The sequence below is a fragment of the Rhinolophus sinicus genome, chromosome 1 (genome assembly GCF_057876585.1).
Source record: "Rhinolophus sinicus isolate RSI-liver-muscle chromosome 1, RSI-T2T, whole genome shotgun sequence".
Taxonomy (NCBI): domain Eukaryota; kingdom Metazoa; phylum Chordata; class Mammalia; order Chiroptera; family Rhinolophidae; genus Rhinolophus; species Rhinolophus sinicus.
In genome coordinates, this window is record NC_142501.1 from 119813803 (window position 1) to 119878901 (window position 65099).

General features: G+C 36.0%; 2 protein-coding genes and 1 non-coding gene across 5 annotated transcripts in view; 2 read left to right on the forward strand and 1 right to left on the reverse strand.

The window, feature by feature from the left end:
* NSUN6 (NOP2/Sun RNA methyltransferase 6) overlaps positions 1-20947 on the reverse strand; it is a 48307-nt gene extending 27360 nt beyond the window's left edge. The window contains exons 1-6 of one of the 3 annotated variants that reach the window (XM_074324836.2): positions 20837-20947; positions 20369-20711; positions 17506-17661; positions 13713-13792; positions 4378-4487; positions 3325-3478 (exon numbers count right to left, since the gene is read on the reverse strand). In XM_074324836.2, the coding sequence (XP_074180937.2) occupies positions 3325-3478; positions 4378-4487; positions 13713-13792; positions 17506-17661; positions 20369-20443 (575 nt within the window). In that variant the 5' untranslated portion in view covers positions 20444-20711; positions 20837-20947. Of the gene's footprint in view, positions 1-3324; positions 3479-4377; positions 4488-13712; positions 13793-17505; positions 17662-20368 lie in introns of all 3 variants that reach the window. The other 2 variants (XM_074324838.2, XM_088789075.1) reach the window with 2 other exon arrangements.
* Positions 20948-26985: 6038 nt separating this feature from the next.
* Positions 26986-50196, forward strand: ARL5B (ARF like GTPase 5B). Its single transcript, XM_019712872.3, has 6 exons — positions 26986-27325; positions 42791-42851; positions 44528-44675; positions 46450-46533; positions 47809-47960; positions 48922-50196. The coding sequence occupies exons 1-6, from the start codon at positions 27277-27279 to the stop codon at positions 48968-48970; spliced, it is 543 nt and encodes a 180-aa protein (XP_019568431.1). The 5' UTR covers positions 26986-27276; the 3' UTR covers positions 48971-50196.
* On the forward strand, positions 41278-41403 carry LOC141570299 (U4atac minor spliceosomal RNA). Its single transcript, XR_012494304.2, has one exon. It is a non-coding gene; the product is annotated as a U4atac minor spliceosomal RNA (small nuclear RNA).
* Positions 50197-65099: the final 14903 nt, after the last annotated feature.

Below are 65099 nucleotides of genomic sequence, written 5' to 3' on the forward strand. Positions count from 1 at the left end.
CAGCCGTTATGGAAGGCAGTGTGGAGGTTCCTCAAAAAATTACGAATAGAATTATCATATGACCCAGCAATCCCTCTCTTGGGTATCTACCCAGAAAATCTGAAAACATTTATCCATAAAGACACCTGTGCTCCAATGTTCATTGCAGCCTATTTACAGTGGCCAAGACATGGAAACAACCAAATGTCCTTCGATAATTGATTGGATAAAGAAGTTGATATACATATACAATGGAATACTATTCGGTGATAAGATGAAATAGTACCATTTGTGACAACATGGATGGATCTTGAGATTATAATGCTAAGTGAAATAAGTCCGACGGAAAAAGTAGAGAACAGTATGATTTCACTGATACGTGGTATATAATCCAAAACAACAAAAGAACAAAACAAACAACTGAAAGAACAAAAACTCATAGACATAGACAATACTTTAGGTGTTACCAGAAGGTAAGAGGGTGGGGGGGGAGCGGGGCTCTAGAATAGGGTAAATGGGGTCTAATATATGGTGATGGAAAGGAACTGACTCTGGGTGGTGAACACACAATGTAATACATTGATGCTGTATTACAAAACTGTACACCTGACCTCTATGTAACTTTACTAACAACTGTCACCCAATAAACTTTTAAGGGAAAAAAAAAAAGAAGAAAGTTCCAACCCCTCTAATCACATGGTTGACTCTTTCTGCAATCAGCTCCTCAGTCTCCTGAACCTAGCTAAGCTCCGCCTCCCAGCCATCACTCATCTCATTAGCATACAAAAGACACTTACCATTCCAGAGATTCCAAGGGTTTTAGGAGTTGAGTGGTTACCCCAGGACAAAGATAAAATTAGTTCTTCTTATGCTGCACTTTAGAGTAAAATAATTTCTGTAGCTATTTATGAACTGTCATCGCAAGGGGTACAACTATGAATTCCATTCAATTCTGACATCCTTCAGGATAAATAAATGTTAACTCCTTTTCTTTCTCTTCCCATCCTTTTTATCCTCCCTTATTTGCTTACCCTGTGATATCTCTGAATCTGCACTTTTAATCAGAGTTGAGACTGGTCCTTGCTCCAGTCAGGATTAAATTAAACCACTTCATCGTCAAATAGTTCCCATTCCTGAGCAGTAAATACTCAAAGGAACCTTCTGAAATGTCACTGCCTCACATTAAAAACTCAGTCCTTTGTTGAGGCACCTGGTGCTCTTACCTGGATCAATACCTCACCGCCCCCATCCAGAGTCTAGACCCATTATTCAATGCCTTGAATTCCGCAACCTGATCACTCCATAATGTAAATGACTTTCTGACTTGCAGGATTCCAGTCTTCTGAAAAACACTAAAACACTTATGTGCCTGCCTTCCTAACCCAGGTCCCACCGAGTGGCTTCCAGTCTGGGACTCCTTGACTATCTCCTTCGCACCATACCTACCAGCACAAGTGTGTCCATTCTTAACGTGACAAAGAATAATTTAAGCCAAGTGATGCTCAGGTATGGGATTACAAGTTTCTTTTAAAACTATTTTTTAATACCAATCTCCAAATAATAATGCACAGTACAAGATCTCATAGGATAAACAGCCTGTTAATAAATTAATCTACCTCTAAGTCTATGAATAACTCAGCTCACCTAGAATTCAAGAAACCAATGGGCGAAAATTTACTAGTTGAGTACTAGTAGATTCGGTTCTAAAAGTTTTAAAGACTGTAAATAAGAACCAGGGTGTACATGTAGCATTTCTTTATGAAAACATGCTCTTCCTCGCATAGGCAGAGAAAGAAATCATAATAGTATGACTGAATACTGAGTTTAAAAACTGAGTTTAAAAATCAAGTTTTCTGAAAGATGGCTGCTTTCTATTCCCACCAACGAAGAAAACATTACGCAGAAAAATCTGTCGGCACAGTTACTAGAACTACCACATGGCAGTTACTAGAACTACCACATCAAACAAGGTAAGAGGATGAAGAGTGTACCACTTACAATGAACCATAGGAGGCAGTCAAAATATCAATCCCTTACTACTGACTCAAAGATAAACACAGAAGATATATGCTTTATCTTCATATTCAAAGTCTTTGTAGAAGAAAATCTTTGTTATTGGCCATTTCAGGAGAATTAATTTCAACTATAAGCCCAAATTGCAGCAACATAAAAAACAGTTCCAGGAATCAGACGTGTGGTCCAGCCCTATGAGGGGAAGGGAAAACTTGATCCTCCCAGGTTCTTTTGGCTGCTCTAATAATTAAATCTACGAGACTGATTAGATTAACAAGAGAAAATAACCAAATTTAATTACATACATATATAAGGAAACCCCACGTACATGAGAGATTCAGAGACAGAAAGGGAAAATGACATGTTTATGACATTCTGAGTGAAGGTTGATGGAAGTTACCTTGAGGCTTCAGAGGGGAGGAAAGTCATTCACAGGACATTCACAGGATAAGAGCTGATGCTCATTAATTAGATGTTTGCTCTGACCTCTAGCTAGGTCATAAGTTATTTCTGGTGATAATTCTTATTATGGGCAAGGCCCCTAACTTTAAGGGAGAGGTAAAAGTTTCTCATGAACCTGCAAGGTCTCAATTGCTTTTAGCTCAAAATAATTCACATGCCAAAGGGACACACCTTGGGGAGGCCTGTTCTGAATTCCTTCACCTAGATTCACAGCTTTCACCATGTCTACAACAGCTGCCAACGTTAAGTAACTGCAGTTGTCCACAGAACTCCGAAAACAGTATGAAAATACTAAGCAAAATAAGAAACTGGACTGACTACAGATTTAATTTATTTAGAGCCAGTAGTAACCAGAGATGGTTTAAAACTATATTTTAATTTGGTTTGAGTAAATCCAAACATTAATTTTTGACCACAAGTATTCATGTGAGTGCTAGCTTTCTGGTAAAATTTATTTTTAATTTAAGAATATTTTTCTTTTTAATTTATATTAAAATTATAAGCTTTTCCTTACACAAAATCAGAATGTTTATAAAGGTCTGGATGCATTCATATAATTTATCCTTAATCAAGATAAGTAGTGTTCTCCAAAGATGCAAAAATTTCAAATCAATAAAATTCAAAAGTAAAATTACTTGACAATTATCATGTAACTAGTTGCTTACTCAAGGCTCTTTATCTGAGGATTTACTCTTTTACCTAAAAGGATGTTTTCTGAAAAATATGGATATATGGGTTAATTATTTTCCAGTTCAATTTATACCAAAGAATTTATTCATATAATGCAATTAGATATATTGTTACATTGTTTTTAATTTTCCTTGAACCACAAAAAGCATACTTATTTCCCTCAAACACTTGATGACATACTTCAGGTCAGGTAGCCCGCTGAAGATTTCTTTGCGGCTTGATTCAGAAATCCCATTTCCAAGAAATACTTTAGTTCCATCAAATTCTTTGGCTCCTTTCTTACATTTGCCTTTAATATCAGAATACACAGAAACCACATCTCCAGCTTTCATAACTAGAGAAAGAAGAAAATCATATTATATTCTATACTTTGATAGAAGAACAGTGAAAATTCTTTAAGTTAGACTGGGGACCTCTAGGGACATCAATCGTGGACATGAAGCAGCTTAAACTGGCTAATTATCTCAAAGTAATCCCTAATAGGAAATATGACTTTTACTTTTAAATGTTGCCTAAAAAATCTAATTGAAGATTTTTTTTCCCCGAGGAAAACAAAGAAATAAAATATTCTTCAAAACATCCTACTTCAATTAGAAGTTTTTAGCTAAGCAGAAAAAATATCTCTAAATTATTTTCCCCCCATCTAACGTTTCCTAAGAGACTTCATATAAACCTTGTTATCTTTGGCTTAATCCTCGAAGTTTCCTTCAAAAGGATTCTTCAAAAACATACACTAAAATTTCTCAAAGGAATATTTCTAAATTCCGCAACTCTGTTGGTATTTCTTCTCAGTTTTCATTATAGCAATTAAGGCCAAGATTTTAATAAGCCCATACATTCATTTATATGTGTGTATAGTAATACTTAGAATACCTTGAAGCTGTATGGTGTACCGAGTTGATTTATATGGATAAATCTAGTTTTGTGGTTATTTCATTAAGTTATTTTCAGTAACAAATCCCAGTGACATTAACAAGGGGAAATTGTATTCCACTTCCAAAAAATGTTTTAAGGTCTAACCTATTATAAATTGGTCCAGTCCATTAACCTGACAACAGTGGTGAGTAGCCTGTAAGCCACAGCTAGAAAGACTGTTCAAATCACATACTCATTCGTAGATTAGGACGTTTTCTGTAAAGCACAGTATTTTAGGCTTTGTGATCCACATTTAAGCCTCGTGACCTATTCCTCTTTGAACTTTCTTTTTTTTTTTTTTACAACCGTTATACTTACATTTTGAAGCTGACACAATTCCTGGAATATAGACATGGGCTCCTCTTAACACTGCATTGCCACACTGGGCTCCAACAATGGCTTCACATTGTTGTTGTTTTATATTCTTCCTAAGGAAATAAGAGCAATTTAACACAGTAATATATCTCCAACGTGTACCAACCTTCTCAATGTTTCAATCTAAACCCTAAGTAAATAACCTCTTTAGTCCTGATTGCCCCAAGATAACATCATTAATGAATAAACGAGAAAGGGAAAGCTGGGAAAAAAAAAAAGGATAAATATAGAGAAATAGAGAAAATATTTTTTCAAAAAAAGAGATAGGCATTTAAGGAAAGAAAAAACAGAAAAATGCGGAAGGCAGTAAAGTGGCACCTGAAATTGTGCAATCACTTAACAAGCATTGCTTTTTATTAACAGCATTGAGAGAGAAATAAAGTCCTAAAACAGACACTATACAAGGAATTCAAAAACATTTCTAAAGTGGGATTGTTGCATGGTAAATTATTAGTAAAGTAGGTGGACAAAATATTTTTCTTCCTCTCTTGACCAACTTTTTTTGAATGTTTTCCAATTTCTCACCTCCAATTCATTCCTTAGATCACTAAAATCTACCGTTCTTGTTTTCCCGAAAATAAGACGTAGCCAGACAATCAGCTCTAATGCATCTTTTGGAGCAAACAAGACCTGGTCTTATTTTACTATAAGACTGGGTATAATATAATATAAAAACACGCCATCGTCCTCTTCTCACTTTGCATCCTAACCCTTGGTAATCTCATTATTTCAATAATCACAAAAATAATCCATGTATTCCAATGTTTAGCATTTCTAGACTTTCTAATTACTTACAGGTAGCTAGCTATATCTAGGTATCCCACAATTACTTCAAACTCAACAAGTCCTAAACAATGTTATTTTTCTCTGATCCACTCCTCAAATCCATGGCAATGCCCCCAATCTTATCACCCTCCTATGTTTCCAGTCTTGAACAAAATGTCATTATCTGCCTGGATAACCAAACTAGAAACACCAGCATCAACTTGAATCCCTTCTTCCTAAACCTCCAAACTCCACATTCACTGAGTTACCAAATCACACCACCTGCAATTCTCGACAGGTCTTCTGGGCCGATTGCGTGACATCAAACATAACTTGATTACTGAGTAACTTTCTGCCTTTTACCTTTGATTGCTTTCAGATCTTGTCTTTGTTGTTCTGCAGTTTCATTCTCAAGTATCTAGACATGGATTTATTTTTACTTTTGGCTTCAGACTCTTTGTACTTCTTAAGTCTGTCCATCAATTCTGGAAAATTCTTAGTCATTACATTTTTCACTATTATCTCACCTTCATTTTTTCTATTCTCTACATGCAGGACTCATTAGAAATATGAAGTACCTTTTCATTCTATTTTCCATGACTCAACTTCACATTTTCAATTTCTTTATCTCTGTTGCCTTTCGTTTGAGTCATCTACTTCAATAATTCTCCATCAGTTGAGTCTAACCTACAGTTTTAATTATGGAGTTTTTAATTTTAATGATATTTTTGCTTCTAGAAATTCTTTTTTTATTCTACTTTTCCCCCCTTAGGCTCTTCTGTTTTAGATTCCCACTTTTGTTTTTAATCATTTTAACAAAACTGATTAGTTCCATTTGCCAGTTTTTGGGAAAATCTAATCCTTCAATTTGCTGTATATGCTGATTCTCACTCATGGTGGTTTGATTCCTAGTGTAGCCTTAAACTATGAGAAATGTGTGTGGCTTGAATGAATGTGTCACTCAAGAGTGTTTTGCCCGGTTTTTGCCAAGCAGCTCAGGAACTGGCTTAGGATCATATTTTTATGTAAATTCCCCAGACACAGGTTTCAAGACCACTTGGGTAGTATGACTTGAAATTCCAAACCTTTATAAGGCATGGAACAAGAGTTGTGCATTCTCAGAGGTTTCCCAACCCAGACCCTAAGGCAAGACAGATCCAGTTCCTAAATTACTGACTGGACATTTCTCACCTTGTAGCGGTAACACCATGTTGTTAAAACCAAAGCTCCTAAATTTAAGAGACCAACCACCTCCTCTCCCACATCCCCTAACCCCCAAATATTAACTCACAGGCTCACTGCTCTGTTTTCAGTTACTCTTCACTCTAATTCCAGAATATTTCACTTAGATTCTTAATCACGCAGCTGTGCATTTTGCAGCCTATTCCTTATTTAGTATTCTTTGATGTAGCAGAAACATTTCCAGGTTATCTAGTTCACCATGTCATTGGAAACGACTTATCTCCAGTCTTGCAGTTCATCTTATACACACACTGACACATTTTGAACTAATGTTTCAAGAAAAAATATCTTTACTATAGACAATGCAATATACTATAAAATATCCCATTTATTTTCTAAAATGTTCATAAAAAATGATTTCACAACCTAATAATAGGTTATGATCTGCGCCACTTTGGAAAACACAGCTTTATGTTATCAGTACTGTGTTCCTAAAATACAGATCTAGTCATAACTAAAAGTTTTTACGAGTATAGCTCCAATAGTCTGCAGAAAGGAAAACTTGGCTTAAGTATGTATATATATATATATATATATGTCCCCTTTACACTTCAGTCTACCCCCCCCCCAACTTCAACCTCATCTTTCACTAACTTCTCTGAAAACCAACTGAGTACTCAAACCTGATCACTTTTGTGATGAACCACCATACATTTTCATGCCTTTGTATTTTTGGAAATACTTTCTCTCTACCTATCATACCTTTGCCCACCTTATCTTATCCACCTAATTCCTACCCACCTTTAAGACTCAACTGAAATACTACCTACCCGGAGAAAATCTTTACCCATTTCCTTGTACTCAGTCCTTCCTAGTCTAGGCTCGAGGTACTTAATTCATACCTCTACTATAACATTCATCACAATCTGACTTGTACCAAAGTTCTCTGCTTTTAGACTAAACTGTATTTCATTCATCTCTTTAACACCTTTGGGTCTCACACATAGCACCAATTCAAACAATGTTTTGTGAATAGAACCGTGTAGTGTAATCAGAAAGCTTTTATGAGAATAACCATTTCATGGAGAGGAGAGACTAAAAGACTACAGAGAAAAGAGTTAACATAGCAGGCTTGAACTTTTATTGTTTCCTTGAAAGGCCTCGTTATAAGGTTGGACCTTGGCTGCTCTCTGGGAACTTACCACTATCAAGTGATAAGTGTCGCTCACTGTGCCTAAATTATTTGTACAAATAAACGTTTATGGTGAACACTGACTTTCCTTCTGGAGGCTGTAATTTTGGTCTGTACCTGGCAGGGGGGTACGTATGTGACCAGCAATGAAAAAAAAATCATGGATGCAGTCTCTAATGAACTTCCCTGGTTTGCAAAATCTTACATGTTGTCAAACTCATGCTGGGGAAATAAAGTGCATCCTGTATGACTCCACTGGAAAATAAGCTTGCAAATGGTTTTCCCTAGATTTCGCCCCATGTCCCTTTTCATTTTGCTGATTTGCTCCAGATTCTTTCACTGTAATAAATCATAGTCATGAGTATGACTCTATGCTGAATCTCTGAGTCTTCCTAGAGAATCATCCAACTAGGGTGTGGTCTTGGAACTCCTTCAACATAAGGACTAATTGTTATAAAAACATAAAATGTCACATGCAAGTATCAAGGTGAAACTCAGCTCTGCTAAAGGAGAATTTTAGCCAGTAAATATGAAAGTTGATATAGGGCCAAAAAAAAAGCGTAATTTTTTGATGAAAAGTTTCTAAATAAAGGAGTGAAACAACATTAAAGAAAAATGATTTTCCAATTGTCCAGTAATAGAGATTGGAAGAAAAAATAGTACGAAGGTACTTAAGATTAAGAGAAAACTACTAAAACATCTATTCTGCCATAAGAAAAGATGAAATAGTGCCATTTGTGACAACATGGATGGGTTCTGAGACTATTATGCTGAGCGAAATAAGTCAGACAGAAAAAATCGGGAACCATATGATTTCACTGATATGTGGGATATAAAACTGAAAGCAACAAAGGAACAAGACAAACAAAGAAACAAAAACTGACAGACATAGACAGTAGGACAGTGGTTACAGAGCGTAAGGGGGTAAGGGGTGGTAGATGAGGGTAAAAGGGATCAAATATATGGTGATGGAAGGAGAACTGACTCTGGATAGTGAACACACAATGTGATATATAGATGATGTATTACATAATTGTACACTTGAAAACTGTAACTTTACTAACCATTGTCACCCCAATAAACTTTAATTAAAAAAAAGATCATGAAAAAAGAAACATCTAAAAATGAGGTGACTAGGAATTAAAATTATGGGAAGACTAAAATTATGGGAATGTTTCAATAAAGAGTATATAAAAATATAGGCTTTTATCTATTTGGCATTTCTTTAAATGCACATATTAGCAACCCTCCACCAAATAGGAGATAATGATAATTTTAAGATATCACGATAGTAGCATGTCAACCAAATATTTTTCAGCAGCATTACCATCTGTATTTAATCAGCAGTCTTTGTGCAATTATTAATACTTGATAGTCTATTGCATTTACCCTATTATTTCATACATACAAACAGTAATTCAAAGCCTACAGTACTGGTATTATGAAAGATGGAAGTCAAGCAGCTTGAAACAGAAGGGCAAATCCAGCCTCATTTGGATCTCAAAAGATTTACCCTATTGAATTACGTACTCAAATGGGAAGAAAAGGAAGAAAATTAATTTTCTGACTTGCTAGCAATGTTTTGTTGAGGTTTTTATCAAAAAGGGAAGAGCACTGATAGAGAAAATGTACAGATCCTTAAAAATAACTGAATATTGGCCTAAAAAATTCAACTGATCTAAATGCATTCTTTAGAAAATGCTGGTTGGAATATGATGTTAAAAACACCCTTATATCAAGAGAAGCCTGGCATTCAATTTTCTCTTTAAGTTTTTCAATAAAATTGATATTGATAACATCAAATTCAGCATTACAACCATTATGTTCAAGCTCATTATATTACTAATGATAAAACCTTCCCAACATTAAAATATATTTGATCAGTATATTAAATACCATGTTAAATAAATGGAGGGAACTTCAATTTATGGTGGAAAATTACCTTTAAAATTTGTTTACTGTCTATAAAGTTTGACCTATATTTTGATATTTTAAACAATTGTGGGATATTGAGCTTCCAGTAAAAATTGGTAAAAAAGAATGTATATTTTTTTCTGAAGCCCATAGAAATGGAGAAAAAACGAACTCTGAGAAGTTCCATTTGCAGTAACACTATGAAACCGTTATACTCCCAATGATAAAGAATAATTGCCAGACAGTGAAATTTGGATCAAATCTAGTTCTTCATCAGCGCATGAAAGTTTCTGACAAGGAAAGGTCTTTACTACTTAGAACCAGGACTGGAGGTTCAGGGAGAAAAATAAGGAGACTCTGGGAATGCCTTGGCAGGCATTGTTCATCAGATAAAGCTGAAAGAGAAACTGGACTGTCAGAATGAGCACAGACAGACTATCTGCGTTTTCTCTAACAAACCCGGAAAAACTGCCTAGAAGTAGCTGCGGGAGGAGAAGGGAAATAAGTAGCAACCAGCTTTATTGCTCATCACCTGAGTTCCCTAAGCATAAACAAAATGTAATTCCCAGATAAGAAAGCTGTGAGCTGGAAGCCTTCAGGAGCCTCAGTCTTTATCAGCATTGCTCACCAGGAATAGAAATGAGTCACTAAGGAAGACATGGTAAAGGTATTTCTGAAAAACACATCTGATTAGTTGTCTAGACACACACTTCACCCCATTCTGTAGCATGCTTGAGCAAACTGCCAACTAAGTGTATCTACGTGACTGTAACTGTTTCCACTCAATGAGCGAGAAGCAGAAAGGATTCCTTCATAGGACCTATGCACAGCTAGTACAAAAAAATAGTAAGTAAAAGACAGGTTAAAATGTACAACAAAAAAAGGGAAAATTTTCAAATACTTCTCTATATTTTCAAAGATGCTGAAAGAAAGAAACCTCAAAAAAAGTATGTAAAAACAAGATTTTAAAAAAAGGAAAAGAAAACAAAACAGGAGAAAAGTGAAGTTGCAGAGCTCAGGAAATAAAGAATATCCTCTGAAATAAGCAAATCCTCTGAAATAAAGAGTTAACACAACAAGCTACTCTTAGAAAGGTCTGCTTACAAGGTTGGCCCTTGGTTGGCACCTGGAAACCTGACTGGGAAACAGTTCTCGACACTGATATAAAACCTTCCCTAATGGTAATAGTAGATTATTGTACCTAAACTGATTGTAGAAGCAATGTGGTTTATTCTGAATACCTGCTTTCTTTTGGGGAGCCTGAAATTGTGGTACGTGCTAGGCAGAGGGTGCCTATATGACTAGCACCCAATAAAAACCTTGAGCACTAAGTCTCTAATGAGCTTCCCTACTAGACAACCATCTTACACGTGTCCCAACTGGGGGCTGGAGGAATTAAGCACGTCCTGGTAACTCCATGGGGAGGAGACTCTTAGAAGCTTGTGCCCAGCTTCCTCCAGCTTTTACCCCACGCACCTTTTCCCTTTGCTGATTTTGCTTTTGCACCCTTTTGTGTAACAAATCTTCGCCATGAGCATGACTATACGCTGAGTCCTGCCAGCCAATTACCAAATCTGAGGGTTGTCTTGAGGTGTCCCCACACAAGGAGGGCCTGCACTGAAATCCAACATACAGAGTCCTAGTGTCCTTATGATAGAGAAAAGAGAAAAGTGTGATGGAAAAATATTCAAAGCACTACCAAAATACTTATATTTAAAAAGTCACACTATGTTTCATTCAAAACTAAGAAAGAACAGTAAAAATCAAACTATAGCCTAGCCAACTTTCTAAAATTCAATGACTAAGAATCCCATAGGTCTCCAAGCAAAAACCAAGATTTTGTTACAAAGGAGATAATTCTTTTTTTGGTCTCAGATTTCTGCATCGCTGTACTTAATGCCGTAAGATTATAAAAGTTATGTCTACAAAGTGCTAAGGGAAATAACATGTGACCTGAAACTACTAGTATCATCAGCCAAGTTGTTGTTTAAATATAAAGGCAACAGGCAATTCTCAAGCAAGGAAGTAAGCAGAGCACAGGAGAGACATAGTCTGGAGCTGGGAAGCAGGTGCTGCAGGTCTGATAAATGACTATTGTCACCAACCAAAAGATGAATCAAGATAAAGAACTCAAAAATAAACTACACCATTTAGGACTAAAAGCAAGCACTGGATCCATTTGAACTATGAATAAAATTGCATAATGAATAAAATTGTGATAAACCTTTACAAAGTTAAAAAACTAACAAAGTAAAAATTGGTTGGTGGGAGTTATAGGGAAAATTTAAGTGTAAGAACATCCTCATTTTTCATAGTGGAAAAATCAAAAGATAATAACGTGATAAGTTTAAAAAACAGAAGAATCGACGTGATCCTTTTAGAAATGCAAGGTAAGTGTGTGAATCTACTACCCTAAATAATTTTTTAATACTTTCTTGTAGTAACTCACTATTTGTGTTTTATATAGTTCACTAATATGCTGATGGCTAGCCTAGACCACTACAAATAGGATGAAAGGATTATTAAGGTCAGGTAAAAGTAATAAGTACAAAAAATAAAGTTAAATCATCAAAATAATTTAAAAGAACTAAAATGGCCAGTTACCAAGAATGGAAGAATCAGAATTTCTCACATACTGTTGTTAAAACTTTTCAGAGATCAGTACTAAAATATGCACAGACCACTGAACCAGTGATTCTTGTCTGTTGTACCAACTTATCCTGTAGACATGCTTATGCAAATACACACACAGAAATATCCTAAGAATATTCACTGTTGATAATAATTAAAAAAAAAAAAAGGAAAAAAATTAAATGTCTATCAATGAAGAGCCAGAAAAATAAAATTGAGCTCAATGATAAAATACACTATTGATACAGCTATTAAAAAGAATGAAATAGCATTATATGAATCGTGGACATCATGGAAAGTTGTCCACAACATATTCTGAAATGAATCAAGCATAACCTTAAAAGACCTGTGATTGTGATTGACTGCAGTAACTGATTTAAAACTAAACAGGAGATAACAGAAATCAGAACAGTGGTTTCCTGGTTGGGGAGCAGAATGCAAGAGAATGTTATCCGGTGAGGGAAGTGGTCTAGATCTTGACTGGTGCGGGTCTTGGCTACATGGTTGTATAAATTTGGCCAAACTCAGGGAACAGTACACTTCAGATACCTCCATTTCACTGTATACAAATTTCGCCTTAAACATAAATAGAATAAGAAACTAAAAAAATCAATTTTTTAATTGCAAAAGTAATACATTATAGTAAAAAATAAAACAGAAATATTACAAGTGAAAATCTCCTCTTACCCCCTTTCTCCCAATCCAATCTCCTCAGTTAATCCCTGTTAATAGTTGGGTATGTTATACCCTCCAGACTCTTTTCTATAAATATACATAAAGGTGTAGTTGTATTTTTTTAATGGCAAAAAAGAAAGAAAGAAAAATATCCCATGCATAGCAAAATGCTTTTGATAGTTAATCATGAACATATTCTCTTATTAACATACACATATAACTCTCCCCCATTAAGGCCATATAATGTTCTACTGCATGGATAAACCACAATTTATTCAACCATGGCTTTACTATTGACCACTAAATTACTTTAAAACTGTAATAAGACAAGCATCTTTATATTTATAATTCATACGGATATAAAAGAATTATACCATAATCAGGGATTTTACAATGTTTCTGTGAAAAGAACTCCCATTATAATATGAAAGCCTATTTTTTTCAGTTTTCAAACATACTTGTATGCCTTTCAAATACATAAATAAGTAGAACAGTGCCTGTTCTATTCATAATAGAACATATGTAGTAATTTAATATAATGGTGAATTAATAAAATTTACAACCACATCAGCTATGAAAGTAGGAAATACGTTGCATTGTATTTTTGTTGTAGTTCAAAAAAAGTTTCAATTTAGCAGTGGAATCTCTCAAGATATACAAGTAAACAAATGGTCGTTTCTTAGAAAGTATAGAGGGAAAGAATCAATTACTCTCAAGGTATTGGGGCCCATTCCTAGTCTCCCTTTGTAATTATTTTTCCATACTAGAGTATGAAGTCAACATTTATGAATTTGTGAATCCCTGTCTATGTACATAAAATTACTAATAATGGAGAAAGTATTATCACCAAACAGAAAAAAAAAAACCTGACAAAACTTTACTGAGAATAATGTAATTTGAAAATGAAATGGTTACAAACCTAGGTCCAATAACAGGAATAAGTAAGACATCCTGAAGGTCTGGATGTTGAAGAATGGGAACACTTAATCCATTAAGCTGCTGTTAAAAATAAACACACAGAATTATACAGCAATATAATGGACTATAATTGATAAATTTCAATTTATGGAGCTTTTTCATATCATTACCTAGCAGAGCATGAAATTTGGTTTGGAATATTTTCACTGTATTCAATGGGATAAAAAAAAAAAAAGACTTCAAACCCACTACGTGGTCTCTATAATTGATCTCTATAATGATTCTGAAGTATCCCGAATTCTTTATAAGGCTCAATTTTGCTTACTGTTTGGCTTTATAAATACGATGCATGTTTACCTTCGGTGACTTACTTTAAAAACATATATCCGACATAGACCTACATGCAGTACTCTTAAGAAAAGCTTCTGAGTAGGGTATCAAAGATTGAGATTAACAAATATTTATTATACACTTTCAACACTGGATGCCAGTTTTGATGAGGGAAATAAATGTTTTCTGGCAAAGGTTTAGGACTTTCAGTATCTTCTATCATATTTGGCCTTCAGACTGGAAATAGGTGCTGGGGCCAGCTCACACGGTCTCATCACAGCCAACTGTGTACATCTCTTCCCAACTCCATGGTCACAATGGCAGCTTGAAACAGACCACAGTGGAAGTATTTATACCATTTAAATCAGCAAAACGCCATAAAGGGTTATTTTTCCCAGAAAGTGGGCTGTTCAGTATGTACCAGCACAGCACTATTGCAGACAGAAGACGACTGGGCACTCCACATTGCACAATGAAGAGCAGAATAGTGGACTAGATAGCAAGAACTGTGTATTATACTCTACCAGAGGGCAATGTGCAAATATTTGAAAACAAGTCTGTGCCATGTAGGCTAGGGATTATCAACTAAATTTTTACATACTACATGACAGAGCAGTAACAATAATAGATATTTGTATTGCCCTGTAGCATCCATACACTACCTAGAAAAAACTTCTAAAATCAACTTATTTCTAAGTTGATAAGAGAAAAAAAAATGCATTTTAGAAATCTGACTACATTTCTCTCAAGTCAAAAGTTCTCCTGACTTCTGCTTCTTGCAGGCAAAGGACATTTCAGACTAACCTTATCTAACAGACGGCTACTAAGAATCTGAAGGTAAGCTCCTTCTCATTTGATCAATTCCCTCTGCCTTTTGTTCCCTCTCTCATTGTTTGATGGCCGTACAGTATCCAGACTATGATAAACTGATCTTTCCAAGAAGAAGATGAAGTTTGTCAATTGTTTTTCTTTTGTTTTAGAAGTCCTATTTGTTTTACACTACAGAAATATTTTATATTGATCAATCTTTCTCAAACCGAGGTTTGTGTTTTTCTTCTCTCCTTTTCTATCAGACGCTAAAATGATACAGAAAAAATACTTTCATTAAACCACACATGTGCAAAATTTTCATAAAGCAAATTTTTTTATACCAAGCATATTATCTGCTTCCTCTTCTGTTTGTTTCTGCCCCATGCCCTTAAAAAACAGCCTTACTGAGGTTTAATTTACATACAATACAAAGTATCCATTTTAAATGTATAATTCAATGATTTTTAGTACATTTAAAGAATTGTGCAACTATTACCATAATTCAGTTTTAGATTATTTCCATCAACACACACAGATTCCTTATGTCCATCTGCAGTCAATCCCCGTTCCTAGCTCCCACCATTGGCAACCACTAAGCTACTTTCTTTCTCTGTAAATTTGCCTTTTATAAACATTTTACATAAATGAAATAATACAACATATATAATGTCTTGTGTCTGGCTTCTTTCACTTACTAAAATAATGTTTTTGAGGTTCACCGAGGTAGCACATACCAGTTCATTACCCTCACTGCTGAATAGTATTCCACTATATGAATATGCCACATTTTGTGGTGTTTTTTTTCACTCATTAAATGATGGACATTTGGATAGTTTCTCCCTTTTGGATATTATGAACGATGCTGCTATGAATATTCATGTGCAAGCATTTCTATGGACATGTTTCCATTGCACTCTTGGGTTGTACAGCAAGTTTATGTGGAACTTCTTTAAGAGACAACCAAACCTTTTCCAAAGAGGCCAACCAGTTGACATTCCTGACATTCCCACCTGCAAAGTATGAAAGTTCCAGTTTCTCCACATCCTCACCAACCAAATGAATGTATAAATTATTAAATCTCACTATGTGGCTCAGAGAAATTTGGGGACAAATCACCTATTTGTATATCATCTCATTTGGGACATCTCTTTAGGACACATGTGATCTTAGGAACACGGAGGGAGAAAGAAAATTTATAATCTAAAACCTCCAAGTCCCCTTTCCAGCTAGAAATAGTTATTGCTCTACCTCCAGCTTCCTAATTAGTGCTTAGGACCCAATCTTCCCTGTCTAATCTTAATCTTTAAGGAAAAGGACTCAGAATGATTCCGTCTGCCTTATCCTAGATACTAGCCCATGAGATCTTGTATACCCATCAGACAGGGATACTACTAGAATATCTAAGCTTTAGGAATAATTTTCTAGAAAACAATCTGTATCTGCCTGAGTAATGAATACCGCTGATGGGCCTCAGAACAGTTTCCTTTTTACTAACTGAAAACATGCATGGCTACATAAAAGTAATAATTTTAGTTGCTTAGAGGAACTGTTTATATTTTATGCCTAATGTCATTACTCTCAATGAAATTATCACTATCAATAATTAAAAGTCAGATTAATTTTTCTCCAAGTCTTATTCAATTTTGGACTCATATTCAGAAATCCAGCTGGTTCTTCAAGTTCTACTCAAAACTTGAAATTTATAGAATTAATCTTAAAGTGAATCAATACCAGTGATAATTTTCTGCGAGTTTCTGAATGTTATAGCTAGGGTAAATTGAAAACACAGCCAATATACAAATGGAAGCCGTTTAATCATTCTTGCCTCTTGCTTTTAATTAAGATAGTAATTAGGTAGAAATAGGTCTGCTGACACCTGAGTTACTTGTTCTAAGAGCTTTAAGACTATAAAATGAAATTTGAAGTACCCCCCCCCCCTTAGGCATCTATTTTCCTCCATCTTGTCTTTGGAGGCAAATTTCAGTGCACAGTGTATGAAACACAAAATGCTCTCCTTTTGAAAGCAAAGAATTGAGACAATATAAACAAGAAAAGTAAAATATTTTTCAGTTTAGAACTTATAAAATGCTATTTTATAATACTGTTTTCACTTACAGAAAATGAGTATTATGTCAAAACTATTCTATTGATTAGAAAAAAATAATCTGTGTTGTTTTTAAAACATGTATTCTTTACATTGTTCTAATTTCCTGCTTGTATTAAAGTAATAGGCACTTCTCCAACACTTTTTTTTATGTCCAATAAAAATATAATTCTATAATCAGTGGGTACCTCCCCTAAGCCTGGGCTCACTTCAGCTATACAATGTGCACTCCTGATCATTATATACTGCTTATTACAAAATCAGACTTTTATCAGGGGTAAACTGGACCTCTTCACATGTATTTCAATGATGAAGCAACTGAGGCCCAGAGGAGATAAATGGCCTATCCAGTCACTAAAAATAACACATTCAAAATCAGAAGTGCTAGGTTCAATTTTTAACATCGCCTAATTCACCATGTAACCTTGAAGAGCCTCGATCTCAGCATTTATAAAATCGGAAATCATTCAGGATTTTAATGGGGAACAACGTTGACACCGATTGTAAAAATGTAATTATATACATAATGACATAAAAAATTTGCACAAACCTTCTGAAGTTCATCGGATAACATATTTTTCACATGTTGTACTGAGGCTAGATGTGTATTCACTCTAACAGTTGTGAATGACGGAGGGTGTGACAAGTGATTTAACAGAGTTTCAAACTTTCTTTCTGCTTCTTGTTTACCTAAGGTAGCTACAATCTGAAAAGAAAAAGCAAATGTTTTAATTTCATCATATGAATAAAAATATTAGCAGAATATGCATATACATTTATTCCAACTTATGAACATCTTTTAGCAATTATTTGGTTTCATTTCATTTTGCTGTATTGTTTGTGTTAAAACACTAAGGAAATGTTAATACTACTTCAGAGGGTTCATGGGTTTAGTTGTAATAAACACCTAACAAAATGCCTGACAGAAAGCTTAGGAAAACACTAACTCAACTTCAAAGCATTATTAATATTCTGAACATATTGATATCTGCTACATTTATTCATATAAATTCATAATTTCATTCTATTTATAATGCATTAACTGCTATGTCACTACTGTAGAGCTTTTTACTTACTGACCTCATATCCTAGAGCAAGTAGCCTTCTAAAACACCAATATTTAAAGAATAAGTAACATTGATACTGTCATCCAAAGATCCTTGGATATCAGTTTTTTAAATACTATTAAATGTAACAAACAGATATCATTCAAAAAAGATGGATAACAAAGATACATGTGAGAAATGGTTATAAAGACTCAAACAAGCAAGTTCCCTTGTAATTATCTGAAGCTTTTTGAGACATATATATCCCCATTTTTTTGATCATCTTTGACTATACTCCTCACAGATCCTTCATAAACCACTTGGCCAGCCACTAATCCACCAGTCTAAAAGTACTTTCTCAAGGTTTTTTTTTTTTTCTTTAACTAAATATTCCTTTAAATATATATATATATTCCTGGGGCAGCCAGTTAGCTCAGTTGGTTAGAGTGTGGTGCTCTTAACAACAGAGTTGCCAGTTCAATCCCCACATGGGCCAGTGTGAGCTGCACCCTCCACAACTAGACTGAAACAATTACTTGACTTGGAGCTGACGGGTCCTGGAAAAACACACTTAAATTAAGTTTAGTTTATATATATATATATATATATATATATATATGTATGTATGTATGTATGTATGTATGTATGTATGTATATATACACATATTCCTTTACCATTGGTAGTTTTTACAAAGAAGTGGTTTTTCTTTTTGTAAAATCACATAGCTAGCGGGTTTGAGGCAGAGGTGGTGTCAAAGTAAGACATTTGGATCTTCTTTTATAGTGTTCAACATTTTAAAAATGGCCAGGAAAAAAATGCTGAATGCTTTCATTGCTCTTCATATGCTCCTTATAACGTTTAAGTTCTTTGAAATCAGAAGATATGTTCTCTTTCCACACTGTTCAATCCCTTCACATAATCTTTGGAAATAAAATGTAAAAATCAGATCTAAAGGTCGTGGCTTCTGTAGCATCTTCAAAAATGATTAACATTTAAGTGGCTTTACTTTGGAGAAAACCAAAGATCTGGAAAATGCAAAGTTGCCTAGAGGCAGGACGGTAAATGGAAAAGAGCACAGGCCTGGCAACTAAAGCCAACGTTCGGGGAGGACTTCTGTGCTAGGCACCGCCAACAGCAAACAGAAGGAACATTTGTTGAGGACTGTGGGGACAGAGCCCCAGAAAGCAGTTTCCAGGCTCTCGGCCTCATATGGAGGGTGCTGGCTCTGGTGGTAGATGGCCGTCAGCTGTGGCTAGTTGGCCGTCAGCTGTAACCATTGAGCCATTGGCCACTAATATAACTGCTGCGGCTACGGAGGAGAGTCCAGGAGAGTAGAGGAGCAGAGTCGAGGAGAGTGGAGGAGAATCGTCGGTCAGTTGGTAGAAAAGCGGACAGCAGGTCGCACGTCCTGTGAACCCAGCCTCCAGTGAGACCATAGTGGTATGACTCCCCTACCTATGGCTCCGTGGGTGTTCCTTTGGGGCCTAGCCATGTCCTGCGTGCGTTCTTATGTGGGGAGCGGGAGTAGAGACCCCGCAGGCCACCCCGCACGACACCTGTGTTCTTGTGCAGGGAGCGGGAGCAGAGACCTCCTATGACTCCCTGCGTAACAAGGACTCACTGATGGAAAAATACCAGTTACTTTCACTTCTAATTAACACCCCAGAAAACCTGGTATTTTTAACCATCCTCAACCTTCACAGAAAAGGAACTCAAGGTTAAGCGATGTGAAGTAATTTACTCAAACGGGATACAAAGTTAGGGCTTAGGATTCCAAAACTTTCCATTCCACCTAAGCTCTTTAGCTTCAGATTTCAGTATTGTTATTTAATAGCTGTGTCAGTTTGTGTCAGTTGCATGATCTTTGGACCTTCAATTCTCTCACCTATTAAAATGGAGAGGAAATCTCTACCAAAAGATTGTTAAGAGTAAGACGTAAAGGTCTGCAAATCACCTAGCACGACTGGTGGCATTTAAAAGGCACTCAAATTATAGCATCTCTTCCACCTGAGCGCCAGAGCAAGGCTGTAGGAGTACAGGTGTATCTTCAATACAGGACAAACTCAACAGGAGTCTTTTCTTGCTCATCCTTGTAAGCCCTTCAGTGCCAGGCACATAAGCACCTCCCCACCGCCCCTTTTTTCCCATGCTAAGTGTTAAACCGTTGCTCATTTACCCCTTCTCTTAGAAAGCATTAACACCTGCGGAAAGATACTGGCAAGTTTTTGTTTTTTGTTTTTTACATTTGGAAAGACGAGTAAGAAAATGTAAATATTAGGTTTCCTTTCACACTTTTTTTTTCTATTTCTCAAGGGTGTGCAAATATTTGAGTGTTTGTAAATATCTAACATGTTCATCTGACCTACCTCCGCATTCATAAAGCCCTCTTTAAGGTAGTTTGCAACCTCAAGTCTCAAAGATATTTTAGGGAAAACAGACATTTTTCTTATTGTTCAGTTCTCCAAGAGAAAGGCTGGAACACGGTGTTTACCCTCTTCACGAATTACAGTAAGCAGCGTCTTTTCAATGAAAACCACCCAACGTGCAGGGACCATCAGCTGTCCAGGAAAATAACGCCGCTCACGCCGAGTTGAACTCGGAGATGCGAAGGAGCATCCCCGTTTCCCCCAGTGCAGCGGGTTTAGAGCGGCTTCCTCGCCTCCACCACACGGGTCCTCGTTCCTCCTTTAAGGGCGCTCACGGAAGTCCCTGCGAGGCAAAACCACCCGTTACACAGAACAGCGGCAGCACAAAGGCGAGACGAGCAAATCCTTTAGGAGTGAACGCGACAGAGATCAGCAAACCCGGCTGACACCAGCTCAATCGCACCCCACCTTAACATCTGATTTCCAAAACCGCGCCCCCAATTTCTCGGCAGAAAGCGCGTCCAGATCGCGTCAATTCCGGCGACGCGGCTCACCCCTCCCTCGCCTACCAATCCAGAGCCGCAAGTTGCCACTACGTCACGCCTCGGAGTTTCCGATCTCCCCGCGTGGCGCCTCCTAGTGCGGGGCGCTGGGGTTAAGGAGGGAGGGGCGGCTGCCGGGGTGAGCGCACAGATGGAGCGACCCGGCAAGGAGGGCTGGGTACCCCCCCCCCCCCCCCCCCCCCCCCCCCGGGGCAATGGGAAAATGGTGGGGATTGGGTCGAAGACGGCTCGCCTGAAGAAGGTGAGGGGTCCAGTTAGTTACCTGCTAAATGACTTCCAAAAGAAGGATGAAGCCAAAGTTTATTTGGAAATATTAGCCACTCTTTGATTTCATAAAATTACTGTTCTCAGGCACACAGATCTGATTTCAGTTCTGAATCAACTTTCAAATTTTTCAAAAACGCTGGTGTCACGCAGGCTGTTATGGGGGGGGAGGGGTGTCTCAGGTCCCGCTCCCTGCACTGCAACTCAGGATATGGTGAGGCCAAAAAGGCACACCCACGGAGCCATAGACAGGGGGCTCATCCACTATAGTCTCACTCGCAGCTGGGTTAGAGATACAGGAAGCAGGAGCCACAGGATCCGCAATCTGCTGACCACTTCTCTGTCAACTAACCCAGTTTGCTGACTGCAATCCACGCTTGCTAGCGTAGCCACAGCAGTTATATCAGTGGCTAATAGCTAACCGGTAACAGCTGATGGCCAACTAGTCACAGCTGATGGCCATCTAGTCACAGCTGATGGCCATCTAGTACCCAAGCCAGCACCCCTCCACAAGAGGCCCAGAGCCTGGAAACCGCTCTCTGCTTCTGGGACTGTCCCCAAAGCTGGGCTAATGGTGTGTTAACAGGCATGAATGCTCAGGCAGATAGCATTTACAATTAGTTGAATAAGGCTAACCTGTAACATAGTTGATTTAGACTTTACAGCTCTGGAGACTTTTGACATAATCTTGTGTTAGAGGGGAAAGTTTGAAAGGGAGAAAGCACCTGTGGGGACAGAGCCAGGAGTGCAGTTTCCAGGCTCTCCGCCTCATATAGAAAGGTGCTGACTCAGATAGTAAATGGCCATCAACTGTGATTGGATGTCCATCAGCTGTGACTAGTTGGCCGTCAGCTGTAACCAGTGAGCCATTGGCCACTAATATAACTGCCGTGGCTACGCTAGCAGCAAATGGGGGCTAGCAAGAAGATGGTGGCTGACCTAGCAAGCGCGGGTTGCAGTTAGCACGGCAGAGTGCAGTTAGCAGGGGGTTGGTTGGTTGACAGAGAAGCAGACGGCAGGTTGCGGATCCTGTGGCTCCTGCTTCCTGTGTCGCCAACCCAGCCGCTAGCGAGACTATAGTGGTATGAACCCCCTACCTATGGCTCCGTGGGTGTTCCTTTTTGACTTCACCACATCCTGCGTTCTTATGTGGGGAACGGGACCAGAGACCCCGCATGACACCCTGCATGACAGTACCTAATGAAAGTTAGACCCATTTTATGAGTGAATAGGAAATTAAAAATAAGTCTTCCATCACTTTTGACTTAGTGTTTTTTGCAGTACACCATAGCCATTAACACATAACTTTAGAATAAAGTTTTCTCTTGTCTTTTTTATTAAATGAGTTGATTTGTTTTAATTGGGGAATATTGGGGAACAGTGTGTTTTTCCAGGGCCCATCGGCTCCAAGTTGTCCTTCAACTTAGTTGTGGAGGGTGCAACTCAGCTCTAAATCCAGTCGCTGTTTTCAATCTAGTTCCAAGGGGCACCGCCCACCATCCCATGTGGGAATTGAACCGGCAACCTTGTTGAGAGCTCGCGCTCTAACCAACTGAGCTACCGACCATCCTGTCTTTTTCTCTTTAATTTTCACATCAAGATATTTTAAAAGTATAACAGCTACTTTCTATGATACACCAGATAGGTTCTGTAGAAAATATTTTATAGCCATTGTGCCACACAACTCGGCAAGATGGTTATCGTTATCCCTTTTACACGAGTAAAACAAGGCTCCCAGAGCTGAAATAACTCTCCATGTCCTCACAATTAGTGAGAAAGTCAGGATAAAGACCATAGCCACCTGGCTTTAAAGCCAATATCTGCCTTTCCACCATGGCATACTTCATCAAGTATGGGATTCTTCCATGTTTAAATCATCTGAATGTGATTAGGAAGATGTCTACACCAGGCATTTCCAAAGGAGTTTTTGCAGTCTCAACATTGTGGTGACCTTAGCACCAAAAATGTTGGAGTCTGTATTTAGGAGACAGGGAGAAGGAGAAACAAATCCAAATGGACTGTAAATTCAGAGAGCACAGAGCCTTTTTCTCTCACTACTTCATTCCCAGTGCCTAACACATAATAGGAAGTCAAGTACTGAATGACTAGATAACTAGGTGGCTGGACATCTGTATGAACTAGAGAAGAAAATGCTGATAAAGCATATATTTGATGGAAATTAGTTCACTGGTTCAGCATATATGAGCAGTGCTGAGGACACAAGACTATCCTCGGTTAGCCATTATTGTGGTGAGTTATGCTGCTGAAGAGACCTCCTGGTGTTCTAAGGTTGGGTCCAAGAAAAGCATATTACAAACCTCAAGTTGGCATAGTGAATATGTTGTCTAAGCAAAGGAAGACCCCTATAGGAATACACCCATACGAGTATAAGGGTAATTTAGGCTGTGTGTTCTCAATGGGGTTATATGGCCCCCTTTGGGGGGAGGGTAAGAAAATCTTAGATATAATCTATATAGTCTTAAATCTGTTTGCAGTGCTCTAAGTCTTAACTTTACCAAAAAAGCACAAACAAAAAAACAATTATTCCTCAATATTTAGTTTCATGAGGAAGGCATGAAGGGATTAGGGAAGAAAGTCTAGAAAGGCTGGAAATCTATCAATCTCAACTGATCTGGAGACTGACTAGCTACGCTAAAATCACAGTAAACATTATCTTAAAGGTTTAGGGGAATTTTTATTTTATTTTTTTAAGAGTTTCATTCCTAGTTGGAGAACACGCTGTCTCTGGACTTTGAGTTCAAGCCATGCTCGCAATTTATCTTAGTTAACTGAGTAATAAATTGCATTCAATCCCAGCTATAGCCAGTTATTCCAAGTAATAGCTGAAGTTAATTTATAATATTTCCTTCTTAGGAATAGTAGATAGAATATCAGATTTTTTTTTTAATTCTCTAGTTGTTCAAAATTTATTTCCTTGAAATTTCAATTTCTTTGTTTTGCATTTGTATCTTTTTCTTACAATATATTGAACTGGAGAGAAATATTATTGGCATTTCATTTTAATTACAGAAAGTTACTTCCAATTAACACTTCAGAAAATAAGTTATAATCCTAATGATTGCATTGTCATGTTCCTGTTTTCATGACATTTTTTTCATGAATTCAAGATATATTTATATTCAAATAGTAACATTTCATAGAACAGTGTTGCCTTCTCTGGATCAAAGTTTACACTGAAATTAGTTTTCAGAAGTTTTTTAAGTAATAAAGAAAATAAATTACAAAATTGTTATAAGTGCTACATTTAAAAAGGGTATGTTTACTCAAAAATCTGCAATTTGATTAAATTATTGACAGGTATTCCTACTATTGTTTATGTAATTAATACAAATGTATAATATGAACTAAATTGTATTTTTTCTAACAGATTAATGCTTATGGCACATCAGCATAATTTCTGTTTAGATAATCCACAACTATATTCTGTTAATCAATCATAGTCATTTTTCAGTTATGACTAGTTTTCTTTCCATTCCGTAAGTAAAACCTTCAAATTTCCAAATCTACAAATAAAAAATTTTAATGTGAAAAAATATTTTTAAAATATTACAGCAGACTTGTCGTCAGGTATATTGTTTGCAGATAAGAGTAAATTAGAACAGTTGCTCAACATAAAAGTTTCAGACATTTCAAGGGTAGAACCAATAAATATATCAACAGCGCTGCTCAAATATATTCATTTCACTTAAAGTGAAAGAATAATTCAAATGTACTGCCTCTAAAGTATCATTAGGCTACCATAAAAATGTTTAAGAAATAGGTTTTTGCTTCAATGCTCTGCAAAAAATGTTTTCAGGTACTTTATCTTAAACTTCTGGAAGTCAGAAAAAAGAAGAATGTGGTTTATATCCATGTGTAATAATGAAGCCAAGTTACAGAATCTAAAGTTTGTTGTTTAATAATAAAACTGGGACTAGAAATGTTCCTTTAAGCCTCTATTTACACAATCACAAAATCATTTACGTTTGTAGGTCAATTCATTGTCATGAAAGTTAAGCTAATTTGTATAGGCTGAGTAGAAACCACTTCCTCTATATGGGAGGTTAAAACTTGCCTTTAGTAACAGAAAGTTGGAGCACATTATCCCACATACAAGGCTTAGAAGGTCTTTGAATTATCATAACACTGGGAGGACATCATAAGTCACATACTGCTCTCTGTACAGGTAACAAAATATACCTCAGATGTACTTCAGGTTTGGTTGCAGCCACTGCAATAAAATTAATATTGCAATAAAGCATCATTAATTTTTTATTTTACAAGTGCTATAAGTTATGTTTACATTATACTGTAGTCTAGTAAGTGTGCAATAGCATTGTCCTAAAAAGCAATGGACATACCTTAATTAAAAATAGTTCACTGCTAAAAAATGCTAATCATTCATCAAGTCAATCTTTTTGCTGCTGGAGGGTCTTATAAAACACCACAATAATTGCAAAGAGCGATGAAGCAAAACACAATAAAAAAAAGGTATACTTGAGTTTGGTGTGTCAAAAGAACACTGCCAGGGTTAAAATCTACGACCTGACTAAAGTTCACACCATGTTTCCCCGAAAATAAGACCTAGCCAGACCATCAGCTCTAATGCGTCTTTTAGAGCAAAAATTAATATAGACCCGGTCTTATTATATTATACCCTATCTTACATTAAAATAAGACTGGGTCTTACATAAGTATAATAAATTATACTGGGTCTTATATAAGACTGAGTCTTACATTAACTTTTGCTCTGAAAGACGCATTACAGCTGATGGTCCAGCTAGGTCTTTTTTTCGGGGAAACACGGTCGTCTTTTTCTATTAAGTTCGCTCGTTCAAGTGGTTTCAAGGGGATCAGTTACATGTCATCCCAGCTTGTGAAGCTAAATGTGTTAGAACCTAAACATGAAAAAGAAAAGGGAATTGAAACAGCTCCATTTAAGCAAATGTGCTTAAATACAGGCAGACTTTTTAATGAACTGAGTAACAAATTGAATTCAATTTCAGCTGCAGCCAGTTCTTCCAAGTATTATTGTCTGGTTAGCTTATAATACAGTGCCTTCTGAATTACATTACCTAGATATATATTTAATTCTCTAGTTCGACATTTTTTCCCTTGAAATTCCGGTTTGTTTTGCTCCAAGTACACCATTTGTAGTACTTAGATCTTTTTCTATTTTGTTGTATCACTGGGATTCCATTTCAATTAAAGGAAGCTATTTCCAATTAACACTTCAGAAAATAAGTTATTTTCTTATTTTGTAGATTGTGATCTACGAAAACACTGGGTGCGGGGCAAAGTTGGAAACCCTCAAGTGAATCACAGAACTGAACTCTGTGGCTGTAGGAATGCCGTGGTTCGTCTCTCAGTCCCTTCCAGTCACAATTAATAGGCATCCCGGCCGAACCCCCAGACTGCCTGCCAGCACAGGGTGACAGGAAGAGGTCAGGTGTGAGAGCAACTCCCCTCACTTCTGTGCAGTTCCGAGAAACTGCAGTCTGTCCCCACGATCAGAGGCCAGGGACGCACCTGCGCAACGAGAGAAGCTCACGAAAGACAACTTGGCAAACGCTTCTAAACAGAAACAGAAGATGCGTTCACTCAGGGAAAGTCCCCGACTCCCACACACACCCCGCCCGCCGCCACAACCAGCCAATTGGAAATCGCACACCGGAAGCGAAACCGGAGGAAGCGCCACGTCGAAGGCGTGGGTGGACGTAGCGCGCCTACGTCACGCGCCGTCTTTCCGGCGATGGGTGGTCCCGGGATCGGTAGGGGAGGCGGAGCGGAGGCGGGGCTTTGGGCTGGCTGAGGCTCTGGTGGGAAGGTGGGTTCAGACCGAGGGGCCTACGGGTCGGCGTTAGGCTCAGCGGGCTCGAAACAAAGGACTGCCCGAGAGAGGCTCGGCGCGGCGCTTTCCGACCGGTAGCTGAGCGGCCCATCGAGGCTTCTCGGCCAACCAGTGCCCTCGCCGCGCAGGCTCAGTCGGCTTCTCCGCGGTTCCCCACAGCCCGCGCCGCGGCGGGGGCCCCGGCGCAGCGGCACCTGCTGCTGAGGGACCCCGCGGCCCGCCAGGTGCTCATGATGGGGCTGATCTTCGCTAAACTGTGGAACCTCTTCTCTAACCAAGGTGAGGAGGATGGAGCTGGGAGCGGCTCGGATCCGAGGCACAGGGTCTGGCTGGCCGCCGAAGGGGACCGCCGGAGGCAGGGCTCTCGGTGGACACAGATGTTCTGAGCCGCAGAGAAGTGACTTAGTCAAGGGGGCGGGTGAAAACTCAGAATTTTAGGCCGGGAGAGGGTGCAGGAGAGCCCCGGTGTGCGGGAGACTTGGGGAGTCAGGAGAGGAGGCACTTGGTGTTCCCAGGGTCCTAACTAAAAATGTCTGGGTTTTAGCGAAGCTGAGCGGAACGCACCTGAGCGTACCTGGAGGCATTTTTGAGGGCCTTCCATGTTTCTAATTGAACATCTTAAGTCTTGCCCCAGGATAAGAGTCCGCCCTGAAAGCTATCAACTTTTTTTTTTTTTTTTTTAAACTAGTGCTGCTTTGTTTTCCGACCTGGTCTTTAAGCCTCTGCGCCTTCACGTTCCCTCTGATTTCGCCTGCTCTCGAGGACTCGGGAACGAGTCCTCCTCTTGAAATACGTGGGTTTCTGGAAATCTGCCTCCTAAACCCTTTATTCCTTTCTTAGTTGTTAGACATCTAAAGACTTCTGGTTCCATGTAGGCTCTTGCGTGTCCCTAATTAGCCTACAACTGGTTATGAGACATCTAGAAGTTGCAAGTCCTAAGGACCCGGAGGTTGTAAAACCTGTTCTGAGTCAGAATAAGATGTAATGCGTTCTGAAAATACCCAGACGAAATAAAAGGGGGTGGGGGGTGCAGCAATAGGTAAAGTTGTAGACATTCTTCTAACAGATTGTTTTCTTAGTAATTGAGACCAGTTCTTAAATTCAACTAATTTCGTTTTGCGTTTAATACCTGAACATAATAAAAAAAAACACACCAGTGTTTATGATACCAGTTTGTTGCTGCTAATGTATCTTTTCTGGATGTAAGAAGTGAAGAGAATGAAGTGGTTTTAGTTCACTTGTTCCGTAGACTGATGAGAACACTAAAGTAGGCTTTTCAAGGTTATAAATACAGGTACGTGCATACACGTTTTAAGACATGCTAAAAAGTATAAAAATTAATACAGTAATCACCTGCTACCTTTTCCCGTAGTTTAAGAAATAAAACATGACCAAAGTCTTTGGTTCTCCCAATATAACCTGCCCCATTCCCCTTTCTCAAACCCTCTCTGTTTTATTACTGCTCTTTATCATGTTTTTTGAGTCTTCCTTAATCAGGCTAGAAAGGAATGGAGGAGATAAAGGGAAAATTCAGGAGATGAGGCAAGACATTCATGGCTGCTTTGATATGACTATAAAGTCACGTAATTGCTTGCTCAGTTCTAAATCCTTGTGACTATTTAGATTTTCTTTGCCTTTCACTTTCCTGTTGAAAATTTAGAACTAGTAGTTATTCTGTCATTTTATTCTCACTTATTCATGCAACTAACATTTACTCATAGGCCATAAACTAGTCTTCAGAGAAAGGCATAGACGATACAAAGATTTAAAAACAAATGAAAGATGCAAAGTTACTTGCTTTTAAAGTGCTCAAAGGTCAGTAAATGAAGGAAAGTCGTAGAAAAAAAAAAGCAATGTGGTTAATTATTTAACAGATATGTATAAATGTGTGGTGATGGCACCAAAAAGAAAATGATTAATTTTTCTCATGTGATTCCTGGAAGACTGTACAGAAAAAAGTATCCTTGGACTTTAATGATAAATAAGAGTTTACCAGGCATGCTAGCTAGGCAGACTGAGTAGAAGGGTCTTGTTATTCTAGGCAGAAGGACTAATAATATGCAAATAGGAGAGAAATGAAATAGAAGGAAGCTGAAAATAGTTTAGTTTGGCTGTATTTTAGTTTGCCTGTGGGGGAGGTAGAGGAGTTGAGGTTGGAGAGGTAGCCAGGGGAACCAGATCACAGAGGGCCTTGTATGTTGACTAAGACTTTAAACTACAGAATAAGCCCTGGGAGCGGTTGAAGAGTTTGGTCACTATGTTATTTTTAAAGTAAAGTATTGATACTTTAGTTCTTTATTTTTACTTTCTATATCAACAAAATTAATGCTGACAGTCTCAGCATGTTCCATTTTCATTCCTATAACATATCTAATACAGAGATACTCAAGTGACTCAGTCTTGGTTGCATATTAGAATAATATGCCCAGGGCTCCACCTCAGACCAATTAAATCAGAATGGGGTGGGGTGGCCTGGGTATCAGTGTTGTGATGATTCAAATGTGCTGCCAGAGTTCAGAACTAGTTATCTTACCTTAAATACACTCTTCCCTTATCTTTCTTCCAATATTTGCCTCACTCCCATCTCTTTTTTTTTTTCTGTAGTACTTTAGACAACAAGCATCTTCTCATAAATTTGTTACCTTCCTAGGACTAAGTATATTGAAGTATGTATTGGTTAAGTAAAGCTATTACCAAGTATATAATTAATCTCTGCAATTTTGTATTGCTGAATTTTAAGCTACAAGACTGATTACTTTGACACTTATCAATGAAGGAAATAATGTCAAAATCTAAATATCTTTACAGACTTCATTTTATGTATCTATATGATCGTGTATGTGTTTGTATAAAATATATACATATGTGTCTGTGATATCTTTAAACTCGCTTCAGAAGTTGAGCATTTCTTTTTTAACTTTCATAGACTGGTCTTTTTTCTCTCTGTGTTGCCACTGTACATGTGGTCACCAGTTATTTCTTGTTTTACCCAGAATTAAGGACGAATGGAGTATGGTTTTAATGGTAGTTAATTTTCAGAACCAAATAACAATGTCATTTTAATTAATCATTTCTTTGAATTTTATGTTATCATTTTGAGCACTGATAGGCAGCTTTTGTTACTGTTCTTTACTTGTGACTGCTCGCATCTGATTGATGTCTTACATTTCTGTCTTTATCTTATTCTGCTCTTAATTCTGGACTTAACATAACACACTTAAACTTACCACCTAAACTTATGCTTCCTGTTTTTTTGGAACACTCTATCCATTACTTCAGATGGTTCAGATTTCTCATTAAATGTCACTCCTCAGAGAGGCCATCTCTGACCGCTCTTCTCACCCCCAACACTCATTCTCTCTTTTTTTTTTTTTTTTAGTAACATTTTTCTCTACCTGTAATCATAAGTTTATTTGCTTACTTTTTTGTTGTCTATTTCAATAGAAATAAAGGCAAGAATTTTGTCTTACTATTGTATCTCCAGTCCAAAAAAAACTTTGAATTTTCTGTTTTCTTTAAACAAAAGTTTGTATCAGAGTAACATATACATTCTTTTTAAAAAGTTAAAATTATATATATTAGTCAAATCTCTTAACCTGACTTTTTCCCCAGTATATTCTTCCATATTTTTTAATAATATGCACATATACGAATGAAAATTTTCAACATTTGTGTTTTTTAAATTGAGATATAATTGGCATGTAACTTTATATTAGTTTCAAGTGTATAAATCATTTTTCTTATTATGCTGTGAGAGGCATTAGTACTTTTATGACCTTTTCCCTCATCATCCCAATATAGTTTTTCAGTATCATCCACACTCGATCTTTTCATTGTTGTGACTGCAAAGTTTTGTTACTGCTGAGCTAGAGTGCACTGTAATTATGTTTCCATTTTTTTACCCTAGAGTAATAATCCCATCTCATTGCTTTAGTTTCTTTGTTGTTATTATTTATTTGTTTGTTTGTTTGTTTTGTTTGTTTTTAAGGAGGACACAGCTCACAGTGGCCCTTGCGGGGATCTAACTCAACCTTGGTGTTATTAGCACTATGCTCTAACCAACTGAGCTAACAGGCCACCCGCTTTAGTTTCTTTGTACATTTGACTAAGTCATTTCATGCTATCCGAAAACACTGTACAAGTTTCCCAAATTGCACCTATCAGATGATTTATCCTTTCTCCCCACACCCTCGGTATTCCACCCTGCTCCAAACTGGGCTTGTTTCCCACTGTGCCTGGTACTTGTCTTTGCTGTCATTCTAGGAATTTCCTATGCTTTTTAATTTTATTAGAACTTAGGTCCTTCATGCTTTACTCTTACGTTGATGAAGCATATTCTTCAGAAATTTCATGTAAAGTTGTCCAAAGCGATTTTTCTTTTTTGTTTGATTCCAAATGCCTGAAAATGTATTGGTCTTTTCTTTTTTGATTTACAATGGGGCTGGATATAAAATTCTAAGTTGGAAAACATTTCTTTCAGAATTTTGAAGGTATTGTCATTGTCCTCCAGCTTCCAGTTTTGTTGAGAAGACCAGTATTAACTCTGATTTTTTTTTCTCTTTCTAGTAAATTTTAGAATTTTCTGTTTACCCTGGGTATTTTTAAATTTGAAAGAGGTGCGCCTAAATATGTGTCTTTTTTGGTTCATTGTACTAGGCATTCTGAACCTCTTCAATGTAAAGTTGCACCTTTCTTGGTTCTGGAAAATCCTTTCCTCCCCCGACCCCCCCCCAGATTCACGCATATACCTCCACTTTTCGGGAAATCTAAGTCATATTGTGCTAAATTGATTATTAAACATTTCCATTTTACTGTTGTTTTTTTAAAGCCCTTTCTGGGATATTTACTTTGCCTTCCCATCCTCCTATTGAATGTTTTGCTTTAGCTATAATATTTTTAACTTATAAAAACTTATTTGCTAATTTTTTTTTTTTGTTTTGGTTTGTTTTTTAACTTTTTTTTTTTTTTTTTTAACTGTATTTTTCCAGGACCCATCAGCTCCAAGTCAAGCAGTTATTTCAATCTAGTTTTGGAGGGCGCAGCTCAGATTGGCCCATGTAGGACTCGAACCAGCAACCTTATAAGAGCACCGCGCTCTAACCAACTGAGCTAACTGGTCACCCTGCTAAATGTTTTTTGTTTTTTTTAATTGTTCTTATGGCATTGTTTCATAATGCTGTATCTTCTTAATACATTTCTTTGAAGTTTTCTTCTGTTCCCTAATTTTCTATTTCTATTTATTTTCATATTAGCCTTTCACATTGGAAGCTTTCCCCATAGATCTCTTGTAATTCCATTGCATAAATATACCACAGTTTGTTTATTCATTTGCATCATGATGGGTTGTAATACTATGAATACTCTTAAGACTTTTGGTAGCCATGTTTTCATTTCTCTTAGGTGATTGTCTAGGAATACAATTTTTAGGTCATAAGGTAGATATATGATTAGTTTTATAAGATACCGTTTGCTTGTTTTCCAAAGTAGTTATACCATTTTTATATTCTCACCAGCAATGTTTGAGACTTCTACATGTTCCACATACTTATCAGCATTTGATGTTGCCAGTCTTTTTAACTTTAGTTACTCTGTTAGGTGTGTAGTGGTATCTGATTTTGGTTTTAATTTGCATTTTTCTGATGATTATTGGGTGTTAATCACTTTTTCACTTGCTTATTGGTCATTTGTATATTTTCCTTTAAGAAATATTTCTATCCTTCACCCATTTAAAAAAAATTATTTATAAAACTAGTATATATAATTATTTATATGTTCTGAAATTGAGTCCTTTATCAGTTAAATGTTTTGTGAATATTTACCCCAGTCTGTGGCTTCCCTATATTAATTTTCTTAAAGGGGATTTCTGCTCAATGGAAATTTTTAATTTCAGCATAGACTAATTTCTCAATTTTATTTTAAATGGCTGTTGCTTTCTGTACCCTGTTTCTTTCATCTAGAAGCTTTAGCTTCTATGCTTATGTCTGAGTCATCTCAAATTATTTGAGGGCTATGATGTGAGTAGGGCTTGGGGTTCATTTGTCTTATTTTTAACATGGATTTAATGTTAATTAATTTAATGAAGACTTGCTTTGGAGCCTTTGTCAAACCTGAAATGATCATATAAATAGGAGTCTTATCTCTGGACTTTTCTCTGGCATTGATCTGTATGTGTGTTCCTATGCCATACTACACCATCTTGATTACTGTCCTATTTCATAATAAATTTTGAAGTCCGGTAGTGTCAGTCCTCCATATTTGTTTTGTTACTCTTTTCAAAAAAAGCATAAATTTTTGGTCCTTCAAGGAATTGCAGCATACATTACCTTTTTGCAATCTACGAAGTATTTATAATGTAACACTTGTAAAGTGTAAGAACCTTGAAACTTTATAATTGCACTCTCCCTTTCCCTAGTCCTTTGTAACCATATAGGTTATATGTCATATTAGTATGTATTGTATCTACATGTTATAAACTACACAATACAGTGTTATATTTTTTTACAGTGTTACAATTTTTGCTATTAACACTCACATACTCTTTTAAGGTTGAAAAAAGGGTAAAATTTTCTCTTACATTTACCCATGTTACTATTTTTGATGTTTTGAATTTCCATATAGTATAATTTTCCTTCAAGCTGAAGAACTCTAGTATTTTATAGTGTGTCTCGGCTGGTGATGAATTCTCTTAGTTTGCCTTCATTCTTGAAGTATATTTTTGCTGAATATAACATCTTAGGTTGTTTTTTGGTTTTGTTTTTGTTTTGTTTTTTCCCTTAGTACTCTAAAGTTATCCCACTGTCTGTTCTGGTCTCCATTTTCCCTTAGTGAAAACTCAGCCAATATTTATATCTTTATTTCCTTTACTTAGCCTTTCTTTTACTTTTGCCTTCAAGATTTTTCCTTTTTTTGGTTTTCAGCCTATTAACCATGAAGTACCTAACTTTGCTTTTCTTTGTATTTATCACAGTTGGAGTTTGCTGAGCTTCTTCAATTTGTAAATTTTTCATGTTTTTGTACTCACCCAGTGCACTTGTATTTCTCAAATAAGTGTTTTTGTTTTTTTGCCAAATTACCCAACATAACTTATTAGTAAGTTTATAAAGTCAATTTAGTGAGAACCATCATTTTAAAAAGGAATGAATATTCTAAAATAGAAACAATCAGAATGTATCTCAGTTAGGAAAGGTCCTGTTTTATAAAACTTTTGTTTCAGTTATATGTGTCCTGAATCATGACAAAATGTATTTAACTGTGGTGGTTATGGTCCAACAAGTTTGAAAACCACTGATTAGATTGTCTGTGCTCCTTAACATTTGCCTTTTGAATTCTCTAGAGAACTACATTTCAGTATTTCCTGTTGAAGCTCTTCTTATAATTGATTTTGTTCAGTGAGTTGGGGAGATGGAGGGACAATTGATCTTTTTCCTTAGGTACTTCAACCTGGTCTGTGACCTTAGAGTGTTCTGATTAGACTCTTTGATCTTTATCTGCATTTAATCCACTGTGTACCAGAAGGTTGTTGTTTTTCTTCTATCTGATAAGCTATTCTTATTTATTATTATAAAACTGTAAGACTTGATTTTTGTCCTAAAGGTGGGGAGGGGTCACATTGGGAGACTATCAGCCAAACTTCCCACCAACTCCCAATGACCTTAGGCAAGTTATTTAACCTAAGACTCAGTTTCCTCATCAGTGATGTGAGGAACAATATCACTTTCTCGTAGTATGATTATGAGGATTAACTCATATAATGTATGTCAAACACTTAGACTGACACTAGAATATTCCTTTTTATTAACATTTCGTTTTCTTAACTGAGAGTTGAATTCTGGATCTCACTTATCCTTAAGAACATTACTATATGATACTTCTGTTGCTTTAGTGATGCTGTATTGTAAGTGCTTGTTTATATACTCAACTTTAGGATTTTTGAGGGTAGAGACCTTACCTTATTCATCTTAATCACAAATATTACACTAATACATATAATGAACTCAATAAATGTTGAACTATGAATTATCATATTTACATAGCTGCTTTTAACAAAATTTAAGCATCCGGGAATATGGGTACTGTGGTGGGAATAGGGGGAAACTGAACTATTCCTCAAGGGAAATTAATATTTTGTACTAAAAAGAGCAGGAAAACAAATGCTGTATTTACTAGAACAAATTACTTAACTTCATAGGACCTCACTTACTTTCCTATAAAATAAGCAAGGTTGCCCAGGTCAATACTTTTGTACGTTGTTAGAGATCTTGCTTCATCAGAAGTGCCTTACAGGTGACGCATTTGTTGGTGAAGAGGTTGGAGGGAAGGAATCGATCTCAAGATCTGCAGTCTGGGTTCCAAGCTATAATATTTTATGACTCTATAATCAGTGTAACATACGATATATAAGATACAATTAGTTTTCTATGGCTTTTTTTTGTTCCAAGGGCCAGACTTCCTGGGTGTGCTCATCATTGCTGTCCAGGCGTCAGATCTCAGATTGTGACATCACCTCCTCTGAATTTTTACTACCAACCCCTTGCAATAATTCAGACTTATTTTTCATTATATGCGATATCCCAAATTTGCTAAGTCACCAGATTGTTTGTGAAGTCGTATAGTTGTTCACCAAAAAAACACTCTGTGTTTTATATAAGGCTTGCTCTCATTACATGGCAGTATTCATGCAGATATTGTTATCTAGAAGGTAGCAGTCCCTATTTCATGATACTTTTATATCTTCAAAGCTGTCATTTTAACAATACATTTAGTGCTTCTCTAATAATTTTTTCCTCTTGTGTTAGTCTATTGGCATAGTTTGTTATTTAATACTAAAAGTAGTATTTTTTTTTTAATTTGGTATCTACTAAAGCTACAAATTGAGTTTAGTAAAATATTTTTAAAATTGAGTTAAAAGAGAAACTTTTTTCTTTGATTTTTCTTCCACTCATTTTTTTGAACTTCCTTACTTTCAATTATTTTTCTTGTTAGCCATATTTTACCTGTATTTGTCTAAAAGCAAGTGCTCTTACTAATTTTCTTTTGCAGCCTCGTCCTGTATAGTCTTTATGCCTTGCTTACAAAAATATATGAGCCAGCTTTTTAGGACTTCCAAAAGAACAAATACTACAGCCAAGACTGCAGAGAAACCTCTGTGCAAGTACTTGATCAAAATTAACAAAAGCTCTGCAATTGGACTTTTTCTTTCTTTTAGTATAAATAAACATGCTTTGTGTCTGGCTCTGGAAATGCATAGATTAGTAACACTGGAAATACACTTCTCTCTCAAACCTTTTTTGCTGGAAGAGGTGCAGCTTGGTCTCCTGGAAGAGACTGCTAGTGAAATGTGATGCCCAAGGTGATTATCTCATGGTGTGTGACACATTTTTTAAACATTTGGATTCATTATCAAGAAGAAATAGAAAATCTGAACAGATTGATAACTGTTAATGAAATCAAATCAGTAATCATAAAAACTCACAACAAACAAAAATTCTGGCTCCAATGGCTTCATAGGTGATTAATGAATTCAGTAAAGTAGCAGGATACAAAATTAATATTCAGAAATCAGTTGCGTTTTTATATACCAATAACGAACTATCAGAAAGGGAAATTAAGAAAACAGTCCCATTTACAGTTGTATCAAAAAAAATAAAATACCTAGGAATAAATTTAATCAAGGAGTTAAAAGACCTGTACTTAGAAAACTGTAAGACATTGAAGACAGACATTGAAGAAGATAACAAATAAATGGAAGTGTTTACTGTGCTCATGGATAGGAAGAATGAACATCATTTAAATGTCCATACTACGCAAAGCAATGTAACGATTCAGTACAATCCCTATCAAAATACCAATGGCATTTTTCACAGAACTACAGCAAATAATCCTAAAATTTGTATGGAACTACAGAAGCCCCCCCGAAAAGCCAAAGCAATCTTGAGAAAGAACAAAGTTGGAAGTATCACGCTACCTGCTATCAAACTATACAAAAAGAGTAATCCAAAGAAGCATGGTACTATTGGCATAAAAATAGACAAATCGATCAATAGAGCAGAATAGAGAACCTAGAAATAAACCCACATCTATATGGTCAATTAATCTGTAACAAAGGAGGCAAGAATATACAATGGGGTAAAGACAGTCTCTTCAATAAATTGTGTGAGGAAAACTGAAGAGATACGTGCAAAAAATGAAAGTAGACCACTTTCTTACACCATACACAATAGTAAATTCAAGTGGATTAAAGACTTAAATGTAAGATGAAACTCCTATAAGATAATATGGTAACTTCTGGCATCACTCTTAGAAATATTTTTTAGATATGTCTCCTCAGGCAGGGGAAACAAAAGAAAAAAATAAACAAATGGTACTACATCAAACTAAAGTTTTTGTACAGCAAAGGAAACCATCAACAAAATGAAAAGACAGCCTACTGAATGTGAGACGATATTCACCAATGATACATCTGTTAAGGGGTTAACAACTAAAATATGTAAAGAACTCATACAACTTACAACTTTAATTACACACAAAAAAATTGTCTAATTAAAAAATGGGCAGTGGACCTGAATAGACATTTATCATAAGAGGACATGCAGATGGCCAATAGATACAAAAACAAAAAAACAAAAACGCTCAACATCACTAATCATCAGAGAAATGCAAATTAAAACCACCATGAGATATCACCTTACACCTATCAGAGTGGCTATCATTAATAAATCAACAAACAACTATTGTTGGTGAAGATGTGTGGAAAAGGGAACCCTTGTACACTTGGTGGGATTGCAAATTGGTATAGCCACTGTGGAAAATGGTAAAGAGGTGCCTCAAAAAAATTAAAAATAGAACTCATGTGACCCAGCAGTCCTACCTCTTGAGTATTTATCCAAAGAAATCCAAAGCACAAATTCAAAAAGATATATGCACCCTATGTTCGTTGCAGCAGTATTTACAATAGCCAAGATATGGAAGTAACCTAAGTGTCCATTGATAGATAATTGGATAAAGAAGATGTGGTACATACATAAAATGGAATATTACTCGACCGTAAAAAAAAAACAAAAAAAAAACGAAATCTTACGTTTGTGACAACATGGATGGACTTAGAGAATATTATGCTACGTGAAATAAGTCAGACAAAAAAAGACAAATAGCTTATGATCTCACTTACATGTAGAATCTAAAAAACAAACGAAAGAACAAAACAAACTCAGAGATATAAAGAACAGACTAATGGTTGCCAGATAGGAGAGGCGTTAGGGGGCTGGGTGAAAAAGTGAAGGAATTAAGAAGTACAAATTGGTAGTTACAAAATAGTCACAGGGATATAAAGTTATAACATAAGGAATATAGTTAATAATGTAATAACTGTATGCTGCCAGGTGGGTACTAGAGTTATTGGGGTGATCACTTCATAAGTTATATAAATGTCTAATCACTGTGCTCTATGCCTGAAACTAATATAATATTGAATGTCATCTGTAATCGAAAAAAAAATTTAATTAAAAATAAAAATAAGTAAATATACATCGAGGGGAAAAAATTACATTCATTATAACTTTGATACTTATGGGAATATCTAATTCTAAAGTTATTTGGCTATGCACAAAAGCTTTTAAAGTGTACACACCCTATCCTTCACACACACATCCCGGCCCCTAAGCATGGGCAGTTTATACTGTGTGGCAACATGTTGATTTTAATAATGCTATTGGGAAAAGTAAAATTTTTTATAATTCTATTTGCAAAATCCATTCTAAATAATTTCTCATTATCCATGTTACAGTTTGCCATATTTAAGGTTAACTAAGAATTGACCATGTTTTTTGTCTTTCTACTAAATATTTCGTTTTCTTGGTGAGTAGTTTGAGGAGTTAGAAGTTACGAATATAAGGCTCATACACACACACACACACACACACACACACACACACACATACGCAGTTGGACAATTAAGTCTGCGAACTTGTTGCAGTGATGTTGCTAACCTTTTTTGATATCAGAGGGATTATTTATTATGAATTTATACCAACTGGACAAACAGTTAATCACGTTTACTATTTGGAAGTGCTGAGAAGGTTGCATGAAAAAGTTGGACAACCTGAACTTTTTGCCAACAATTCATGGCTCTTGCATCACGACGATGCACCAGCTCACACAGCACCATCTGTGAGGGAGTTTTTAGCCAGTCAACAAATAACTGTATTGGAACACCTTCCCTATTCACCTGATCTGGCCCCCAGTGACTTCTTTCTTTACCCAAAGATAAAGGAAGTATTGAAAGGAAGACATTTTGATGACATTCAGGACATCAAATGGCCATTCCAGAAAAAGAGTTTCAAAACTGCTCTAAAGGGTGGACTAGGCACTAGCATCAGTGCATAGCTTCCCATGGGGAGTACTTTGAAGGTGACCATAGTGATATTCAGCAATGAGGTATGTAGCACTTTTTGTAGGATGAGTTCACGAACTTAATTGTCCCACCTCTTATGTACATGTTAAGGATCAGTTGAAGTTGTAACAGTTATATAGTTTTCTCCTCACTACTTTAGATGTTTCAGTTCTAATGAAATGAGAAATCTCTACTCTTTGCTGTGTAAGTAGAAATGATGTTAAATGTCCAATGTTCATCTGATTGGCAGCTGAATTTGAAATTTGACCTTTGGGATAGATCCTTTCTCACCTTGGTTATGACTGACTTGTACCATAACTGATATATTTTGGGAGTCTTTTTAAACTTATTAGGTAAACAGATAAAAATTATTGCTGGGTAATACAAATAGTACACATTTCTACGTATCTTTCTATATCTTGTTTAGTGAACTATGACAGGTGAAGTAAATTATTTTTATCAAGGCTACTCTACAGGAAATCAGACAATTATCAATTTAGTTGATTTTTGTGTATTTCAATACATGGAATAATATCTGTATATGGCCTATCAGTAATGCCCAGCCAAAAAGAAGCAGTAGTGAGCAGGCAGCCTGGGTCATGTGTTCCAAGCATGAGAGCCCCTTTTTAACATCAGGCAACGTGATACACCACTACATGATCGTAGTTATGCTTTTGGTATGTGCTGATGTGAAAATTTGATAGACAACTGTAATTTAATAACAGCTTCAAACTAACTCTATTTTATTAATCTAGATACCACTTGTGGGTATTTAAAGCAATACATTAATTTTGTTTTCTGCTTACAATAAGGAGAATATATGTTATTGACAATGTTTTTCTCATTGTTTCTTGGATAGGTAAAAGCTTTACTAACATTTGTGAACTGACGTCTTTGGTCATTGACACACTCAAGTAGCACCTGAGTACAACAGAGGCATTTGAAGGGAGAATTGCAGTTATGCAACAGAGTCCAAACAGCTTTTATTTTGTACTTGGTTTTTTAGTAAATGCCCGTTGAACTTGATTTCACTCTTACTGTACAGAGGATGTTAAAGAAATTTTTTTAAAAGAAAAGATTTAAAATAAACCCGTGGTTATTTCATACATTTAAAAAGTATTTAGCATTCCTTTTATGTTGATGATGTTTTGTTTTATAGTCAGGTTGTTGAAAATTTTAACATCAGAAGATAGGCCTCAGTTTACCTGAAGAATAGATAGATGTACATACCTTCAACATAAGACAGAATTGAAATTGTGTTTTCTCTTAATTGCTAGAATTCCTTACCACTGAGGGGGAAAAAGGAATCTGAAAAAGACCTTAAATTAATCAAAGATTTGAAACGTTAATGATATTCATACTCTATCCACCTTCAGGGTTTGTCACCCCTGCCTTAGTTCAAATTGGGAACCAGTCTTTCAAAATGATGTATTATTTATGGGTTTTACCATCACAGGCCTTCAATGCTGTGATCATTGTCATAATAGAAGATGTGAAGCAAGGGAAGGGACAGGACTGTTTGCAAATGGCCTTTGGGTGTTCCCTGAGTTGCCTCAACAGTGAACCGCCTAGTACTTTCTATTCCTCCATTCCCTCCTCCTAGTGGGAGTATCTGCACCCACGTTTAACTTACCTATAGTTCAGGCTTCCTTCTCATATCTTCAGGGACCTTCTGGGCTCCACATGCTGGGCAGATGATTTCCAGCTGTCATCAAAATGTAGAATGCTTGGGGCCAGGCAGTCTGACTGTTCCTCCACTGGTAAGAGTGCTCTTTTTCCTATACTGGAAGGGAGAAAAACAGGGCACCACTTAAAGACTGGCTCCATTAGAAATTACAAACCAACCATCCTTTTCTTGGGGTTGCGCTACTGTCCAGTGAACGAGAAGGGAGGACCGTACTGCTAACGCCTAAACACCACACTCGCATCAGTTAGAGCTCTGCTTTATTTTGCTGCAGTTTTTGGAAAAAATAAAAACCCCTTTTTCCACGAAAAAAAAAAAATTACAAACCCAAAGAGTCAGAAAAGGACGGTTAGAGTGCATAAGCAAACAAGTTTTGCTTGGTTTTACAAAGCAACTTCTTCCATAGTGAAAACAGCCCTTGCAGAGGACCATGTCATTTGTCCTGTAACAGACAGTAAGTACCAAAGCCATGCAGGTCACTAGAAGATACTGGTGGTTTGTCATCTAAGAACTTGTCTGTGAATTAGGACCCCTCTCTTTGGCTGATGCAATGTTAACATTTTAGAGTAGGAATATGATCTGATACTTGCTTAGATGTGCAATGAGAATTTTGGCATTCATCATGAGAGGTTGACAGGAAGAGCAGGGGTCTGATAGGAAATGGGTCAGATCATTCATTGGCAGCAAATCAATTGATTGTGTTGTTCTCATGGCAACTTCCTTACATGCCCTATTTAGGTTCACTGGTAGCTTTTTAAACATTCTGCCCTGGGGAAAAACAATCTTTAATATATTCTGTATAGGTTAAAATCTAGAAAAGACAATAGCTGGAATGTTTTCTGTTTTCAAAGGAGGTTTCAGAATATCTATCACTAAAGAACAGGACTGACCTTAAAAACTACTTAGGAAAGAAGTGACTATTTGGTTCGTGGCACCAGAGGAGAAGAGGACTGAAGAGGTTTTTGTATATATTGTAGAAGCAGTGTCTGCTCAAGAGTTGTAAAATCCAGATTGAGAAAGCATGAAAGATTAAGTAATTGCCTATTTATCTGTAAATTAATGGAAAGAATGAAAAACTCATTGAAAGTGTATGTGTCTCATTAGCAACTGGGAAAACTTTTTAGTTTTATGTTTCAAAGTGGGTTTTTAGGTGAAAGGGAAAAGACCTTGGTATATGTAGGTGGGAAAATTTCCAGGTGTAAAAACAACTTGGAAAAAAGCTAATTTGATTAGTAGAGATGGCAAGCGTAAAACACCTTTTTTTAAAAAAAACTTACACTTCAAGTCATAATGTCTTGTCAAGTCTAGTATTTGGGTCTTTTCCTCCCAAACTCAGTATACGTGACCAAGTTCTCTTATTCCTTCCTCTTCCCTATCTCCCACATTCTTGTTTAATACGTTGTGTATGGCGGGGTTTAAATCCCTTGTGAAGATTCTCGTGATCCGTATGCAACGTGTTAAGAGAGCTAGATAATATCATAATCGATTGCATCACTTAAGGCAGGTAGTCATGACATTGTAAAGTTCTCTTTCTTTCTGTATTTTAACAATCCAATAACAAATATCCAGTGAATGATTCTTATTGGAGAGCTAAGTAATAATCACTGTTTAAAGCATGTAATTGTAATGTGCAGCAGTGTTAAATGTTTATGGTTTGCTTTTTTTTTTATAGAACACAAAGTGATTATAGTAGGACTGGATAATGCAGGGAAAACCACCATTCTTTATCAATTGTAAGTATGGGTGTTCATTTAAACAATTTTTGTTATTTTAGTTACTAGAACTAATTTTGTGTAATTGATAAGATGCTATTAATATTACACTGTCACGGAAAAACTTAAACATATGGTTTTGTATTTTACCAAACAAAATTTATGAAAAAGTAAATAAGATAAACTGTTCTATGTTTGCTAAAGCCTTCACAAACACTCCTCTTTTCCTGGCCATGAAACGAAGAATTAATATTAAAGTAAAATAAAGAAAGCACATACTATATGCTGGAGTGAAGTAATAAAGTACATTTTACATAGTTATTCCCACACTGAGGTCCATGTAACAAGGTTGTTATCTCTAGGAAGCTATTGCTTTTCCCGAAGTAGCTCTGGAATTGTTTAATATGGTCAGACTTGTCAAATCAAAAGAAATTAAGATTGCCCCTGAAACTAGTGCTTTAGTAGCTTGCAACAGGGAGAGGCTTGAGACTTTCAGAGAAATAAATTAATACTTGAAGGAAATTTTAACAGCCCATCAGTCCGCTTGTCAGAGTACTTCCCATTATCCTTTTAGTGCCACTGAAATGATTCTTGTCAAACAATGAAAGTGGATTAATGTCCTCAGCATTTTATCAGGTAGTTCTAAAAAATGCAGTGTACCGTAGTGTGTGTGGCTCTTACCTCTTCCCACCTCATCTTAAGTGTATTCGCTAACAGCTCTCCAGAAATAATTCACATGCTTAACATATTTTTCTTTTAGCTACCGCATTTCCCTGAAAATAAGACCTAACCGGAAAATAAGTCCTGGCATGATTTTTCAGGTTGACATCCCCTGAGCATAAGCCCTAATGCGTCTTTTGGAGCAAAAATTAATATAAGACCTGGTCTTATTTTGGGGGAAACATGGTACTTTGCTAAAAAGCTACTAACTTATAGCTTGTTTTTTCAGAGTTGAATAGCTACTTGTTTTTCTTGAAAACATTCATTGGCCATTATGTATTTTGATATGACTTAGGCTTTAAACATTCAAATAGAAACTTTTCAGTCATCCCAATAAACTTTAATTAAAAAAAAATAAATAAATGAAAAATCTGTCACTGTTGTTGAAATATGTGTGATATGAGCATCAATGTTCTAAATATATTTAGAAGTAATTTTAATTAATATTTGCATTTACCCAAGACCTTATCTGTTTAAGACTGTGGTCTAGGTTAATAGGCCTGAAATAATTTTTATAGCTTAGCCACATCTCAATTTTCTCACATAGTCTTCAGAATTATAGATAGCCTACTATTCCATGGTTGCTACTTTGCAAGTATTGATGTCACAGTCACCCAGAAACTTGCTCTTTCAGGATGCAGCATTGGTTCTGCTATAATTGATAAATAGGACGTGGTGGTATTGGAATTTTGGCGCCAGAAATGCAAACTCACACCATAAGATTCCATTCCATCTAGATCAAGCCTATAATTCATTACATGAAAAGAACAAAAAAAAAAGTCTTCCTTTAGGAGTTGTCTCTGTCTAGATAATTGTTTGTACAAATGTTCTATAATATAGGTTCTATTTTTGATGCTAATGATTACCATCATTATGCAAATAAGGACGATTGACTCCTATTGAAAAATACAGAGATTAAAACGTGCTTTAGGTTCTCAAGATTTGCAAGAGTTTTTATGATGTCTGTCTTCCAACAGCTTGATGAATGAAGTGGTTCATACATCTCCAACCATAGGAAGTAATGTTGAAGAAATAGTTGTGAAGAACACTCATTTTCTTATGTGGGATATTGGTGGTCAAGAGTCACTGCGGTCATCCTGGAACACGTATTACTCAAACACAGAGGTATGCTCAAGTTGGTTCTTGCTGATCCATGTATGTTTATAGCGTTACAAAATGGTATCATGTTTCCCCGAAAATAAGACCTAGCCGACAATCAGCTCTAATGTGTCTTTTGGAGCAAAAATTAATATAAGACCCAGTCTTACTGTATTATAATATTAGACCGGATATGATATGATATATGATATGATATGATATGATATGATATGGTACTGGGTCATATTAATTTTTGCTCCAAAAGACACATTAGAGCTGATTGTCCGGCGAGGTCTTATTTTCCGGGAAACACGGTAGTTATTGAAATTGCTGAAACTCTAGACTTAGCAAGGGTCCAGAAAGAGATACATTATCACTGATGCCATATGCACAAAATGTTCTTTTAATAAACTATTTCTACAAGAATAGCACAATTACCGCGTTTCCCCCAAAATAAGACCTAACCGGAAAATGAGCCCTAGCATGATTTTTCAGGATGATATCCCCTGGACATAAGCCCTAATGCATCTTTTGGAATAAAAATTAATATAAGAACCGGTCTTATTTGTGGGGAAACACGGTACTGCCAAGAACCATAGGCCTTTATTGCAGCACACCAGTATAGTTCATAGCATTTGCAGTCTTAGATTGGTACAGATCTAATCTATGTGGTGTCCCCCTGATGGCTTTGTTCATCCTTATCATCTCGCATCTTAAATTCTTCATGCTAAGGGGCCATCCAAAAGCTGAAATGTTTCCACTATAATATAAGGAGTAACAGTTGCTAACTAATTTCTGGCACCTCATGAATTTACAGGATTACTTCTACATATTCTGACTATTCTAACTTTGCCTTGTTTCTTATATTTATCTCTTCTGTTTTCTTTCCCTTTATTACCTTCTAAGCTTTTCTGAGTTTATGTTCAGATTACTCTAGTTGTCTCTTTCTCTAATTTTAATGCCATCTGAAAAATCTGATTCTATCCCTTTCTGTCTGGATTTATTTTGCATCAATTCCTCCACTATAACCCTTAACACCATTTAGTCTCATTTCTTAATTTTTCCTTCTACATAGATGTTCAGTTTGGGAGCCATTTCTCACTACGTCTTATTTTTCTTATCAAAAATGCTTTTATTTTTAATGTGTGACACTCACCTTTTTTCATATACAGTTACCAACAGCTTTTTCCAGTTCTCTTTGCTCTCTTAATTTCACCTGCATCATCTTTAGCATGTTGCCACCTAAGTATATGTTTCTGTTTAGCACATTTTTCTTGCACTTTTATTGTTGATATTGTTATGTAAAAATGCCTTACTCGTTAAGTTATTTTTGTTAATGTGTTTCTCTTTTTCTTTCAAACTAGCCTGCATACTTCTAATAAGCAGGAGACTTTGTTAAACATAAATATTGATTGCCTAAATGAATGATTATAGTACTCTTAAGGTTTGGCAAAAGAGTTTACTTACTGTGACTTTCTTCTTAAAAATTAGTTTTTATTACTTGCATTTTAAAAATAAATATTAGTATTATAGAGTATTATTATGTATTCAAACATCACTTAAATAAAATTGGGCATGGTGTTTTTATTTGTTGAAGTTGCGAGTTATTTTCTTACTAACATTTGGATTTCACTGCTTGATATGGTTCCATATAATATCAACTCTTTATGATGAAAAAGGAGTAGACTGTTTTGTAGTAATGATGATGCCATGTGAAGAAAGTACTTCTATCACATACGAGTAGTAGTGCAGAAAATTTCAACCTCCCATTCAGTTTTCTTTCTCTTTAATTGTCTTCCAGTTCATCATTCTTGTCGTTGATAGCATTGACAGGGAACGACTAGCTATAACGAAAGAAGAATTATACAGAATGTTGGCTCATGAGGTAATTTTGATAAACAGTGGAGTAAGGTATCTGTATACTGGTTTTGCTTTTTTACAAAGATTAATGTTCTCTGCTGTTGGTTATTTAATCACTAACAAAGTTTTATATATTAAATTGATGAAAGTCTGGAAGTCAACAATTTTTATTACTTTTTCAAACTTAAAAAAATACAACATGTTAATTTGTAGACAACTATTATTGAAAAGATTTTTTTAAGTTAAAACTACTCGTTTATGCTTAAAGAGTCTGATGGATTGAGGCAGGAAAGGAGAAAACTTAAGTGGTTTTTCCCCAAGAGTTTATAATAACTGAAAATTCTTTAGTGAATAAGTTGAGATCACTTAATTCTAAACATTTCAGATATACCAAAAACTTGGGTAATAAAACATTCATGCACCCACCATTCATATTAAATATCTTATGAGATCTCTCCAATCTGATTTCCTTCCTTTCTCTCTCAAGAAATCCAAGAATTCCACTATCCTAAAAGTAGTGATTGTCAGTCTTATGAATATTTTTTATACTTTCACTGCATTTTTATATACCTGTCGGTTGTACAGAATATTACATCTCATGTTCATAAAAGTTTACATAATGGTTATATACTATATCTTTCTGTAACTTGGTTTGTTGGGGTTATTTTTGCACCACGCTGTGATTTATTTATGTTAGTACATACAGCTTTAGTCCATTTGCTTTAATAACCATATAGTATTCCACTGTATGAATATATCACAGTTGATCTCTGTTCTTCTATTAATGAACATTTAGGTTATTTCCAATATAAACAATTTATATTTTGATAATATAAGCAATACTGCAGTGAACATTAATGAATGAGCTTAAGCTATACAAAGACTAGTAAATAATAAGTATTACCCATTACATCACTCTCAGTACTCTCCTTTAAATTTTGGAGAAACTAGTATTTGGTAACATATTACATATTTGCCGATTAGAATATTGTTCATATTGTTTTAAGTCATTATTTAAGGTTCATGTTTATTTTACTGATCCCTCTGCCCCAACAGTAGCAAAATAACTTTTTATTATCTAGCTTATATTAATTAATCTTTGTTAGAGTGAATTATTAAATCATGGTTATTTGAGATAATTTTTTTGTTGCTGTAAAATGTTTAATATTAGCGCCTAATCATTTTAAAGTAGGGGGTTTCATTATAACTGTCCAGGAGGATACATTTCACCCTTCTGCTTCATTAATTTAATTTGAATTGTGACATTTCACATATTAGAAATATTTCATATTAATTGCAGGATTTACGGAAGGCTGCGGTCCTTATCTTTGCAAATAAACAGGATATGAAAGGGTGTATGACAGCAGCTGAAATCTCCAAATACCTCACCCTGAGTTCCATTAAGGACCATCCATGGCACATTCAGTCCTGCTGTGCTCTCACTGGAGAAGGGTGAGTGCTAATCAGTATGAGGGGAGGTGTGAGTTCTTTCAAATTCCTTGTCTTCTTTGCTCCTGCTCCTCTTTGGTTTTTAATTAAAGATGCTATTTAGGGTTACAAGATTGAAGGAGCTTTAATGTATTACTGTTAAATTACAATTTAACAAAGTTATTGGAATTTTTTTGTAACTTAATATAAACAGAATATTTTACCAAAAAGAAGGTAATACACTTTTGAATTTTCACAATCGCTATTTTTAGTTGTTCTTTTCCAAGAAATTTCACACTTTCTGCAAAGGCTTACTTAAGCCTGAGTTCCCAGCTTTTCATAAGAATTCATCTCCTTTATCACCAGGAGTCCTTTTGGAATGCTTACTTCTTTCTAGGCAATAAACATTTGAAATAAATGCCACTATAATACATTCTTACTTTCTAAGAACTTGGGTTTGGATAAATAGGCTGAGGAGAACCCAGTGTGTTATGTATTGATTACCCAGTTTATTTCCAGGAACTTCCTTATGCTCAAATCAACTTGACCTTCGTTTTTCTCATACTAGAAATAGCTTGTAATATAATGGACACATGAGGACATTTTGACCTATATTTTTAAGACTGGACCATAAGCATTCTGTTCTTTAGAATTTAGGAGGTAAGGTGAAGTTCCTGTTGTCTTTCTGCAGTGGTTTCGGTTTTAGTTTATCTAAAGGGGTGAGAGGAGGTGAGGAGTATTTGCTATCTTGCTGGCAAAACTGCCAAAGCTGTACCAAGATGAGACTGAAGCAATTTCCTACGTTACTCAACTGAAATCATTCGTTTAAGTGAATTTTTCACTTATTTTAGTGTTACCTGAATATTGTCACTTAAGTGTGTAAATAATTGTAGTACCAACCTTTGGGTAAGACTTAAAAATAATAAGATGCTTTCAATTTTTAAGAATCAAGTTTTTCATTTTGAAAACATTTCTCTTGTTTCAGGTTATGCCAAGGTCTAGAGTGGATGACCTCCCGGGTTGGTGTGAGATAACTTTTTTGCTCGAAAGAGACTGCTCTATTTATTCTGTGACATGAACATTTTTTTCTAGTACTTTTGGCTGCTAAGGCAGCAGCATGTTTAATTTATAACAACACAAACCTCTATGAGCAACACTTGAATCAAGTGCAGCTGAACTGGAACATGAAAGATTTTTTTCTTAACTTTTTTTTAATGCACTAATCTTCAGTTGGATGAACACTAACATATAACTATGTTTTTAGCAACAGAATTTTTCTGGATGCTTATTCTAGTTATTCAATGACTGCCTTGTAAGAAATGTTTGTCATATGTTTAATGTTTTCTGAAATATTGTAATAACTTTAGTGACCAATTTCTTTCATTTCTTGGCCAGCCCTACTCCCACGTGAAAATTACTGGTTTGACAAAGTAATAGTGGAAATGATCAGGTACTGCTTGCAAACTTAATGAGCACTAATGATTTGCTCCCTCTATAAACCACTTATCTCTTGGACAGAACTTACAGACAAAGAAATCTGCCTAGAGGATATATATATAAAGAAGATTAAACATCATAAGAACTGCCTTTAAATGAGTTAACTTCCCCTACATTGTTGCAAGTCATGGAATAAGTGACTATTAGCATGGAAATTAAGTAGACTATTTATCTAAAAGAATTAAGTTCACTTCTCTGCATATAACACAGGATTAGTTTTGGTTAAAAACTAATCAAAGTAAAATACTTATTTAAAAGCCCAATTTTGATGGTAAATATAAATCTATATTTTAAGGATTTTAAGTATGTCGTATTATTCAATGCATACGTAACTATTGGAAGTTATTAAAGCATACCAGCACTAATACTAAAACCAGACGCCTGGAATATATTTTACTATCAATTATAAACAACCTTATTATCAGCATAAAGTTCAACTGTTCCATTTTCAAGGGACATCCCATCTGTGCTGGGCAATAGCTAAAGTAAAAGTATAAACGTTTTCATTTTATTTCTTAAAATTTGAAATTGCGTCTAATAGTATTTCTACCACCAGCAGTGTTACTTAAAAAACAAGGCTTTCCTTAAGTCTGTTTGAGGTTGTATGTAATAGGCTTGAAACAATTGCCATCTTTATAGTTATGCCTCATGTTCTAACATCTTTTACTGGAGAATAGGAAACACCTGAGCTTAACAACTGAACCAGGTTTTAGAATATTACTATGAGACTCAAAGTTAATACTAACAATTTATAAATTAAAAATTAGGAAGAAAAAGTCGTAATCTATCAAAAGTTTATTGGATAGCATTAAAAAGTTTTCAAGGCATTGTCTAATGAACAGTAATCTAAATAGTGCATATCTTAAGAGGGAGGACAGGTATTATAATTTTAATCCTCTTTATTTAAATGTATGATTTTGCTATAACGAAAGGGATAAGATGCATACTTACAGAATAATACTTCATCTTTGCAGGGTTTTTTTGTGTTTTTGTTCATTTGGGTCAAAAATAGGATTCAGTGTTCATAAGAATATCAAAATACCTGTTCAAAAAGGGTATTTTAATTTTAATATTTTTTTATTGCAAATTGGTTAAAGTTTTGCATTGTTTTCAGGTATATTTGATTTATTCTATTTAGTCTAATTAATTTAGTTGAATGTAGTAACATTTTTTTCTGATTTCTGTTTAGTGGTTGCACACTCTAGAACTGAAAACATGGCCAGAGGAAAGCTTTTTTGGATTTGGGGAACTAGTTGTTTGTTAACTTTGTTTTGAACCTTTTTCTTAGTGATTCTATAGGAGATAGAGGATACATTTTATTTTTAATATAACCCATAGTCAAGAACATGAGAGAAAATCATTATGGGTACCCTTGGTGTATACGCGATGGGGAAAGTAGGAGTAATTATGGAAATACCATTTACCCAAAGCACACTTTGCCAGAATTTTTACCTTAGTTATGTAATTTAGCCACAAATACTGAGGATAAGAATCCTCTTAACTCTGTTCTGAGAAAAAACATATTAATACTCCTGTATTCATTCTTAATTTGAAATTTGTCTTGTATCTAATAAGATTGACTGGCTCAATTTTCTTCTATCAGATTATATGGTTATTTTTTATATTACCACATCAGCATTATATTGAAAGTGTTTTTAATAGTTGATTATATTTTCTCAAACAACTACTAGTATAGATTCAAGTTTGCTATTTAATTGTTAAAATACAATTTATTTTATTTTCTAAATCCTTTTTCAAAAACGTTTTGTTTTGGATTAGAAATGAATTTATGTCAGCTGTATGTTTGAACTTGGCATTCAACTAGATTTTGTGCCAATGATTGGGAAAAGTTCAGTTAGGAAATTCATGTGAGACTTTACAAAGTATTTTGTAAGTTCTCATTAGATATTTCCTGTTACGGTAATATGAAAACTGGTTATCCTTTACTCCAAGAGAATGTTTTGACCCAAGCATGGATCTAATGCTAAAGCATCGATTCTGACATTTGTTGTAAATCAACCAACTATAAGATACCGTCTGATGAAAAATGTAAATTTGTGATTAGTGCCTTTATTCATATTTTGAGATGAGTTCTCTGTTTTGTACTATACCTGTTCTTTGGAAGTCAAATTAACAGATAATTAATTTAACAGTGATATAATTTGAGTTTTACCCTACCCGTCAACCCCTTAATTGCTTAGCAAAGTTTCTAGTAAGTAGTGGAAAGCAAAGCACCCACCCACATTACTTTCAGATTATTCTTCATTTTATTTTTAATTTTAGAATAAAGAAACTAAATTTTATTTTCTCAATATGTTATAATTGAAATGTAATTGCTACCCTTGTAAGTTCAAATACAGTATTTTTCTTAATTTCGAACACGTTGTGTTCTTCATACTTAAACCCATCATTCTTACTGAAGCCCATTTGATAACTCTTTTAGAATTAACAGCCCCTTTTATATGGGAATATACTGCACATTTTATATTGTTAGTGTAATATAATTTCTTAAAATCTGAAATAATATATACACATATATAATCTATTGAAAAATTGATGATTACATAATTTTTGTCTTTACGTTCTGTATTAGTATGCTTAAAGGTATATTTTTATTCTATATCCATTAGAGGAAAGATAATAAATTCAAGTTTCCTTGTTAAAAATAATTGTAAATGTATACCGCCCCTATAGTCATAGTCATTTTGATGAAGCATAAATTAACTTTCATTATAACATGAAGAAAAAATAATTATTTTCCTATGGAAACAGTGAATGATATAGGCAGCAATGTAAAGAATATTCTCTGAAGAGTTGGGGGGGAGTCAAAAAGCAAAGAAAATTAAAAAAAATAATAATAAAAGCTTTAATTTAAAAAATCTTTTCAGTGTTGTATCTTGGGATAAATTAGGAATGGAATTGTTTCTGACTACCACTCATTTAATTTTTAATGTGAAACCTTATCAGTTGAAAAAAATGTATGCTATTATTATGCCTATAGATGGATAAATTCCATTGACATTTGTCTTTGAAGACCATCTTCGTGAGTCTAACTTTTCATCTATGGCTTTGGATCCAAAACATTTCATACTCAGTTCAATTCTAAATGATCTTTGATATTATATCAAGGTAAAGTCATTTCAAGATACAGCATGGGAACTTATATCTAGTAGAATATTGGGCTAGCTATCTAAAGAAATTGATTTGAAACTTAATTTGACAATTACGTGTCTAGTTGACCTTAGACACTTACTGTTCGTGGCCTTCCTGTTTTTTTTTTCGCATACTGAGGAATTTAAGCAAGCTAGAACTCCAAGATGGCATTTGGTTTTGAAATCCTGAATCTTCATACTTTATATTTCAATTGAAAAACAAAAAAAATACACGTAACGGGAAATTAAATTCATTTTTATCTAATATTTGATTCCCACCTCTTTATCATTTCATTTACTATATGACTATAACCAAGAAAAGTGTCAATTAGTAACTGCTACTTAACCTAAATTGAGCTAATATCTAATGACAATGGAAAAGAGAAAATAAGCCATATTGCTAAGAAAAAATGATATTAAACTGCTTATAAAACAGCCTCTGTTGGAAATACCCTCCTCTAAAGAATTATCATGCTTATTTTCCTAGTTTTTACTAATTAGAAGTGGTTGGTTAGTTCAGTATTTATTGGCTTTATTAGATGTCATCCCAGACTGCAGTTCTGTTTGACTTTGCAGCATTGAAAGGATAATGCAGCCAGAATGTCAATATTTTACAAACGTCTGTATAAATCTGATTGTAGTTTATATTCAAGGTTAGTTTTTTCAGTAATGTCTCATCCTTATTTAATTAGCTTTACTGTAAAGACTGAAATCCAAAAGTCAGATTCCCAATAAGTAGTTTTTAAGAGTTCCAGGTGGCCAAAGCTAAATAGTTCCAGGTGACCAATAAAAAATATGTATTTTCAACGTCTTCATTTTGAATTACTTAAGAAAAAATATTCTCGTCAACAGACGTAAAATCAGCTTTAAATGTATATGGTTTGGTAAAATGTTTGAGAAATATTAGTTTGGAGAGGTATAGAGGCATACCTAGAAACAAGTCAAAACACTTGATAATAAAGATAAACATGGGGTAGAAAACTTTTTAAAATATTAATAGAAAATGTAAATAAAAACAGTGAATTCCCCCCATTTAGAGTACTTAAAATTATAGAAAACACAGTCTTTTACTGTAGACCTGGAGGGGCCTATATTATTTTTAATGTGGCTAAAGGACTGAAGACTGATCAGGTTTCTAGAATTTGGGAGGCATGTTTTGGATTTTTTTTACAACCAGTAATATACATTTTCACCTAGAAATGGAGAAATAATAAATGCCATGTATATCTTTTGAAGTAGAAAACAAAGTTCTAAAGGAATGGAAATGTTCTCTTGCACAAACTTGTAAAATTTTAATTTAAAATGTACCTCATTTTTCAATCCATAAGGTGCTTTGCTCAAGTTTGTGGGGTGGTGCATACTCCCATAAATACCCTCTTCACCCAAACTGTATTGGAAAGATGTAAAATTCATAACTAAAGAGGTAGGATTCCTTGGACATTTTGTTTTGTTTTACTCTTCTTTACCACCAGCGGGTCTAACCCAGTGTAGTAGATCCACTCATTGTCTTCATTAGAGCAACAGACAAGTGCTTGTTCAGTTTTTAATTAGTTTAATATCAAATAAGGGGAAGGAAAGCCCTAAAATTAGATTGATTATATTATACTGTGAATGTATTTCCATCAGTGTTGGTAAAATATCAAATGACTGTCAGTTGATCTTGGTTGTGTATAATTTACTTGCATATTTCGGCCCTATTCACAAGAGACTAGAATCATTTTCATCTTACGTTTTACCTCAGGAAATTCAGGGACTCTACAGCCCCTATTTTGTTCTCTTGGAGTAAACTGTTCAGCGTAGTTATAAAAACTTTTACTTTTGGTTATAAAGCTTAGCTGCTATTTCATTAAGAGTGGGAAATAAAATGGTGGTTATAATTTTTTCCAATTATGTAATAGTTATAAATTTTACCCTATTCATCTATTGCACAGAGCGTGGTTTAATAAAACAAAAACTAAAAGCAGTTACAGCCTTGCTGTTGCATTTATTCTAATCATAATATAATGAATATATAATCACACGTTGCCATCTTAATGTAAATTGGTGCTTGAGAGCATTAAAGAGGAAACAGCAGACTCATAACATACTTGTTGCTTCAGAATGTAAAACAAAAGTGTCTGTATTTATATTTATGTTCATTTCTTAAGATTTAAGTACAAACTGTTGTTCTTGAACCTTCAGGCTTTCTTCAAAAGCTGTAACAATATCTTAGCTAATCAGCAAGAAGGCCAGAATTATTCATGGGATCTCTGTGTGGGCCCCCTGGTTGTACAGAAAAAAAAAAAAAAAAAAAAAAATGTCTTTAATGCCACAGACTATGCTTTTTAACCCCAACCAAGCAACTGAAATGTGTGCTATTGGTCCAATGTATAAGCATTTTCTTTTTAAATCAAACAAATTACTTAATGAATTCACATCATCACTTCTTGAAAATGGTTCAAAGCATGTTTTTCTGATGGTGGGGTTGTTTAACATATGTTTTAAATACTTAATAGGTTCATTACTGTCATAAAATGCTTCTTTTATATGTTAAGTTTAGGTTGCTGCTGCTTAGGATTTTTTATTTCTGCAAATATGTTATAATGGGTTGCTTGCATGTCTACAAAGCTGAGTAAAAGGTTGCTGTTTGCTCTGGAATGTTCATCTTTTAGACAGGTTTTGACTCATTTGCAATCATGGTGCAATACAGTGTAACATTCATTTGTTTTCAGTCAACAGTTTTATTTTTGTCATAATAAATAATTACTTTTACAATATGATATGAACCCAGTGTTTCCTTTTCAAGATAAAATCTGTTTTAACAGTCTTTTTGGTGCAAGTGATAGAAACCCATCTAATTTAACAAAGAGAGCAAATTTTATTGTAAGGGTGAGGTGGTGGGTGCACATGGAACCCAAGGTCAGGATTCAGCTGGATTTCTGGAGTAGGTGGGGCCGCCACCCAGGAAGTCTGAGGGGAACAAGGAAGTTATCTCTCTCCATATCTTCTCTTTCTCAGTGTTTGCACTGGATTTTTCTGTTTTCTAGTCTACATGGAAGATAATGCCCAAATCCAATAGCTCTTACATTTTTGTCTTTGTACAGGGAGAAGTCAGATTATCATTAAGTTCTTAGTTGCAGTTCCACATTCCCCAGGGAAATTGTTTATTTACCGGTATTGAGTCAGGTACTCTCTCTCGTCCAAACAAATGGGCCTAGCAGAAGGTACATTTGCCAGGAAAGGGGAGTCCCTGGGCAGTAGGAAAGCAGTCTAAGTGGGTCTAAGGGGGACTGTGTTTGGTCTTTGTCCCCTGGTCACCGGAAAGACCAAGTTATGAGAGAGTTGGGACTTTCTGCCCACCCACCAACCCCTGGGAAGGGAAGGTAGGGGGTGGGGTGTTGCTGATTAAGCTCCATGGAAACTCTTGAACGAGATTGGATGCCGTGTTGGTAAAACACCCAAAAGCTGGTAGGGTGGTCACCCCGGTTCCATGGGGACCCTTTGGACTTCACCCTGTGTACCTCTCCATCTGGCTGTTCTTTTGTATCCTTTGTAATATTCTTTCTCATAAACTCGTAAATGTTTCTCTGAGTTCTGTGAGCCACTCTAGCCAAGTAATCAAACCCAAGAAGGGGGTTGTGGAAACCTGCAATGTGTAGCCAGTCAGAAAAGCACAAATGAAGATTTTCAATTGGTATCGTAAGTGGGGAGGAGGTCAGTTACATGGACTGAGCCTTTAACTTGTGGGGTCTGATGCTGTCTCTAGACGGTGTCAGACTGAGTTCTGTTGCAGGACACCCAGTCATCCCCCTGAGAGTAAAATGGAAGGTTACCCTGAAAAATTACACGTGTGCAAACTTACAAATTTTGTATAGAGTGTTAGGAATTTTCATCATCTCAATTTGAGTTCTACGCTATAGGACTTCAGCAGCTGAACATACTGATGTCTTCTGATAAACACCCAAATTCAATAAGGTTTCCTCCTGCCTGTGTTTTAACAGCTTTATGCAGATATTAACACATTAACACTTAAACTACATGTTTGAAGTGTTAAAATTTAACTGAGTAAATGTGAAGATCTAATTGGCTTTATTAAGCAAGCCATGAATAGGGCAGCCTACTTAAGACATCTTCCACCTCCAAAGGTTTCCCAGGGTGGGTTTAGAGCTGCAGCTGGTCCCCAAAGAACCCACAGGACTCCCCAGTGACGGGTCGCCCAGGGTTGTGATTGGGAAAAATCTAACAAAGAAAGACTTTGATCTCCCATCCATCCCCTTGATGTCCTGGATCCTGTGGGTAGTGATTGCTCAAATCTGAGCTAATAAGGGAAAACAAAGAGAATCTAAACAATTCAGCACTGATAAATTGTACTGAATGGTGAAATCCTCCGTAGCAGTGGATGTTAATGCCAAATGAGTTTGGACAAAAGTACTGTATTATGACATGTATCCACCATTTTAGGATCAGACAGAATAATTTTACTGGCGTAAAAATCTCTGTGTTCCACCGAAGTCTATGCCATTCTGTTATAGCGGCCTGAAAGGACCAAGACAGATAGGGATGTTGATCAATTGGATATAAGAGGGGGGTTCTGTGTTGGTATCAAAATAACCTTTAGTTGTCCAGCTTGTACAATCAGATATTGGGCTGTTTACTAAAACCAAAAGCCTGCAAGGAAAATTTCTTGTGGGATATCTATACCATAGTTTTTTTCATGAATTATTTATAAAAGATAAAAATAAAATAAAAAAATCCTGTCCTCTTTTCATCCTACTTCCATAGAAAATAATTTTTGCTTTCTTATTTATTTATTGCCAATTAGAGGGCTACCCTGATGCTTCCCAGGAACATTTTAAGTTAATCAACTTTATTTTTAAAATCAGATTTAGGTTTAAAAAACTGAGCAGAAAGTATAGACAGTTCCTGACTACTCCCTTTCCCCACCCCAGCCCCACAATTTCCCCTATACTTCTTGCATTAATGTGGTACATGTGTTACCATTGAGTAACCAATACTGATACATTATAGTTAACTGAAGTCCGTAGTTTACATTAAGGTTCAGTCTTTGTGTTGCACTGTTCTATGGGTTTTGGCAAATGCGTAACCATGTATCCACCATTTTGACCCCAACACAGAACCCCTTTAAGTTGGTATAACAGGATGCCACAGACTGGCTGGTCCAAACAACAAACATTCACTTTTCACAGTGCTGGAGGCTGGACGTCCAACATCAAGGCCCTGGTAGATTTGGCGTCTGGTGACGCCGGCTTCCTACATCACAAATAGTGTCTTCTTATGGCAGAAGGGGTGATGGAGCTCTCTGGGGTCCCTTTTATAAGGGTACTAATCCCATTCCCGAGGGCTCTCCATTCATGACCTAATCATATCCCGAAGACCTCACCAGCTAATACCATCACATATGAGTTTTGTGAGGGCGCAAACATTCAGTCTATAGCACCATATGATTTTCCTCCTCCAGGCTTCCAGTATGTTCCCTCCTCCAGGACGGCCAAGTATGACAGGGCAGGCAGTGTGCTGCGCGACTCCAGGAGACACTGCTAACATGGGCCACCATCCGATGGGACTTCTCTATCTCCAGGGCACTGCTGTAGTACAAGCTATTGTCATATGGCCTGTTAATTGGTCTCGTGCACAGTGCATTCTTGCCTCCTTTCTGTCACTGGATCAGAGCAATCTCTCAAAAATGTAAATCTGATTAACTCATCATCTCAAACTCTTCAAGGCTTGCGCACTGTCTGTCACGTGGTCTCCTAGTCTCCCAACGAGTAGACCCCAGGAAGCCTATGCAAATCCACCTCCTGCTCTCTGATCTTTTAGTTCCACAAAAGCCTCATGCTTCGTCCCTTCTCAAGGCCTTTGCAAGTGCTGTTTACACTCCCAGGAATGTTCTTTCCTTCTGCTTTGCTTAGGTAACACTTACTTCTGCTTTGGATCTCTGTTTGAAAATAATTTCTTTAGAGAAGTTGTACCTGATCTCCTAGATCAGACCAAGCCCTGCTCCCATTAAACTCTTTCTTAGGCCCCTGGACTTTTACAATTTTATGTGACTCTGATTAATGTTTCATCCCCAGCAGACTGCCGCCTCTTAGAGAGCAGGGACTGTGCCTTTTTCATGTGGCATTTCCCCCCTTAGCGCCTATCACAATGCTTAGCCCATAGTAGGCGCGCGTTCGATACTTGTCCAATAAATGGATAAATGAAGTGAAGAACAAATTGTGCTTAAGAGTAGACAACGTGGGTTGTAGTTGAAACACCAGTAACGGAAGTGTGATCTTGAGCCTCGGTTTCTTCTACTGAAGATGAGGACGTGGAAGTAGACTATTGTGACTGTCCCTTTCAGTTATAAAGTTGTTTGATTATAGGGATGGCCACGTGTTTCCTGATTTCTTTTTATACATATTATGTTTTAATATACTTTGAAAAGCAAGTACTACTTTGTACATGCAAAATGGCACATTGCAATTTATAATGCAGCTTAACAGGAGGTATATATCAGCTCAGGTCATTTAGAAAATCTTGAAGTGTGGGACTGAAAATTTCAGTGAAAACAATCACAAAAAAGATAGTTTAAGCTGAAACATTAACAGTAAAACATCTAGTCAGCAAATGAGAGAGGCTCTAGGATTTCTTTTCGTTTTCTTTGCTTCTTTCTCATTCTTGTCTTTACTCTTCGTTCCCTTCTTCCTTCTGCTTCTCTTCTTTCTCCTCTTCCTTTCTTTCTCTTTCTCTCTCCTGCCCTGTGCTTCTTGCTATGTGCTGGGAAGAAGTGAGTCAGTAAACCCAAGTCACAGAATAAGCTGAAGAATTTATTTCTTTTTGTTTTCCTTGTTCGTCTTATTGTTTCTTCTTGTTCTTTTTTTTCTCCTCCTCCTCTTCTTCCTCCTCCTTTTCCTGTCATTTGCCATTTAACACGTAACTCCAGAGGAGTTGAAATGTGGGCATAACATTGGAAGACGAACGCAAGTAATGCTGCGAGAGCTTATATCTCAAAATCTGATGAATTGCTGAGGAATTCTGAGGTTAGTCATTAGGGGAACGTCAAGTTAGCACATCATCAGACACATTTGAAAGATTGACAGATTGAGTCCGGTGAGATCAACCCTGAGTTCCCAAAATAACTGATCACCCCATGGCAGGTCACAATGAAGGGGGCCAGGTGGTGGCCAGGGCAGCATTCTTAGGGGTGTAGCCACGGCAGGGCTCAGCCTTGCAAGGGGCCAAGGCCATGGAAGCTGGATGGGGCCAGTAAATTTGTCGAGGGGGCAAAACTCCAACTTGGTATATATATGTAAAATCCACAGTTTTTTAAAAAGTGCTTTTAATCGATTATCATTTTTAATCTTTCAAATAGGAACTTTTATGTAATTTTTCGTTCTCTCACATGTAAGCTTTTTGAAAAGAAAAAATCCGTGTCATTTAATGTTTACAGCATCAAAAGTGATAAACTGAAAGCATAATTAACTCTGTTCTTTGAACATAACATGCTTTCTATGATACATCCCAGCTTCCTAATGTCTCCACAGGCCTCTTGCTCAGTATGCACAGATGAGTCAAGAGATGAAACAATTTCCGTGACCTACATAAGATCAAAGTTTAATTATTATGCTAATTTCATGCACTAGATTCAATAGATTTACTGCTTTCCTACTAGTTAATAAAGTAGACTTTCCCTTCAATTTTAATTGACATACACCACTGTGGAAGTTTAAGGTGTACAGCACGACAGTTTGATTTACATGCATTGTGAAATGATTACTATGATAGGTTCAGCTAACATCCATCTCATATAGACACAATAAAAGTGCTTTTAAAAGTAAGTTATTTTCTTCTCTGTGTGTGGTGAAATCTGATAGTGTCATAGAGAAAAATAAAGAATCTCTCTCACAATCTCCCCCACCACACACACCCTTTTAACAGAATATTTCTGTTTATTTTAAGCTTCAAGAGCCATTAAGAGTTAGACTATTTTCTAGGCAGTTAGTGTGTGTCCTCTAGATGGCAGAACAGGATTTCATTTTGCACTCTTGACTTGGCTATTTAATTGAAGGTTTCCTATTGCAGAAGTTCTTGGTGAATTGGTAACTGAAAGACTCAATATGTGTTTAAAAATTTCTTCTGCACCGATAACACCTCACCAATCCAAAGTCACAGGAAGGAGAGACAAGGTGCATTAGAAGAAAAATCGAAACAATGAATTTTTTAAAAATTCAAAATGTCTGATGCTCTCCCGTTGTTATTTTGAATAAATTGCTAATTATCTTACCAAAATGTAGATCCTGCTGAATCAGCTTTAATAGAGAGATAAGACTTGTTGTTAATTGACACTTATGGTTGCTACTTAATAAATGTTGCTGGAGTCCTTGAAAATTCTTCTCTTATGTAGGTTAAAAATGCTGTTACATTTGACTTTATGTTACAAATTGCTTACTGACATATTTTTCCCCCAAAGAAATTTTAAAAATAAACGTTAGAATAGATCTGGCTTGGTTATTAGGAATTTTGGATTGCTCACATCTGAAAGATGGGGTTTATATCCGGCCCCTTAGGCAATCATAATTTATAAGAGTTTATGATATTGTGATATGTCATCTCTAAATACTGTTGCCATTGTGGATCTATTAGCTTTCTTCCATCTCCTAATAACCTACTCCTACCGTGTTTACCCGAAAATAAGACCTAGCTGGACTATCAACTCTAATGCGTCTTTTGGAGCAACAATTAATATAAGACTCGGTCTTATTTTAATATAAGACCAGGTCTTAATATAATATAATATAATATAATATAATATAATATAATATAATATAATATAATACCAGGTCTTATACTAATTTTTGCTCCAAAAGATGCATTAGAGCTGATGGTCCGGCTCGGTCTTATTTTCAGGGAAACACAGTACCAGCCCATACATTTTCCATATAACAGACATCCAAGAAATCCTTATGAATTTGAATGGATTTGAATATAGATCATATTCTCAGCTTTGATCTGAAACATGTAAGGAGATATACTCAAGAGTTAAAGTTCAATCTTTTTTAAAAAAGGGATTTTCTTTCCCCTACAAAAATCTTGGGTCTCTTGTTTCCCGAAACTCTTTACCCATGAATATGGAAGTAAAGTAATAAACACTAATTTCTGGATTTCAGGTTTGCTTATAGTGAGGTCTGAGTTCTATACTTTTTTGTTTTAGGTAGCAGAGAAAAATAATAATTTGAGCTTTCTCAGTCTCTGATAATTTTTCCCAAGACTGATTATTACAATAGTTCGCCCTTATTGGTGGGGGATACATTCCAAGTCCCCCAGAGGATGCCTGAAACCACAGATGGTACCAAACTGTATATACACTATGTTTTTCTCCTATACATACATACCTATGACAAAGTTTAATTTATAAATAGCACAGTGAGAGAGTAACAGTAACTAGTAATAAAATGGAACAATTATAAAAATATATTGTAATAAAAGTTATGTAAAATTCTTTACCACCAAATATCTAGTTACTATCCAACACCATACAATTGACCCCCTTCCAAAAAGAGAAGTATATTTTTATACTTTACACACAACTGTATATTATTGTCAAAATTCTCAGGGATTGCAACTGTATGCATTTTAAAATAAATTCGAAGCTAGTTAGCTCTTGTGGTGGTTGATATAGCTCAAAATTTATACGTCATATGAGATTTTAGAATTCAGAAAACATATAAAAGCCAGTGATTTCTTAATTTAGATATTAAGAAACACAAAAGAAACACCCTGGGCCCAGTTACCAGACTTTGCACAAATACTGATGATGCTCAATTTGAAATTACTGGTGACAGAAGCAAGTATGTCTAGAATTCATCAAACCTACACCTGGGACCGGAAGGCCCAAGGAGTTTGGATGGCAGTTCCAAGAACATATAGGGTGTTAAGAAGCAATATGAACTGTTATTATTACATAAACGCAAATTTGAATATAGCAACAGGATTATTTGATTTTCAAGTTGGAAATGAAGATAAAATACTTTCTTATAGTGATATTTGATGAGGTTTAGCATGAAGGCTGTCATTAACATTGTTTGCAAATATTTCTGGTTCTGCCCCATTCTGAGCACATGAAAAACATTGGACTTCCTGACTCCTTGTGGTTGGGAAGCCATGTCCGTAATTCTGGCCCCTGAATTGAAAGTGGAAATGATGCCTGTCCCTTCTGGGCCAAACCTTTCCAGAACACTCTGCTTCCTCTGGCATGATGATCGACATTCGGGGTGGTATTCCCCAATCAGCCTGAGTCTCATAGCAATAACAGTGAGCAAATGCCCTCTCCCTCCCATTCCCTGTATCCCAGCTCTAAAGGACCTGGTGTAGGCGCAGGAAATGAAACTTGGTAGTTTTATGCCACTTAAAATTTGAGGTTATTTGTTACTCCATATAATCTACCTTCTCATACAGGTAACAATATTTTCTGTGAGTGGACATATCGTTGAAATGTCATTGCTGATGAACTGTCATGCTTCCATTCAATTTTGCTAATAGGCTATTTCACTTATCCAAAGATACTTTAATTGACAGAGCAGAATCAGATGGAATTTTTAAAAAATCAGCAAGACTATATAAGGGATTAACTAGAAAAGTACACATACCATAACACAGTACTAGATAGCTATACTTCTTATGTTTTGGAAGAACAGCTATACTTCTTATGTTTTAGATGACTGTACAACTCTACTACACCGTTCATAGACTGAGTCTTCACTATTTCCATTAGGTACAGGACATGTTCAAATTTATGGCCTGAGAAGAATGTTAAACCCAAAGTTCTGAAAGTTATTTGCATCACAGCACCAAAGTGACCCAATTGGCCTAAACTTGAAAAGAAAATAAGAAACAAAATAAAAGAGTTGAAATAGGGTAACCAACAATCAGAGGGCTGGAAGAACACCCGGGGCCAGCAGGCTCCAAGATGGCCCTGCCTCACATGGAATCTCCTCCCCGTGAACGTGGATGGGACGTAGTGATTTACTTCTAATGAACAGTATATGACACGTATGACTGCCACTTCTGAGGTGAGGTTACAAAAGACGGTGTTTTCCATCTTTGGCTGTACTCTCTTGCTCACTTGCTTGGAGGGAAACCGGTACTATGTTGTGAACTGCCCTATGGAGACACACTTAAAGCTAGGAACTGACAGAGACGTCCAGCCCACAGCGAAGGAGGAAAATATGCCCTCAGTGCGACCACCTGTGAGGACCTGAATCCTACCAGTAACCACGGGAGGGCACGTTCTCCTCTAATCAAACCTTCAGAAGTGTCCTTACCCCAGCCAATGGTGTCATTGAAAGCTCATGAAAATCTTAAGCCAAAGAAAGGTACACAGCTAAGCCACATCCAAATTCCTCATCCACAGAAACTGGGAGATAATGTTTGCTGCTTCAAGCTACTAATTTTGAGGTACTTGGTTATGTAGAAATAAATAAGTGACACAATACCTTAAAAATAGTCTGGAGTACAGTGACAAAGAATATGAAAGCAAAGCTTTAGGTTTTCTGAGCGTATATTTTAAAAATGTCTGGGCTAAACCCAATTATCATAAAGGAAACAATCCTTTTAGCTAAATCATCAAGACCATGTGTCAAAACTCAAAACTGCTTGATAGGACCACACTAGACTGTGGAAGTAACAGTTCATTCCCATATCCACGTGTTCCTCTTCATTTCTCATCTTCGCTCACACTTAGGGTCACCGGGTGACTAATTCTGTCCAATGGAATGTAAGTAGAAGTAAACTGTTTTACTTCTGGGTTGATTTCTTCCCCTAAAATTCTGGCTAAACTTTTAGTCGGTAGAAGGTGAGACCCCAAGATGGAAGAGGCATGGGACAAGAGAGAGAAAAGAACTTGTATTAAGCCACTAAGATCTCAGGTTTTATTTGTTATCGTAGTGTAGCCTCTCACATCCAGTAACAGCCACAATGCAAAGGACAGTATGTTCATTGGAACAACAGTTTCTAAGTATTCTGACTGGTCTATATAGAGGGAGACAATATCACTAGTCCGATTTTTAGGGCAAGTTTTTTCTGTATTTTCACTCCCCCCACCCACTCCCACCGCCCAGTAAGGAGAAGACTTTCTGACGCAGTGGTCTTGTTACACAGTCTAGAGGGGACCTAGATGCAATCTGTACCATGAAAATTAGTGACCCTTGTATATTCTGCTAATTTTCCATCTAACCTCGATGACAACTTTCCTTGTATGTGAAACTTCTGTATTTTTACTGTTAGTTTATAGTCTCGTCTGTTTTTTCTTTTAAGGTATAGATTCTTGTATTCCTTCAGCTCTTTAGAAAGGGACAAATGGACAGTGTATCTGCTTTAATAAACTATGCTCTAAATGAAGAACAACTTACTTAGTCTTGCTAATGGGTGCAGAAACAGCCCAGTACAAAAGGTGGGCCTTTTGATGTCATTTTTATCTTTTAGGCCCCATTTATTCAGCTGGGTGTCAGGCCATGGAATACTCCATGGGAGAGACTGT

Bases quoted from the DNA above. Each gene is read 5' to 3' on its own strand.
- ARL5B (XM_019712872.3), top strand. From the start codon at position 27,277: ATGATGGGGCTGATCTTCGCTAAACTGTGGAACCTCTTCTCTAACCAA. The intron at 46,534-47,808 runs GTAATTTTGATA...TATTAATTGCAG, and splicing joins ACAGAATGTTGGCTCATGAG to GATTTACGGAAGGCTGCGGT. The intron at 47,961-48,921 runs GTGAGTGCTAAT...CTCTTGTTTCAG, and splicing joins TGTGCTCTCACTGGAGAAGG to GTTATGCCAAGGTCTAGAGT.